The 59,669-nt window shown below is 41.3% G+C and overlaps 3 protein-coding genes across 10 annotated transcripts; all 3 read left to right on the top strand.

Annotated features, from left to right (window-relative positions):
- Positions 1-1,169: 1,169 nt before the first annotated feature.
- On the top strand, positions 1,170-23,481 carry ankrd27 (ankyrin repeat domain 27 (VPS9 domain); the record flags this gene model as incomplete). Its single annotated transcript, XM_034212804.1, is given in 19 exon segments — positions 1,170-1,262; positions 1,584-1,705; positions 3,874-3,956; positions 4,411-4,526; positions 6,630-6,722; positions 7,092-7,289; positions 9,242-9,298; positions 9,854-9,970; positions 10,358-10,402; positions 10,494-10,610; positions 14,864-14,999; positions 15,002-15,057; positions 18,696-18,815; positions 19,682-19,780; positions 19,782-19,856; positions 20,641-20,734; positions 20,953-21,031; positions 21,120-21,171; positions 22,393-23,481. Coding segments are annotated over 19 exon segments (2,571 nt in total), but the record flags the coding sequence as incomplete, so codon positions are not given.
- Positions 23,482-31,901: 8,420 nt separating this feature from the next.
- LOC117544031 (E3 ubiquitin-protein ligase TRIM21-like) lies at positions 31,902-38,459 on the top strand. Its single transcript, XM_034212795.1, has 2 exons — positions 31,902-32,080; positions 35,348-38,459. Exon 2 carries the CDS (start codon positions 35,350-35,352, stop codon positions 36,982-36,984), a length of 1,635 nt encoding a protein of 544 aa, XP_034068686.1. The 5' UTR covers positions 31,902-32,080; positions 35,348-35,349; the 3' UTR covers positions 36,985-38,459.
- Positions 38,460-52,474: 14,015 nt separating this feature from the next.
- On the top strand, positions 52,475-58,690 carry LOC117544032 (putative nuclease HARBI1). 8 transcript variants are annotated; one of them, XM_034212798.1, is made up of 3 exons: positions 52,475-52,533; positions 54,499-54,557; positions 54,815-58,690. In XM_034212798.1, exon 3 carries the CDS (start codon positions 55,072-55,074, stop codon positions 56,335-56,337), a length of 1,266 nt encoding a protein of 421 aa, XP_034068689.1. In that variant the 5' UTR covers positions 52,475-52,533; positions 54,499-54,557; positions 54,815-55,071; the 3' UTR covers positions 56,338-58,690. The 8 variants fall into 8 exon arrangements, with proteins under 8 accessions (XP_034068689.1, XP_034068687.1, XP_034068688.1 ...); XM_034212796.1 differs by having other exon boundaries at positions 52,496-52,533; positions 54,499-54,553; XM_034212800.1 differs by lacking the exon at positions 52,475-52,533 and adding an exon at positions 52,575-53,760 and having other exon boundaries at positions 54,499-54,553.
- Positions 58,691-59,669: the final 979 nt, after the last annotated feature.

Genomic DNA, 59,669 nt, shown 5'->3' with positions numbered 1-59,669 from the left:
CTTCTTACATGTTGAACTCAAATACCTGTACTTTCTACTTCTTACATGTTGAACTCAAATACCTGTACTTTCTACTTCTTACATGTTGAACTCAATACCTGTACTTTCTACTTCTTACATGTTGAACTCAAATACCTGTACTTTCTACTTCTTACATGTTGAACTCAAATACCTGTACTTTCTACTTCTTACATGTTGAACTCAAATACCTGTACTTTCTACTTCTTACATGTTGAACTCAAATACCTGTACTTTCTACTTCTCACATGTTGAACTCAAATACCTGTACTTTCTACTTCTCACATGTTGAACTCAAATACCTGTACTTTCTACTTCTTACATGTTGAACTCAAATACCTGTACTTTCTACTTCTCACATGTTGAACACAAATACCTGAACTTTCTACTTCTACATGTTGAACTCAAATACCTGTACTTTCTACTTCTACATGTTGAACCCAAATACCTGTACTTTCTACTTCTTACATGTTGAACTCAAATACCTTGTACTTTCTACTTCTTACATGTTGAACTCAAATACCTTGTACTTTCTACTTCTTACATGTTGAACCCAAATACCTGTACTTTCTACTTCTCTCATTTTCCAAACAGCTGGTTCCTTTTAGTCTGAATGTGGTGTTTGATGCGTGATCATTATTCTTTAGAGTCATTGCGTGCCCTATTGATTTGAACACGATCCGTGTATCCATCATTTCCTGGTCTTCTCTAAAGAAGAGGGACCAATGGAAACGTTGTCATGTTGCCGTTGTTCAGCATGGAAACATTCATTAGCTAACAATGACATTATTGTTCTATTGATATAAAGGGAGGTCAGGTACTCTTTAAAGCAGCTGCTAGTTATGGGTACTTTCTACTGAAGTACATTTCAAAGCCTCTTTACTTTGACTTGAGTAAAGAAGTTTAGTCAGTACTTCTACTTTCACCAGAGTATTTTTAAACATGAGTATCTGTACTTCTACTTGAGGAAAGGATGTGTACTTTTGCCATCTCTGCTCACACTGAGGAGCTACGGGGGCAAATAAGGGACATTTTTATTTATGTTTGACCCTTCTGTGTTTCCGTACGGAGCAGGACTTTTATTCCATTCGTCCCACAGTGTTTTTTCACAGCATGTAACAAAATCTCGTCCATGTCTTTTGTCCCTTCAGGGCTCCGGTCCGCTGAACGATAAGACGTTGTTCAAAGAGAGGATTAGTCTTCTGTCTCAGAGCGCCGCCACGCCCATCCACTGTCTGTTTGAGGTGAGCCGCTAACTCCCAGCATGCATCAGTGTCCCAATCACATATTCAGAAAATAAAGGGCGGGACTAATCGTCTTTAGGGCTGAATATGAAGGTTTATTCTTCCTTAATGGCTCCCAGGAAGTAGCTGCTTTTCAACATATTTTACACATTTGTTATGAAAACCGCCATTTATATCCATCTTATACTTAAACATATTATAACAGTCATTTGTTAATATTTTTGACATATTTCTATGATGCTCTTCACACATTTATTGGATACCTACGGTGACCGACAGGTGTAAAATGCATTACAACGGTGTGTGTGTGTGTTTTTACAGCACATAGCCAATGGAGATGAGGTGGAGGTGAAGCGTCTGCTGAGTGAAGGAGAGAACAACGAGGACGTCAGGATGTGTCACCCCCTCTGCTCCTGTGACCTCTGTGACCTCCAGGTGTCCGGGTCAGTACACACACACACACACACACACACACACACACACACACACACACACACACACACACACACACACACACACACACACACACACACACACACACACACACACACACACACACACACACACACACCTTATCAGACCTCCAGGTGTGAAGGCCTTTAAACAAACAAAGTGCAGGACCTCAATCAGAAAACCCAAGAGTCAACCACACACACACACACACACACACACACACACACACACACACACACACACACACACACACACACACACACACACACACACACACACACACATCATCATCATCGGCGGTCACTCGTAGTCGAGTATGACTGTCCTCCTTCTTGGTCCTTGTGGGTCTTCAGGTGGGCATAGAGGCCGATTCTGGACCCGATTATTCGTGTGCAATGTGGACATGGGAATGTAGTGGTGGAGGGTTTGGGTTGGACCTGTGTGGTGGTTGCTCTCTCCTTCCTCAGTCTGCGCTTGTCTTGTGCAGCATGGCAGAGGTCATCATTGTATAGTGCAGTACCCTCACGGACAAGGTTTCTCCAGGTCGCCCTGTCTGTCGCCATGTCTTCCCAAGCTTTTAGGTCTATGTGGCACTTCTTTAGGTTTGTTTTTATGTTATCTTTGTACCTCTTCTTCTAGCCTCCAGGGGCCCGTTTCCCTTTAGCAGGCTTGGAATAAAGGACTTGTTTTGGGAGGCGAGAGTCAGGCATGCGGACAACATGGCCAGTCCATCTGAGCTGGTTTTGGGCAATGGTGGCAGTGATGGTGGGAATGTCAGCCTCCTCCAGGACGCTGGTGTTAGTGCGCCGATCCTCCAGCTAATCCTGAGGATTTTTCGGAGGGATCTCTGATGGTATGCCTCAAGTGTCTTTAAGTGCCTGCTGTATGTGGTCCAGGCCTCTGATCCATACAGAAGAGTGGGGAGCACCACAGCTTTATAGACCAAGATGTTGGTCTTTGCTTGGAGGTCACGGTTCTCAAAGACTCTCTTCCTTAGCCTTGAGAAAGCCCCACTGGCACAGCTGAGGCGATGGTGTATTTCATCATCAATAACAGCTTTTGATGATAGGAGGCTGCCAAGGTATGGGAAGTGGTCCACATGTTCCAGTCTGATGTTGTCAATGGAGATGTTTGGGGGTAGGACAGGCGTCCTGCTGTTTGGTGGTGGTTGGTGGAGGATTTGGGTCTTTTTTATGTTGATGGCTAGACCAAGCTGTTTGTATGCTTTCGCAAAGGCTGACACACACACACACACACACACTTATACACAGAAGAAATAACATGTAGTAATGAAGCTGCTTTAAGAGTCACAGGTTCATTATTAGGGTACGAGACAAACTGCTACTCAATTCCCCTTTCTCACACTTTTTGTCGTTGTTGCATCATAACTGCAGAACACGCTCGCTCTTTCACTTCCAATATGAACACACACACACACACACACACACACACACACACACACACACACACACACACACACACACACACACACACACACACACACACAGAGAGATTTTAGTGCTCAGAGTCCTTTTCTCAAAGATCTGCAGATAAATACACCGATCAATTATTAATTTATGACGTTTTCAAATATATATTATTTAAGTCATGTAACTTAGACCACCTGTTAGTTTCAGGGATCTGAATGGATATATTTTACTATTCATTTCTAGATATTGTTGGGAGAAGTTTCACATATTTTTACTGATATTATTTGGATTTCTTTCCTGACATTTTTCAAATTGTTCTAATATTTATTTGGGGCTTTGTCAGATATTTTCCTACCATTTAGTTTTTTACATATTCACTTATTAACTACAATATTTTTCCTTATGATGATATTTTTGATATATTTAAAATACTTTTTTGATATTAATTTGCACAAAGTTTGCTAAAAATCGGATATTTTTCACATATTTATCGGAAAATTATTATATAATTTTCAGAATTTTTTTACACATTTATTTCATATTATATTATAATTGTATATATTTTTCACATCTTCTTTGGAAAATGTTCACTTACATGTTTCACATAATCATAATCATTTTCCCATATATTTTGCACACTTTAACAAAACATTTTTGTACATATCTTAGCAGTTAGCCTATGATGCATTAACCTCTAGTAACCTTTGTTTGATGACTTCCTGTCGCAGGCGGTTGAACGACCCGTCCATCGTCACGCCGTTCTCCAGAGACGACCGAGGTTACACTCCGCTGCACGTCGCCGCCATCTACGGTGAACACACACACACACACACACACACACACACACACACACACACACACACACACACACACACACACACACACACACACACACACACACACGGGTACGTCTATGAAAAGCGCTATATAAATACAATTTATTATTATTATTATTAATATGACATCCTTTAACAAAAAAATTATTATACGTGTGTGTGTGTGTGTGTGTGTGTGTGTGTGTGTGTGTGTGTGTGTGTGTGTGTGTGTGTGTGTGTGTGTGTGTGTGTGTGTGTGTGTGTGTGTGTGTGTGTGTGTGTGTGTGTGTGTGTGTGTGTGTGTGTGTGTGTGTGTGTGTGTGTGTGTGTGTGTGTGTGTGTGTGTGTGTGTGTGTGTGTGTGTGTGTGTGTGTGTGTGTGTGTGTGTGTGTGTGTGTGTGTGTGTGTGTGTGTGTGTGTGTGTGTGTGTGTGTGTGTGTGTGTGTTTAGGTCAGGCCCGCCTGATCGACTTGCTGGTGTGTAAAGGAGCGGCGGTGAACGCCACGGACTACCATGCCCTCACTCCACTGCACCTGGCCTGCCAGAAGGGGTACCAGGGAGTCACGGTGAACACACACACACATACATCCAAGCATGCACACACACACTCACACTCCTACGCCCGTGCATTTGACTGTACATAAGATAATTTAAAGCAACTTATAGTTAAAACTGATGAACTGATAATGTGTAAGGTACATTTATTTATAAAGCACATTGTCAGACACAGAGGCAATTCAAAGTGCTTTACATCAACATTTAAACTTTAAGAAGAAGACAACAGAAAGGAACACAATAAATAAACACAATGGAATAACACATTCATAAAAACCATGCATAAAAGAGATACAGAATAGTTTTAAAAACAACATTATAAATACAGTAGGTGCTTAACCCTTGTGTGGTGTTCGGGTCAAATTGACCCGATTTCCATTTTCAATGAATAAAAAAATATATAAGGATATTTTTGTTCAACCTGAAACTCAATGGCCGGCGCTTATTTATAGTGAAGGACATGTGGAATTGTTTTTATTTTTTTCCACTTATGAAAAAATGCCCACCCGCATTTATGTCCTTCATAAGAGGTTCGGGTCAATCTGACCCGGATACAATACCAGGACAGACAGACAGAGAGAAACACACACACACACACACACACACACACACACACACACACACACACACACACACACACACACACACACACACACCACACACACCCACACATAATCGTATGCATAGAGAAGCTGTTTGATCGTGTTTTCCCTTGATCTTTACCCTTTGTAGTGTGTAGTACACAGAACTATCCTAGAACATTATAAACATTTTAGATCTTCCAGAAATGTATAAACATTTTACATTTTCTCGCACTGTCCCCCCTCGCACCTGCACGCCGGAGGAGGGACTAAACAGAGACATACCCTCAGTGTAGTAACAGTGTAGTGCAGAACTACAATTATCTACCAACAAAATGGCCAAAAGATATTCTGCTCAGAGCCTTGGAGCTAATACTGGATGAGAGTGAGTGGAATGCTTTAGAGGAACACGGTGAAGTGGGACAGGAAGACATTTCTGAAGATGAGGATAATGTGGAGGTAAACTCAGAATTTGACAGCAAATTGGAAGATGAACTTGACTCAGAGCCAGCTGCTGGAAGACCCCCACAGCCAGCCGCAAGAAGACCCCCACAGTCAGCTGCTGGAAGACCCCCACAGCCAGCCGCAAGAAGACCCCCACAGTCAGCTTCTGGAAGACCCCCACAGTCAGCTTCTGGAAGACCCCCACAGTCAGCTTCTGGAAGACCCCCACAGCCAGCTGTGAGGTCTGTGGACCCTCAAAGGACTCCAAGACACAGACTACATGCAACAACTGCAACAAGTACATCTGTGCTATACACAGGAAGAAGTTCTGCACATCATGTGTTTCCTAAACGGACCTGCATTGATCACATCATGTGTTTCCTAAACGGACCTGCATTGATCACATGATGTTCTGTCACTTCATCAATATATTTTTCTGATATACTGTATTTTATGAATAGTGACTGTTAATTGTTTTTATTTGCTTTGTGTTTTTATCTGTTCTATGTCATTTATATGGATGTTTCATTCTCTCTATATTTCACAGCCAAATACTTTAGGATGTGGTTCTTGTTTTCCAATTGCTGCTAAATGGCTTTACTTCCTTCAGGGCTTTGATTATTATATGACAGATTAAAAATAATAAACATTAATGAAAAAATGTTTCATTTACATTTGTCCTAGAAAAGCATGAGCAAAATGTAAACCTAGTTTTTATTAGTGTATTTTTTTTAACTTAAATTTTTATCACAAAAAACGATGGACACTTCCATTGTTACATTTGATCTAGCAAAGAGTATTTTCAAAAACTAATCATATATTTCATTTATATTGTTGGGGAATGAGTTAAAGACTATATATATATATAGTCAACATTACCAAAGGGTGCGAAATGTGAACATAACACAAGGGTTAAGTAAGTTAAAAGACTTCTGGGTAATGTTGTTAGCCTCGATTTAAAACAACTCAGCGTTGGTGAAGACCTCAGGTTTTCTGGAAGTTTGTAAACAATGTGTCTCTGGCTGATCAGATAGTCGACATTCCCTGAGGATAAAACGTTGATATTAATGTTGTGTTTTGTGTCTGTAGCTGCTGCTGCTGCACTATCAAGCCAACACTGACGCTCAGGACAACAACGGAAACACACCGCTGCACCTCGCCTGCATGTACGGCCACGAAGACGTGAGTAAACACTCCATTTGTTGTTGTTGTTGTTGTTGTTAAGAGGATTTCAGCCACGACCCTCCTATGTTTTTTTTCATCTATGAATGAATTATTTTAATATTTTTGTATGTATTATTATGTTATTAAAACTATTATTTATTTTATTGATTCATTATTTTTCAACCCTCAATTATGAAGTATATTGTTATTTATTTATTAAATGCAAATAGTATCTCGCACAGATTTAAACATCATCTTTTAAAATATAAAAAAAATTCTGATTCTCAATTTATTTACGCTTTCCAACGTTCTTTTTTTTACTTGTCTGTTAGCTTGTGCTGTTTTTCTCTACTCTAATAGACCATGTTGTGTGCGTGTGTGTGTCAGTGTGTGAAGGCGATGGTTTACTACGATGTGCAGAAGTGCCGCCTGGAGCTTCAGAACGATAAAGGCGACACGGCGCTGCACATCGCGGCGCGTTGGGGCTACGAGGGGATCATCGTGGTGCTGCTGGAGAACAGAGCCAACACCGACGTCTTCAACAAGAGCCGAGACACCCCGCTGCACTGCGCTCTCAACTCCAAGGTCAGGAGAAACGTCTTTATTGGATGCTGAGATGTTGTATTTCTGTGTTGGACCCTGAAGGCAGCATCCCTGGTCCAATGGGACACTGTGATTTTTAATGATTGCAGAAAATAACCTCTGTGTCAAACAAACGTTTATGATACTTTTCAGCAGGATAATCTCCAGATATTAACACCACTTTATGATTTCTGAAGTAAAAAGCTAACGTTGGGCTATAAATGAACTACAGCACGGTCACATGACTTCACGTCACCACCGCTAAGCTAAAGGAGGCTAATGTTGGGCTATAAAGGAACTACAGCACGGTCACATGACTTCACGTCACCACCGCTAAGCTAAAGGTGGCTAATGTTGGGCTATAAAGGAACTACAGCACGGTCACATGACTTCACGTCACCACCGCTAAGCTAAAGGCGGCTAATGTTGGGCTATAAAGGAACTACAGCACGGTCACATGACTTCACGTCACCACCGCTAAGCTAAAGGTGGCTAACGTTGGGCTATAAAGGAACTACAGCACGATCACATGACTTCACGTCACCACCGCTAAGCTAAAGGAGGCTAATGTTGCGCTATAAAGGAACTACAGCACGGTCACATGACTTCACATCACCACCGCTAAGCTAAATGTGGCTAATGTTGGGCTATAAAGGAACTACAGCACGGTCACATGACTTCACGTCACCACCGCTAAGCTAAAGGTGGCTAATGTTGGGCTATAAAGGAACTACAGCACGGTCACATGACTTCACGTCACCACCGCTAAGCTAAAGGAGGCTAATGTTGCGCTATAAAGGAACTACAGCACGGTCACATGACTTCACGTCACCACCGCTAAGCTAAAGGTGGCTAATGTTGGGCTATAAAGGAACTACAGCACGGTCACATGACTTCACGTCACCACCGCTAAGCTAAAGGTGGCTAATGTTCAGCAGTACTGACATATTTTATGTTGTAGGACAAAAATCTCTTTAGCTTGTGTTAATTAACCACAGACCTTATTTCAGGATAACAACCAAAACCACTTTCTAAAACCATTGACTTCCAGACTATGGAACAGAAAGTGCTAACATGCTGACTCATTCCCAGGTTTAAAGACTTATGAGGGTATTCAAAATAAAATAAAGGAACAGTCTAACGCTCTGTAATACACACATGTAATAAACAAACAAAATACATGTTTTATTTATATGCGCTCATCACGTTAAACAGGGAACTAATATATATATTATACATCCTGAGAAATGTAAAGATATTAGTAATCCAGGATGAAACCCTCTTTATTCGTCACATATGAACACACAGCACAGCACACACAGTGAAAGTGAAAGTACCAGTTCACTCTCCATATTAAGGTCTGTTTGGGGACTTGAACCGGTGACCCGTCCCAAGTCCCTACAGACTGAGCCACTGCCGGACATATATGCGGACACAATAGACGGTTTCATTCATGTGCTCTTAACTCAAAGGTCAGCAATTTTTTTTTTTTTTAATGTCATCTAAAAATCAATAAAAAAAAATTTTTTGTCGGATGTGAAGCTGAAAACATACTCTTTAAAACTTCTAGGTGAGTTTAGCTTTGATGGAAATGGGATCTGACCCACAGAGAGATTTAATACGAGCTGCTGCAGACATCAAAGGAAAAAAGAAATCAGAGAGAGTTCACTTTATCCAATCCGACATGTTTTCATGTTTCAGAGCCTTGATGTTTCGTGTGTGTGTGTGTGTGTGTGTGTGTGTGTGTGTGTGTGTGTGTGTGTGTGTGTGTGTGTGTGTGTGTGTGTGTGTGTGTGTGTGTGTGTGTGTGTGTGTGTGTGTGTGTGTGTGTGTGTGTGTGTGTGTGTGTGTGGTGTGTGTGTGTGTGTGTGTGTGTGTGTGTGTGTGTGTGTGTGTGTGTGTGTGTGTGTGTGTGTGTGTGTGTGTGTGTGTGTGTGTGTGTTCTCTTCTTGTAGATCCTGGTGTTGCTGCAGTCGACTCGGAGCGCTCTACGCAGCAGCAGCGGAGTCGATGTGAGTTTATTAATCTCTAGAACCAAATCCTCCACGGGGATAATGTAGTTTTTATTAAGGCTACTTTATTTAATTAGCATATTTCAGACACAAAGGCAATTCAAAGTGCTTTACGAAGGCAGAAACACATCATCAAAAAATAACTGAAGTGAACAAAAACACAATTCATAAAACAGTTAAAAAACGTGTTGTGAAATGGTGAATACAGATAATGCTGCAAGAACGGCTAACATGACCTCTGGAGGAGCATCAAAGAGTGTTCAGCCTCGTTTCAAAAGAACCCAGCATGGTTAGGTCGGCGTTAGATTCTCAGGAGGTTGTTCCAGATCTGCGGAGCAAAGAAACTAAAAGCTGCCTCATAGAATTGGTGTTTGTATTGTGGTTTCAGTCCATTTCCAGTTGAAAGAAGAATGTTAAAGTCTATCCTTTGAGTTATTGGAGCCAGTGCAGAGCTCTTAGAAGCTAGAACACTCTTTAAATGTTGCTTCAAAAAGGGGAAAAACGTGTGTTGATCTGTGTGTCCTCGTATATATTGATATATCCTCGTCTCCTCAGTCTCCCAGTCGCTCTCCTCTGGCTTCAGACTGCAGCAGCCGCCGATCCTCCGCCTCCAGCGAGTCCTCTCTGAACTCTGAAGTCAAACCGGACGGAGTCAGGGTCCGACACCGAGAGGTAACACAACGTAACACAATGTCACACAATGTAACACAACGTAACATAATGTAACACAACGTCACACAATGTCACACAATGTAACACAACGTAACATAATGTAACACAACGTAACACACCCACAAACTACAGGAAGATCCTTTAAACTGCCAAGAGAGACTTTCTTATCTCAGAAACAACAGGAGGTCCTGGTTGAAGAGGGGTTACGCATTACATACATCCCAAGTTAATGCACATACAATACATAAAGACAACCCAAAGCAAAGAGTAAAAGAGGAGATACACTAAACCAGCTAAAAACTCCCTCTGAAGGGAACTTTGGGATGTTAGCCTTTGCAGACCATTTACATGCACACAAATCTGACTGTGTGTGTGTGTTATTGACAGGTGGAGAAGCTGCTGCGTGCCATAGCAGACGGCGATGTGGAGATGGTGAGAAGTTAAAGCATTTTCTGCTTCTGAACATCCACATCTGGAAGAGTGGTCTCATTAATAACTGCTGTTTTCGTGTGTTTGTGTTAAGGTGCGTTACTTGTTGGAGTGGATGGAAGAGGAAGAGGATGATGAAGAGGATCTTCGGTCAGAGGTTCTGCTTTGCCATCCGCTGTGTCAGTGTCCAAACTGCGCTCCCACTCAGAAGGTAAGAGACCAACTCTGATGTGTTATACCTACGAACTACATCACGGTCACATGACTTCACGTCACCACCGCTAAGCTAAAGGTGGCTAATGTTGGGCTATAAAGGAACTACAGCACGGTCACATGACTTCACGTCACCACCGCTAAGCTAAAGGTGGCTAATGTTGGGCTATAAAGGAACTACAGCACGGTCACATGACTTCACATCACCACCGCTAAGCTAAAGGCTGCTAATGTTGGGCTATAAAGGAACTACAGCACGGTCACATGACTTCACGTCACCACCGCTAAGCTAAAGGCTGCTAATGTTGGGCTATAAAGGAACTACAGCACGGTCACATGACTTCACGTCACCACCGCTAAGCTAAAGGTGGCTAATGTTGGGCTATAAAGGAACTACAGCACGGTCACATGACTTCACGTCACCAACCGCTAAGCTAAAGGCTGCTAATGTTGGGCTATAAAGGAACTACAGCACGGTCACATGACTTCACGTCACCACCGCTAAGCTAAAGGTGGCTAATGTTGGGCTATAAAGGAACTACAGCACGGTCACATGACTTCACGTCACCACCGCTAAGCTAAAGGTGGCTAATGTTGGGCTATAAAGGAACTACAGCACGGTCACATGACTTCACGTCACCACTGCTAAGCTAAAGGTGGCTAATGTTGGGCTATAAAGGAACTACAGCACGGTCACATGACTTCACGTCTCCACTGCTAAGCTAAAGGTGGCTAATGTTGGGCTATAAAGGAACTACAGCACGGTCACATGACTTCACGTCACCACCGCTAAGCTAAAGGTGGCTAATGTTGGGCTATAAAGGAACTACAGCACGGTCACATGACTTCACGTCTCCACTGCTAAGCTAAAGGTGGCTAATGTTGGGCTATAAAGGAACTACAGCACGGTCACATGACTTCACGTCTCCACCGCTAAGCTAAAGGTGGCTAATGTTGGGCTATATACAGGGCTGCCAACATTTGAGTTCAGCTTGGAGTGAGAATTTTGTTTTGGTGAACCGAAAAAAGAAACGTTCATGTGTACAAACTAGGGTTTCCCATTAATGTACCAGGTGCTACATACACAGTGTACCCGCGACTCTTACAATCAAGTGCTATTTTATAAGTGGGGGGGGGGGGGGGGGGTCCTCACCTCCTCTAGGGGGATCCGGGGGCATGCTCCCCCTGGAAGATTTTTTTTTAAATATTGAAATTAAATTCATCAACATGGTGCTCTTTGAGAGCAAAATGAATTTATGGATACATCTCTCAACACCCATGTGAAACAGAACTGTACACATATTTTCTTTTTCTTTATGGATATTTTACAAATCACTAATCATTTAAACTGTATTCTTGTTTTACTGTCATATAGTATTATCTGTTTTTCATTTATTCTCATAAATGGTGACCAAAACATTTGAGACCCACTGAGATAACTAGACTAAAGTATCTAAACAGAGAGTCCCTTACCTCACTGAGCTGTAGTTATCTCTCTCAGTCTGACAGGAGAGAGCTCTCCCTTTCCTTGTTTAAGAAACAGCTACTAATATCCGTTAGCGCAGCTAGCTAGCCAGATGCTAACAACAACAATGCAAATAGTGAGTTTGGTAGAAATATACTGTATAATAGTAAAGTTATTTAAGATGATGCCATATTTATTGAAGATTTGACATTATAAATATTCCCCAAAATTATTCAAAAGCATATTCTTCCAAACTCCTTACTGTAGTATGACACACATGAGACTATTGATGTGTGTGGTGAGTTTGGTAGTAATAAGCTGTATAATAGTGATTGAATATTGTATTCTCTTTTTTTGGAGTTGCACTTTGCAGACGGTCCCTGAGCACTCGTTTCTTCTCCGGCTGCAGATAGAGACCGATGTAATGTGTCCAGCTCGGAGGACGGCGCGTATTGGCTTTTTTAATCAAAATGTGATTGTAGTTCGTTGTCAACCTTACCACGGTACTTAGTGTTGTGGAAATATTTTCCAAGGCCCATAACTTTGACCCAGTGTATCAGTTCAAACTGTCCTGACTGAGCACAGGCACCTGTAACCTTGGCTGCTGGGCTCTCAGTGTTTTGTCTCCCTGTTCCTGCCTGTTGGCGTCAGCTGATAGAGGTGTTATCATTCTATCTTGTTATGCAGCATGTTGATGATGCTCTCTGAACTAGCTAAATACATGGGTCTGGGGTAGAGTTCTTCAGAATTGACGTGGCAACTCTACCGTGGAGTCAGAACCTCTGACTCTTGGATTTGTGATGTGAATCCTCCGGCCGTTAACTCCAAATAAACCATCATGTGTTTGACATCAAAGCTACTGCTCTTACCGTGTCTCCTTCCTGAGTCGGTGACTCCCACTGCATAGCTACACAGAAGTTTCCTCTACACTTAGGAGACGTACTTTGTGTCTGAACAACGTTTTGATCATGAGTTATTGATCCGTGAAATCAGAATCCCCCAATATCGTTCCAACTTTACCGAACGAAGCCAGAAGACCGTCTCATGTCGTAGAACACTCAGTTTGCTGTTCCTTCACTTTATTTTTATATTTATATACATTTATTTTGGACGAAAAAAAGGCATGTGTGGCGTGAGTGCGTGAGATATGGGTTAATTGTGTGACTCTCACGCTCAATGCGTGAGTGTTGGCAGCCCTGCTATAAAGGAACTACAGCACGGTCACATGACTTCACGTCACCACAGCTAAGCTAAAGGTGGCTAATGTTGGGCTATAAACAGGGTTGCCAACCGTATTTGAGCGAAAAGGGGCGTGTCCCGTACGGGACTTTGTTTGTCCCGGACTCCCGTGTAAAGGGAAAAATAAAAAATATGTTTCTGTTTGCGCGCAATGCAGTGTGTCTGGCTGCGTGCCTGTGTGTTTGTGCGCTGTATGCGAAGGGCGCTAGGACCGCTCAGTTGACAGGGCAGGGACAATGCTCGCACGTGTGTGTGAGAGAGTCAGTCAGCTGATTGATGGGAAAATGCTGGGAAAATGGTTGGTTGAAGGATAACATTAAGTCTAATAATGATGTACCGTGCATGTTCACATCATGTATACTTTGCATTACTTAATACCATTTTTCAAATATTTTATTTTTTTAACATTTTGGACAAAATAGCCAATTGTACATCGAGGTGCCCAGATGTCCCGAGTGCCCACCTATCCGATTTGAACATGCTGATGGACAATGTGATGTAGTAGCCTAATGCAGGTGTAAGACCATTGTGTTTGTATTGTGTTATAGGTATGCATCGTTTTCTATGCATTTTGACGGTTTTGGGGGGTTTGACCCCTCGAACCCTAGGGGGCTGGCTCCCCCAAAATAATTAAATAACATAATCCTAACCTAACCCTAACCATAACACCGAAATAAAGAAACAAAAAAAAGTAACTAAATGCGCCAGAAACCCGAAAATCTTGCCCGCGGGGGACACGTGTCCCGTTTCTCCATTTCTGGAAGTTGGCAACCTTAGCTATAAAGGAACTACAGCACGGTCACATGACTTCACGTCACTGTGTTCGTTGTGATGGAAACTTTCTGAAGCAATGGAGACGAGACTCGACACGAGGAGAGCAGGAACTTTGATGGCAAACACTGATGGTTTATTTGGAGCTTTGGCCGGATAATTCACAAGATATGAGCTGAGCCACGAGGTGACTCAGCTGCTGCCAAACCAATTCTGAAGATCTCTACCCCAGACCCATGTCTTTAGCCAGTTCTGAGAGAAGAATCAACATGCTGCATAACGAGATAAACCATAACACCTTTATCAGCTGACGCCAACAGGCAGGAACAGGGAGACGAAACACAGAGAGCAGCCAGAGGTCACAGGCCTGTGCTCAGTGAGTACAGACTGATAAACTGGGTCAAAGGTGGGGGGCCTAGGAAAATATTTCTCCAACATTCGTCTCTGTGTGTTCTTATAATAGAAACATGCATTTCCAAGCATTTGGACTACCTATGTTGCAAATGCATTATCTTTTCAATTTACACACTATTGCACGTCTGTCCGTCCTGGGAGAGGGATCCCTCCTCTGTTGCTCTCCCTGAGGTTTCTCCCATGTTCCCTTTAAACTGTGGGGTTTCTTTGGGGGTGTTTCCCTGTCTGATGTGAGGGTCTAAGGACAGAGGGTGTCATATTGTCATACTGATATTCTTTACAAATTGGAAAGTCCACTGAGACAAATGTAACATGTGTGATATTGGGCTATATAAATAAACATCGATTGATTGTGTCCTCAGCTCTCGGTGCTGCAGGCCGGCTCTCTGGGGGTGAACAGCTGTAACGTGGACGGCTTCTCTCCTCTTCACGTCGCTGCGCTGCACGGACACGCACCGCTGCTCGCTCTGCTGATCCGACACGGAGCCAACGTCAACGCCAGAACAACCACAGCGCCACGCCGCTGCACCTGGCCGTCCAGAACAGCCACGTCCAGGTAGGAGGACGCAGAAAACCAGGGCTCCAAATGTCGTTTTTTAATGCTGGGTTAGACAGTTCGTCAAAGGGGGCCTCGGGATTATATTTTGAGAAAACCCACACCTGTGTAATAATCAGTGCAGTAGTTGATAAGTACCTTTGCTCTAGTACTGTACTGAAGTTACCCTCCTGTGTCATGCTCCCTGATAATAATACAGAAGTGAGTCAACAGCAACCCTGATGTGTATCAAGTTTCTGTCTCAGCAGGAGAAGTGTGCTGCGTTTATTCAGCCTCTCACTGGCACCATCTTACGGCAGAAAGACATCAGTGCAATACAAATAAAATGCATTTAATACCTTTTATTTTCTCTGATGACAAAATAATGAATAATAATAATTAAAATTAAATAATAATAATTAAGAATAATGATTATAATAATTGAAACAATTATAATAATGATTAGGATCATTTAAAATATATTTATAATAAACATAACAATTATAATAGTACCGTTATTTTCATGGCATGTAAAGACCCTTTAAACCAGGGGTGCCCAACCTTTTTTGAACCGAGAGCTACTTTTAAAGTTGCCAGTCTGCCGAGATCTACCAGTCCAAATAGAGAGACGTAGCCATTACTGACAGCCTACTACCAGGTAAATACACACTTCTACTTGTATACAACTGACCTTTGTACGATGAATACTTCATAAAATACTGCAGATCCTTTATCTCACCTCTTTCTAATCTACACACATACAAGTATTTAACTGAAGTTACACAACAGTGTTGTTGATACAGAGTTGGAGTTTATTCACACGTCACTACAGTGGGTAATGTTTTCAAGAAGCATTGAACAGTGCTGCCACATATGACACAGGAAAACAAGAAAAGACTCTGAACCCTTTCTTTGCCATTATATAAAAATAGTGTTGCTACTGTAAGAGAATATTTTAATCTGAGCTTGATTATAGAGTTTCTTATCTTTCCTTAGAATCTGTGATATTGCAAACATGCTTTGTATTAAAGTCAAAGCTCCTCTCTGTAAGTTGAGGTCACAGGTCAAAAGCTTCTCCCTCTTTCCTGTGGGGGAAGGGTTCCTGCCTCCATGCATTTTGCGAGACAGATTATTGTCTCACATCTGCTATTGATTAGGTAAAACGCGGGCTTCTGTAGCTCCGCCTCTTCTCATGTTGATGCGTGCTGTGTCTTCTTTGTGTCAGAGATGGCTTGGTAGACCACAGGGATGTGTGAAACGAAGTAATCTCCCCGGCTGTATTAATGTACTCTTAAATAAACTCTCAGTGCTGTGGCTAAAAGACGATCCAGACTCCTTCATTCCACCTCAACATTGCAACACAGAAGTTTTCTTCACAGCTACAAAAGTATAAATGAGGCTTACTAATAAGACAACTGAGATCTGAAGCTGCTCAGGAATCTGCTGCCAAAGTGCAATAAAAAAGACAACATTAATAGAATCAAACCCTTTTTTGTTGCATTTTAGTCGAGTATAAAAAGAAATGCCTTTAAAAATAGGATGCAAGCAACTCTAGTTTCTTAACCTGAATTGATAATAGACTATAATCAATTTAAGTTTGCATTCTTATACCATTTTGTACAATAATTATAATGACTAAGTTCAATCAAACTAAAACTCACAGCTAATTAATAACGGTATCTAACTTGAGTTTTTATTATATCAAAAACCTGTTGAAATGCTACTGTTATTGTTGTTGTTTACTGTCCCCAAAAGCGCGTCGGCAGCCTCCAGGGGCCTATACTACGAACTGAAGCTGGTTCAACATAACCTGGATATGTTTGAGTTAGCCGGTTGGCCTAATATCCAAAACATACACGCTCTCGCTAAGCGGTCCTACGACACGGGTTATCAAGTGGATCGCTCAAGCCAGCCGTGTCCTATCTAGTTAGGTGCACGTTCACATGAAAGGGGTGGTCTTTGGAGCATTCGACCAATCACAAACATGGAGAAGCGTACTGACAGCGCAGCGTCATACTTCCTGAATGAAAAGTCAACTATAATATTAGACATATGAAGAAGTTAAACTTTAAACATCCGTGACTTAAACACTTTATCCAGGATCAAAGCCACAGAGCTGCACCTGCAAGGTGAACACAGCTGGGAACAGAACAAGTGTTTGAATGCGTACATTAACAGGTTTATGATATCACTGCCCCGTCTAAGACACCATCTGACTTTAATTACATTTGACTCGAGTGTTTCCTCAACTTAATGTGTTGCTTAAAATAATACTTCTGCATACAGTATGTGACACTGTGAGTGTTGCACGACTCAGATCAGGAAATATATGATACATTATGATGTGATATGAATGATAATGGGACACATCGACGTCTGCACTCACAGTGCCGCGGACTGTAGGCAACGTAATGTTACTTTGATCCGGTTACTTATGTTGTGGCAGATATTTAATTAAGCTTTCTTAACATAATAGTATAATTATAATAGTCAGATTGCTCTGAAGATGGGAGGTGATGTTATTCATTTTCACGTTCACACAGTCGGTGATTTTGGCTGGCTGTCTTTCCTGCAACGGCAGTTTAAACTGTATTTCTTCCTCCGCACACTGAGCTCTGATTGGTCAGCAGGCGTGGTGCTTTCGCTGAGTTGATCTCTTATCTTGGAACCTATCCTGCATCGGAGCACAGACTTAGGTTCCAGGATAAGTCACCATGGAGATCTAGCCCGCTAAAAAGAGAACCAGCTTCGTAGGACCGGAAAGCCGGAGTTTTCCCTGAATTTAGCCGGCTAAGCGAAAATCCTGCTTCGTAGTATACCCCCCTGGAATGCTTCTTTCACAACTTCGCCGTCTTTGAAAGACTTCATGTGTTTCTCAAGAACGTGACTGACACGATAAGATGCTCTGGTAGCAGCCTTGCTCTTGTTGTTGGGCCTGGTGGAAATGGACTGCTGTGCATTTAGCTGTCCTTTCAGGCCCCTCCCCTTTTCGAGCGTAGGGCAGAATTAGGAGGGAATTCCGTCTCGTAGCGTTTGTGCACTGTTTTGAAATGCCGCTCCTAAATTACCCTTCTTCGATAAAGCCACGCTCGCATTGCAGATGAGACAGATGGACTTTGAATTGGAATAGATACAAAAATAATCATCCTCCCACTCGGAGTGAAAATGATATATTTTGGGCTCTTTTGCTTCTGCCATAATTGCGGTCTTGTGTGTGCGGACTGTCACTCCTGTTGACACGGACAACGTCAGCGAAATAGTGCCCACTGCCCACCAGCCACGCCCCGACACATGGGGTCACGCCGGCCAATCACAAAGCTTTGATGCGTTCAAGTGCATTATTCTGCCACAGGAAGATTATGTTATAGGACATTAACGATAAAACAGAATATTGTTGTTCTATTTTTAGACACATCTCGCGATCGACTGGGAATCTCCCCGCGATCAACCGGTCGATCGCGATCGACTGGTTGGGCACCCCTGGTTTACATGAACAAGTAAAAAATACCATAGAGAGAGAAATAAGCTTTTTGTCTGCATTAAAAAATATATATATATTTTATCGCGTACATATTTCGGTTCATTTTATGTCCAGTTGTTTACAGTTTCATTGTGTTTTGTTTTTTAGTCTTTCTGAAATGTGCGACTTCCTGTTTCAGGTGATGAGGTTCCTGTTGGAGTGCAACGCCAAACTGAACAAGAAGGATCACTATGGAAACACGCCGCTCATCCAGGCCTGTCTGTGTGGGAACCTGGAGACCGCCAGCACCTTGTTACAGGTACACACAGATTTTTATTTATGTACATCTTTCACATCTTTTTTCATTAAGTCTTCAGACATTTTTTCCACATTTTAGACGTAATTTTCTAAAGTTTTTTTCGGGTATCGTCAGACTTTATTTGCTGTTGGCTAGCTTAATCTGCAGAGGAACACACTCTGAACGCACCTGAACACGCACCTGAACTTACTCTGAACGCACCTGAACACACTCTGAAGAGAAACCAGATGGAAGACACACACACACTCTGAACGCACCTAAACACACTGAACACACTCCACAGGAGAGACACCAGACGGAAGACACAAACACACACACACTCTGAACACACTCTGAACACACTCTGAACACACTCCACAGGAGAGACACCAGACGGAAGACACAAACACACACACTCTAAACACACCTGAACTAAATAAATAAACTTTGATTTGATTTGAACACACCTGAACACTCCTGAACGCTCCTGAACACACACTGAACGCACCTGAATACACTCTTAACACACCTGAACACACTCCACAGAAGACACATCAGACAGAATACACACACACACACACACACACACACACACCTGACACACACACCTGACACACACAACGCACCTGAACGCAATCCACAGGAGAGAAACCAGACGGAAGACACACACTGAGAACTCTTGCATCACATTCCAGAAATCACTGTGTGTGTGTGTGTGTGTGTGTGTGTGTGTGTGTGTGTGTGTGTGTGTGTGTGTGTGTGTGTGTGTGTGTGTGTGTGTGTGTGTGTGTGTGTGTGTGTGTGTGTGTGTGTGTGTGTGTGTGTGTGTGTGTGTGTGTGTGTGTGTGTGTGTGTGTGTGTGTGTGTGTGTGTGTGTGTGTGTGCAGAGCGATGCGTTGGTGAACGTGGTGAACCAGCAGGGGAACACGGCGCTGCACGAGGCGGTGCGAGGGGGGCAGCAGGCGCTGGTGGAGCTGCTGCTGAGGGGGGGGGGCGGCGCCGGGCCTCAGGAACAAGAGGCAGAGGACAGCGCTGGAATGCGCCTACGAGCTGGGAGGCAAGGTGATGATACACACACGCACGCACGCACACACACACACACACACACACACACACACACACACACACACACAACACACTGTAGGGACATTAAAAACATTTTCCTGGTCTTTTTGAAGATTCTTCTGGTATTCTGGTATTTTTCCAACTTTAATTACTAATAGTTTGGAATTCTTTGCGAGTGTTTTCAGCACTCTTCTGCTGTTATTAAGGTCGTGCTCGTTGTAATTCCTTTTCTTTAAGATCATCACATGTTTGTTTTTTTCCTGTGTGCATTATTAAAATGTTGCCCTTTTGCACAAAGTTATGACATTTTTTCACATACATTTCACAGGTTTCTTTCACATATTTAGACTTTTATCGTACATTTTCCAAAATGTTTCAAATATTTATGCTACTTTTAGCTCAAATTTGTTTTTTACCTTTAATAAAATACACTCTAGGCTATGCTTATTTTATATATCTGAAATTCCCACTTCTTTTCAATCAAGCTGAAGACTTTTCTGTTTGCCTTTTTATTAAATCAAATATAACTATTGTATGATTCATATCTTATACCTGTCTTATTACTTCTTAACTTGGTTCTATTGACATTTTCTTGTTTTTTTGATAATATGAGGTTATTATCAGACAATAGAATGTTTGTCAGTCCGAAACACAAGGTTAATAACTTTAATATGATATAAATAGAGAAAACATCATAACAAAACATATTTGGTAATTAATTTTCAGCCCTGTAAAGATGTTTGTAACTTTCATCTAACTTTTTAACATCTTCCTCCTTCAGAACACGGAGATCCTGAGAGCTCTGCAGCAAGCGTCCGGACTTTCTCCCGACGCTGAGCCAATCAAACTCCTCTCTGTGCCCAAAGGCGCTCTGGGTAATTCATATCAGCATTGCTTTAGTAACGCCCAAAAGAAAATAACTTTCATTTTAAGCTTTGCACCAAAATGCTTACAACATACTGAATGTCTGATTTATTTCCAGCTTGTTAATAGAAGTATTTGAAATGTCTCTCCGTACATTTGTAGCCAAACTGTTTCATTTCAAGTCTGTTATTATTATTATTTAGGATTTAATTTCTCATTGTCTCTGCAGCTCATTCCTTCGTGCAGCGTCTGCGTCTTCATGATCACGCAAACGGCCGGAGACAGAAACTAGCTCAGTCCATCAGCAGGTAGCTCTAAAAGATCAGCTCTCAGATAATCCAAATATAAGAAATAAGATTGAGTTTGAGTCATTTTAATATTTCTGCTTTGATTCAGGATGAATCAGATGAAGAAAGGAACATCCAGGTGTTCACCGAACTTCAACCCGGTACATTTGAGTTTATTTTAACTGTTATAATCCCACACTACATGCCACACCAAAATGACTGGTTTCACGGGTAACAATGGAATGCATGGTATAGAGCGGTGCAGTGACGCATCCTAAAACCCTGCAGGAAGCTGCTGGTCCCCTCGACAAAAAAGCAACGGGATTTCTCCATAGGATTTGGAATATTGTAAATAAATAAGTTCTGTGGAAAACCAACCCGTTTGATAAATGCACGTTTTGTTCAGCCGGATAATCTCCACATGTCTACCCTACTTTTTTTTAATCATAAATCTAGTCCCCAGAAGCAAAATGCTAACGTGATGCTACAAAGGAACTACAGCCGAGTCCAGCAGCACGACTTCAACGTCACGCCGACTTCAGATCCATATTCAAACACACAGACTCTAAATGGAACGAGTTGAAGCGTTTGTTTGAACACTCTGCAGGAGGCAGGGACTTGCTTTCAAGCAGAACAGAAACTAACTTAGAGGAGTGTTCACGTGTTCGGCGTAATGACGTACAACGGCCTCCACGACTTCTGTAGTCCTATTCAGCCACTTGGTAACAACCATCGTTTTTCAGACACGTCAACTCTTCAGAAATCACCAGTGGGGTCACTGCTGATGATTTAATGTCGTAGAACAAAACGTGATCCGTCTCTTCAATGTGTCTCAACCACAGACCTTATTTCCAGATATTTTCCAAAATCCTATGGAGAGATCCCATTGGCTCTGAGACGAGGGAACAGGAAGTGGAGAAATGCTGACTCCCTTCCTGGTTTTAGGACTCATTCCTACACCACTCTATTGGCTATATAAAAAAGAAAATATAAGGAACATTAAAGATTTTCCTGGCTAAAAATGTTATTTCTAACCGTTTAAATCATTTATACAAAAGAGAAAATGGATAAACATGATTAATTTATTCTTGTCTCAACACAATCCAAATCTATACAATTTAAATAAATTTGAAAAGGCACACAGTTTGAGTTAAGATAATGAAAGTGCCTCTTATAGTCACTGTATTTCTGGTAGAAAATCACAGTTAAAACACACGTGGCCGACTAATAAAGCTAATAGCTGTTATTTAAACAATTGATTCCTTATGTTTCCAGATAACAAAATGTGTGCTTTTTCCACTGTGTTTTCCTCAATCTTTTTTGAACGTTTGATGCCCTCTTACTCCCGGTTTTCTGGTTTGATTTGGATTTTCCTTCCTCAGGAGAGTCCGGTGAGGAGGAGGCTGAGGAGGGGGGAGACCCTGGAGGTCAGCAGCCCCTCAGCGAGCCTCGATGGTGGGGCTCGGATCAGGGAGAGGCCCCTGGGTCGCTGGCACACCCTGGACTCAGGAGAACACACAGAGGAACACACACACACTCTGAACGCTCCAGAAGACACTCTGAACTCACCTGAACTCACTCTGAGCGCTCCTGAATACACTCAGAACGCTCCTGAACTCACTCTGAACGCTCCAGAACACACTCAGAACGCTCCTGAACACACTCTGAACGCTCCAGAACACACTCAGAACGCTCCTGAACACACTCTGAATGCTTCAGAACACACTCAGAACGCTCCTGAACACACTCTGAACGCACCTGAACACACTCATAACGCTCCTGAACACACTCAGAATGCTCCTGAACACACTCTGAACGCTCCAGAACACACTCTGAACGCTCCAGAACACACTCAGAACGCTCCTGAACACACTCTGAATGCTTCAGAACACACTCAGAACGCTCCTGAACACACTCTGAACGCTCCAGAACACACTCAGAACGCTCCTGAACACACTCTGAACGCTCCAGAACACACTCTGAATGCTTCAGAACACACTCAGAACGCACCTGAACACACTCTGAACGCTCCTGAACACACTCTGAACGCTCCAGAACACACTCAGAATGCTCCTGAACACACTCTGAATGCTTCAGAACACACTCAGAACGCTCCTGAACACACTCAGAACGCACCTGAACACACTCAGAACGCTCCTGAACACACTCTGACACACCTGAACACACTCAGACACACCTGAACACACTCAGAACGCTCCTGAACACCACTCTGAACGCTCCAGAACACACTCAGAACGCTCCTGAACACACTCAGAACGCTTCAGAACACACTCAGACCGCTCCTGAACACACTCAGAACGCTCCTGAGACACACTCAGAACGCTCCTGAACACACTCTGAACGCTTCAGAACACACTCTGAACGCTTCAGAACACACTCAGAATGCACCTGAACACACTCAGAACGTTCCAGAACACACTCAGAACGCTCCAGAACACACTCTGAACGCTTCAGAACACACTCAGACACACCTGAACACACTCAGACATTCCAGAACACACTCAGACACACCTGAACACACTCAGACACACCTGAACACACTCTGAACGCTTCAGAACACACTCAGAACGCTCCTGGACACACTCTGAACGCTCCTGAACACACTCCACAGGAGAGACACCAGACGGAAGACACACACACCGAGGACACTGACGTCTGCAGAGTCAGCAGTGAGAACTCTTCTGAAAACCCCCCTACAAACACTTCATCTGAACCCCTTCCCACACACACTTCATCTACACACACCTCATCTACTGAAGCCCCTCCTGCACACACTTCTTCTGAATCTCCTCTTACACACAACTCGTCTACAGACCCTCCTACACACACCTCATCTGAAAACCCTCCTACACACACCTCATCTGAAAACCCTCTTACACACACCTCATCTGAAAACCCTCCTACACACACCTCATCTGAAAACCCTCTTACACACACCTCATCTGAAAACCCCTCCTACACACACCTCATCTGAAAACCCTCCTACACACACCTCATCTGAAAACCCTCCTACACACACCTCATCTGAAAACCCTCCTACACACACCTCATCTGAAAACCCTCCTACACACACCTCATCTGAAAACCCTCCTACACACACCTCATCTGAAAACCCTCCTACACACACCTCATCTGAAAACCCTCTTACACACACCCCATCTAAAAACCCTCCTACATACACCTCATCTGAAAACCCTCCTACACACACCTCATCCGAACCTCTTCCTACACACACCTCATCTGAACCTCTTCCTACACACACCTCATCTCCAACACACACTGTATCTACACACACCTTATCTGAATCTCCTCCCTCACACACCTCAAACACTTCTCCTGACCCCACAGAGGATTCTCACCCCACCAGTCTCCACCCTCTAAATGGAGAGTTGGAGTCATGTGGCGACCAACGTCCGTCAGAAAAAGAGGGCGGGGCTTCCTGTCCCACCTCCATCCCGACCAATGGACGAGGAGAGTCAGGTCGTGAAGGTGGTGAATGAAAAGGAGGAGTAACCAGTCGTCTGGTTTCTCCTTCCCTCGATGTAAGACTGCAAAAGCCCTGAGAGGCAAACGAGGACATTTTTTTTTTCAATCCTGGTCTAAAGTTTTCTCTCCTGTGTTTATGACTTAAAAACAGGTGGAAATAAAAGTTTTTGCCAGGATTATCTCCTTAAAAATCTTCTTTAAATACTCAAAATAGTGCTTTATTAATTAAATGTAGTCTTATTAAAAATCGAAAATATATTATTATTTTTATTAATAATTGCTATTGTTTTGAAGAATTGCATAGCGATAATATTGCTTTATTTAATAATAATAATAATAATAAAGCATTATTTTACATTTTTAAAGCGCTTGTTGTAATACTAACGTTGGCCACCAGAGGCTCCAATTCTGCACACCAGCTGATTAACGCGGATTAAAATACATTTCTAGCCCAAATAAAGACAGGACAGTATTATAACTTGACTTGCAATAGCCTACCAGTATTTGGAGAAACTAAAACATCATAAATACTTTAATATTCAGAACGTAGCGTAGTGAGCGCACCTATCAACCTCTTGAGGCCAAAAACAGTATTACAACAACAAAGACCTAAACAAAAAAAATTATGAATCACCTTCCAAATCTTATTTTTCCTCTGGTTTTCAACATTTCTTTTAGATAAATGATCTTGGCAAAAGCTTTTCCTGGCAACAACTTTATTTGTAACCCTTTAAATCAGACATACATGAGAAAACGTATGGATCAGTCTTTAGAAAATGGATCGACACCCTTTTTTTTTCTGCTCATGCAGAGGCCAAAAACTAAAGCACACCAGTTTGAGATCAGAGGATGAAGCTGCTTCTTATAGTCGCTGTATCTCCGGTAGAAAACCACTGACTGCTTATGACTGTATTTTAACCCATTTGATTCCAACATGTTTGTGTAACTGATCCTGCATTCAAGTTTTTCAAGTTTCTGCAGAAATGCAATTGGATCTCGTTGGTCTTATCCACCAGTCGGGATAATAAGTCCTCCTCTCCCTCTTCCTCTCTTCTCTTGAGTTTGAAGCACTTTCTTGTCTCCACAAAATAAGAAAAAGGGATGGCAAACAGACATGAAAACGGTTTGCTTTAGAGTTCAGCCGTTAGCCTGTAGCTCTGTCAGGACTTTAGTGGGAAACACATGTAGTTTTACTTGAAATGTTTCAGTGTTCAAATGTTGATTTGAAGTTTGGTTTGTTTGTTATTTTTCCCCGTTTAACATCCAACTACTCCACTTGTATTTTTATTAGGATTATTTTAATTTATTTATGTCTTGTCTTGTGTTCAGAGAGGTAGATTTTTTTTCCTGAATGGCAAAAATGTGTGTTTTCTGCTCAGATATAGTTTAGGTTAAAGGATCACACTGCTGGTTTTTAATGTTTTATATCCCATTAAATACAATTATATATTTTTTTGCATCAATGCTAACTATTTATAAAATCATACTGAAATATTTTTGGGTTAATTCCCTTGTTTTACAATAAAATCTTACTTTGATGTTGAAACATGCTGCTGATTTCTTCATATAAATATCTTCATTTGTTTCACCAGGAACTCTGTCTGCAGCGTCAGCAGTGAGAACTCTTCTGAAACCCCACCCCCCCCCCACACACACACACTCACTTCATCTACTAAAGCCCCTCCTACACACACTCATCTACTAAAGCCCCTCCTACACACCACTTCATCTACTAAAGCCCCTCCTACACACACTTCATCTACTAAAGCCCCCTCCTACACACACTTCATCTACTAAAGCCCCTCCTACACACACTTCATCTACCTAAAGCCCCCTCCCACACCCACTTCATCTACTAAAGCCCCTCCACACCACACTTCATCTACTAAAGCCCCTCCCACACACACTTCATCTACTAAAGCCCCCTCCTACCACACACTTCATCTACTAAAGCCCCTCCACACCACACCCTTCAATCTACTAAAAGCCCCCTCCTACACACACTTCATCTACTAAAGCCCCTCCACACACACACTTCATCTACTAAAGCCCCTCCTACACACACTTCATCACTAAAGCCCCTCCTACAACACACTTCATCTACTAAAGCCCCCTCCCCACACACCCTTCATCATAAAGCCCCTCCCACACACCCTTCATCTACTAAAGCCCCTCCCTACACACACTTCATCTACTAAAGCCCCTCCTACACACACTTCATCTACTAAAGCCCCTCCTCCACACACACTTCTCCTACACATACCTTACCTGTATCTCCTACACACACTTCATCTACACACCATTTTTTAAGGATATCTTTGGCAGTAGTTTCCAGCATATCAAGGGAATAAAAGTCACCAACTACACAATGGATGAAGATGTATGGGCTCAAATGGGTATTTAACAAAAACATAGGATTTATTTTAGAGCAGGCAAAGAATTTAATAAGAGGAAATAATTATTCTTTTGAATTCCTCCTTAAAAAAACAATAGGTTAATGTTTTTGTTTTAATTTGTGTGTGAAATGATGTGCTCTAATTCCATTGGTCATCAGTGATGGAAAACCGAGTATTCGCTGAGCCTTCAGTTTGGTCCTTTAACATTAGATATTCAGTGCATTACAACAAAATGAAGCGTCTGCAGTTCTTCAGAAACGTCTCCGTCAGTGTTACTGTTCATAATAATGTCACATGTTCATGTTATTTGTTTCGGTGAGGATGAAGCTTCAGACTCTATGTGTTTCGTCCATTTGTGTCCACTCTCCATTGTTTTTCACCTTAACATGAAAGGATGTCAAAGCCGCTAAACTGCAGTAGTCGAGCCTTAATTATTTTTGTACCACTGGTTTTATTTTTAAGGTTTTGGATGTTTTTTTAAATGATGTGAATGTGCCTTATTTAATTCACACCTTGATAATACATATAAATCATTGAGACTAATTTAATTATGAGATGGACGTTTTTGTTCCGGTTTAACAGTATGCAATGAAAACATTGGGATGGCTTTTAATTGATAAAGCAAATGAATAACAAACAATACAACTTTATATCTGAGACATATGATATGTTGTTGAGTATAATAGGACCAATATGTTTCACACAGTGTATATGAGAGTATTTAATCACATGAGAGATTATCATATTGAATTTGAAACGAGTGAACATTGAATGATTATTCAGCTAAATGTTCTTAATCCCAGTGCTTGATAGGTTGTGGCTGCAGTGAAGTAAACGCACCAGTTTGCCTCGTTGTGCTGGTTCAGAGCTGACCAGTGATCGGGTTACAGCCCACAGTTACAGAGCTTGTTTCTCAGCTTCAGAGGATTGTCCACATCTCCGGCTGGTTCGAGCCTCTGTGGGGAGGAACCGTGAATCTGTCAAACCACCGCTGTGAGACAGTGGTGAACCGTGTCACAACTGGACCTTCTGTAGACACACACACCCCCCCAGTTAATGGGAGAAATACGATAAGATAATACTTTAATGATCAAGTCTGAAATGCTCCTTGCATCACAGCAGCTCCATGTGTAACATCAACAGACAAACATCAAGACACAATACATGAACAACAAACAACAAACATTGAACATAACAGCAGGATCAGTGAGAGGAAAGCTGCTCAAAGAGCCTTCAGCGTGCATCTGATCTGGATTCAGCTCTGTGTTCACTGAGAGGACTGACTGGAGCACAAAGGATGCTTCAGTCTGACTCTATTGAATCAAGGGACCCTGTATCTCACAGGTAGCAGGATAGGATCCAGAACTCAGGATCCAGGTGTAGACATTCACAAAAAACACATTTCGAGACATGAGAGTAAACGGGTACAGAGAGAGAGAGAGGAAAGAAGTAAGGTGTTCCCTGACAGTCTAAGGCTATAGCAGGAAGAATAAGGGGCTGATGATGATGTCCTATAAGCTTTATTGGGACAGTAGGGTATATGAGATATTTAAGATAAGATGTTTCATGCCCATAAATGATAGGCAAGAAGAAGCATTTGTAATGATATGCTGTGTGTTATCGGGAACCAGTGCAAAGCAGACAAAACAGGAGGAATGTGGCAATTTAAGGTTTTTTAAAACTTTACTTCCTCTTAACAGTGGGTATAAATAAAGTCAATCAAAAGTCAGTTTTGCAGATGAGTCAGAGAAACTAGCTGCAACACGAGGCTCCTGAAAGGGGGGGCTGTTCATACTCTGCATTATGACAATAAGCCAATAAACGGCACATCAGACAGGATATGTACTTAGTCCTTAAGAGGACATCGACTTCATGAACACACAACATTAAACTGTGCAACAACAAGCTGTCCATTCACCATCCTCTCCTCTCCTGCTGCTGCAGGGACTGAGTAAGCAGACGTTGTTCTGCAGCTCTCACTTTACTCCACTAGATGTCAATGCTGGCCTTTCCAACACAAAGAGCTTTAACCCACGTGTTGTGCAATAAAAGAGGACCTGAGATTTGACTCCATTAAGACTAGAGATGATGCTTTGAAGATAAACTACTAAGGTGTTAAGTCCTACCTGATAAAGTCCTAGCATAATGCAACGTTTTAAGACAATGACAGGCATGACTTGAATATTTAATCTTCCATAATTTGCATTTAAAGGACTTGATCTCAGAGATATGCACAGCAGTAAATATAATAAACAAGAACAGATTTACCATGAACTCATGGCAGGCCTGTGGGTTTTATAACTAACTGCAGCCTGATGCATGCTTCTTAGAAATGACTGTATGACCAGTCTGATACTGAAACTAATGACATGAATGCATGAGTTAAAGAAACTCTTAATCTCCTACTTCACATATCTACACATTGAGACATTACAAATCCCTCGTAGACATTAATTCATTATTCTGATTAAACAAACATTGGATTTTCCAGTAGTGAAAAGTGATTAAGGGCTACTCTATCTGAATAATGAAAACAAGTTATTTGAAAGAAGAATTTTACTGTAATAATTGTGAAAACTCAAAATCACAGAGAAGCCTGAATGTGGCCCGGAGAAAAAAGGTTTCCATCTTTGCTTTTATACATTTGTATCAGTAAATAGGATTAAAGTAGGGAAAGCAGTAGAAATGTGACATTACATGTAGGAGAAACAGTGAGTTGGTTATTAGAGGGTCTGTGGGGATGTAGAGGGACTATAAAGGGAGCGCTGTAGCCCATTTATCAAACCACACAGGATGCTCTTATTATCTTCCTCTGACCTCTTTTCTCATGTCTGTTTGTAATTGTTTTTGTCTGGTTGCTGTTTACTTAAAGCAACGAAGAAGAATAGACTACAAGTAAACCTCCTCTTGTTACAAAGCTGAGTTCATGTCCTCCCCAGAGAGTGACACACCCTCACTCCAGTGGCGAGCCGTCAGGGCCCTCTAGGCCCTCTGTGAGGGCCTAAGATATTCTACAAAATAATATTTAAAAACATTAAAAAAATGTTTTTGGTTTTTTTGGTTATATTTTTCATTAGTTTTACCAAAATAACTTGATTTTACGGAGCCCTGGAGGGTTCATAGAGAGAAAAATAAATAAAACGTGGCCACGTTTTACTTTCTCGTGCGCACGCTTTAGTAACTCGTGCGCACGAGTTACTAAAGCGTGCGCACGAGTTACTAAGCGTGCGCACAAGTTACTAAAGCGTGCGCACGAGTTACTAAAGCGTGCGCACGAGTTAATAAAGCGTGCGCACGAGTTAATTAAAGCGTGCGCACGAGTTAATAAAGCATGGCCTCATTTTGTGTGGGTGTGTGTGTGTGTGTGTGTGTGTGTGTGTGTGTGTGTGTGTGTGTGTGTGTGTGTGTTGTGTGTGTGTGGGGGGGGGGGGCGGCGGCATTTGTTTATGATAGTATCGTTCGTTCCGGTGCACTCCGGCAGGACTATAGCACATCGAGATAGGATTAAACACATTTCTTTCACTTGGGAATACACTTAACTATGGGGGAACCAGATTTGTTTAAAGTACTGTTCGTGGTAATTTGAAAACAAATGCCGGTGTGTCGGATACACACGAACACGCACACAGAGCGGAGCTGAGCACACACACACACATCATGCGCCCCGGTGACAGGACATCTCCTTCATAAAGCGAGGGGGAATACTCTGGTAGTTCGATGTGTGTATAGGTGTGTGTGGTTAAACGTAGCAGCCTCGATCTCTAGTCAGCGGTTCTAATGAAGGGAAACGCAGTGAAGTAAACAGTAAAAGGCACAGCTCTTTGCAGCTGGTGCTGCTCTTCTCAGATTCTGCTGAGTTACACGTTACTGCCTCCAGTGCCCTGTACGACGAAGCCAGTTCAACAGACCCTGGACCTGAATATGTTCGATTTACCCGGCTTAACTGACCCTAACAAACGCGATGTCGATAAGCGGTCCTACGAAGCTGGTTATCAACTCAGTAAATCAACCAGGGTTTCTCTGTCCGGCTGAGAGCGCGCTCAGGTGAAAGGGACGGGGTTAGCAACATTTGACCAATCACAAACATGGAGACGCGTGCTGACAGCGCAGCATCATACTTCATGAATGAATAGTGTAAATAGCCAATCCTGCTTCGTAGTACAGGCCACTGGTGCCGCTGAGATTTCATAAAGTGAAGGAGGTTTTCCTTCGATAAAACAGCTGTGGGCAGATACTGTGAGTCACGGACAGGAATCCCTCAATTTAAATAAAACGAGGCCACGCTTTACGAGTTACTAAAGCGTGCGCACGAGAAAGTAAAACGTGGCCACGTTTTATTTATTTTTCTCTCTATGAACCCTCCAGGGCTCCGTATGATTTAATTGTATTTAAAATAACATTTCCAAAGAAATAAATCCTTCGAATCTGCCTATTCAGTTTCTGTTGGAATGTGAAGGGTTAAATGAAAGAAGCTCGTCTCTGCGAGTCTGTGAAGAGAGGAGCTGTTGGACGTCCAGCTATGAATTCACAGAGGGCCCCGCTATAGTAACTGAACGAGAGAGTAATGTCAGATGACAGTACAATTGACCAATCATATCTTCCCTCTAAATGGGTGGGTGTTATTATCGCGGACTTTATGACAAGTTCCGCCCGCTGAGAAACTTTTCTTGTTTCCATAGCAACAACAACTTCCTGTCAACAGCGTTAACTCGCCTTCAAAATAAGAGCATGCCAAATTACACTTAAGACATACAACTGCAACGAAAGTAACAAACACAATGCAATATCCTTTTCAATTTCAAAGAACACAAATAGGGTTATTTACAGGTGTTGTTTTGTGTGTTAGAGGGTCGCTTTCATTGATGCGTTTTGCACCCCGGGCCGTTGTTTTGATATTCCGCTGAAGTATACGCTGTGACGTAATAACTCGAGGGAAGGGGGGTTCAGAGGGCCTAGGTATAAAATCACGGCTCGCCACTGCCTCACTCACAGAGCTACACTGAGAGGAGGAGCAACACTGAAACAGGAGAGCTTCAACTTCACAGAAACGAAAGTGAAAGTTAGTGTGAGCAGAGCTGCGGTCCAGACAGCGTCTCTGTTTCTCTGAAGAAACAACTGAATCCAGCAGCTTCTTCTCAACAACACAGCAGAACCTCTGCAAACACTGGTGAGTGCACTACAGAGACACAACGCCTCACTAAACACGAGACAAAGAACCGGAACAGCCGTTAGCCCAGGCGTGCTAACAGCTAACTAGACTAGCTCAGATTGTTTGGGAGATCTCTTTTTGTATAGTCTGTAAGGGCCAGTGGCGTTTTCTCCCGGAGGCCAAGGGAAGCCAGGCTTCCCCTGTTTTTTCGGATTGTAGTTATAATTTAAATAAATAAATAAAAACACTTTGTTTTGTTTCGATAATTCTTCTTTGCTGTGTGTTGCTGCCGGCCCGTCTCTCCCCCATTCTCATTGAGTATTTTACACAGAGTGAAACAGCGCCCCTCTAGATGTTATGGTGAAACAGTAGATTGCACTCTCTGTTGCGAGAGGAGGCCAGCCGAATCTGGCTTCCCTTGGTGAAAAAAATGGAGGGATTGACCAATCAGATGAGGCTCACGTGATGCCCCTGCCAACCTGTGATTGGTCAGGGCCATGCCAAGGGAAGCCAGAAGCGGCTGGCTTCCCTTGCCTCACAATCCAATCAAATCGCATCAATTTAGTGTTGCAGTGACGCATCCTAAAATCCGGAAGTAAGCTGCGCTTGGTTTCCCTCGACAAAAAAGCAATGGAATTTCTCCATAGGATTTAGGAAAATAGCTCGAAATAAGGTCAGTGGAAAACGAACCTGTTAGATAAATGCACGTTTTGTTCAGACGGATAATATACACATGTCTACCCTACTTTTATAATTTTCGAATCATAAATCTAATCGATAGATAGCTCACTGCACCACTCTCACCGCCGTTAGAAAGTAGCAAGCAACTGAAGCAAGTGCAATTATGGAGGGTGGAGATTTGGAGTATTTCATCAAAAATAATTGTACTAAACTTCCGCTACAGCAGCAACAACAAATACAATCTGATGACAGGCTAATGCCCAAACTGGAGCTGTGTACAGCGAGGAAAAAAGGAGCGAATCGGACGTAAAACGTTAAAGGTCTCCTGATTTAGTTTGTGAATGAATGCTTATTAGAGATTCGGCTGGAGAGTGCGTGCGGACCTGTCGGTTAGATAACAGGCGTGTGTAAGTCCTGCATCTGATACAAATGTGTGTAAAATGATACCGGGTGCTGTAATCACTCATCTGGTTACGTTATTACATTGACCACCACACCCCCGACCCAAAAGAAAGGACGTATTATTGGCTTCCCCTCATTTTTTCCCCACGCCACGCTACTGGTAAGGGCCCGACATTTACAGTGTACAACTTATTTAACTGTTATACACTTTGGTCAGCAGCCGTTAACTTATAACCCTTTCTTTCTCAACTTCACTGTAGTTACTGCTGTCTGTCTTTTTAAAGCAGTGTTGTCAAAGTATTATTCATAATCATATATATATCTTATAATCTGATTGCCTTTTACTCTGTTAAATTGTATTCTTAGTCTCATACTTGTTTAAAAGATCTATATATGTATGTTTAGGTTTTACAATTCAGAGGGCAAAAGGTGGATTTGCAAATGGTTAAGACCTGGGAGGTTTTATGGTGTGGCGGTGGGAATGTCGAACAGAATGTTTGGGTAGGATTAGTAGACTGTTTTCTTTCTTCTACATAGTGGGAATATGAGCTGTGTTCGGGGTGCAGAAGACCCTCTTTATCCTCCGAGGGTGAAGCTGCTCTGTTCCTCCATTTTAGATCGTATTTTACTTTCTTTATTAACTTTGTTAAATATAACAAAAGACAAACTTTCTACATGACTCATTTATCAGTTTCTCTGAAGGGAATTATAATTTCTAGCACAAGCAGCAAAGCTGATAATTGACAATGTTTTCAGGTATAAACTCCAAACCTCAGGAATTCCTCTCAGGGTCATTTTTTAAGAAGCCCTATTATGCTTTTAGGGTTTTTCCCTTTCCTGTAGTGTTCTATAGGTTTCTGTGCATGTCAATGGTCTGCAGAGGCTAACATCCATGTGTTCCTTCTCTTTGAATAACTAACAAGCAGCTAATAGCCACATGCTTCAGTCATTTAAAGGTCACCTATTGTGCAAAATGCACTTCTTGATGTCTTTTATACATACTTATGTGTCCCCGGTGTGTAAGGAGACTCACAAAGTGTCAGAAAAAAACCCCTCTCTCTTTTCCTCTTTATCCAAATCTCTAAAAACGGAGGAATAACGAGCTGATCCAGATTTGCTGCGGTCATGACGACATTACAAAAATGTCCCAACCTATAGTCCCCTATAAGAAACGTTGCTATCAGAAACAATGCGCGACGTGTTTTGGAAGTAATATGGTCTGTATTTACATTAGCATCGCTAACACTCAGAGCTAACCTGTACTGGAGAGAGTATGTGAAAAGTAGGAAATAAAAAGGAACTCACCTTGTGGTAAACCTGAGAGAGAAAAAGCATTTGAGCTCCATACTGTTTCAGAGATAATCCTTGACTTGGTTTTGGATCATAATATGGCGTTTAATCACGGCAGCATTTAGCTGAGTTTCTGCCGTCTCCTCACTCCTCACTACCGGGTCGCTGGTTCAAGTCCCCGAACAGACTTAAAGTATGGAGTGGAATGCTACTTGGAGAGGTCCCAGTTCACCTCCTGGGCCCTGCCGTGGTGCCCTTGAGCAAGGCACCGGACAACCCCCCCCCCACTGCCATTGCTCCCTGGAAGCTGTACAATAGCTGCCCACTGCTCCTAGTACTAGGATGGGGTTAAAGCAGAGAACAAATGTCATTGTGTGCCGTGTGCTCTGCATGCGTGACCATTACGGCCCGTCCACACGGCGGCGTGTGTTGAAGCTTTGAATGGAGTGACAGCACGCTTTGCCGAACTGCATTGTAGTTCCGTCGCTTCGCTTTGCTCGCTTCAAAAGTTCAGATAGATATGGCCCTATAACATATTGTTCAAACATAGCAAAATAGGTGACTGGTAGCAGGCAGGGATCACAGGCTATGATCAAATATATTGTGATGCATTAGGCTTTTCAAACAATGTAACTGAAAGCATTGCGACATGCAGAGTCCGTTTAATGAGTCCATAGACTTTTACTGTGACAGAACAAACAACAGTTATGTGTTTATGGGCCACAGAGTTATAGCAGGACATTCAATTCAACTGTAAAATTATCTACATGTTTAACACATTAAGGATAGTATTTAACTTTTAAAGCAAGCAGTGAACTTTAGTGTCAACTTTTTACATCCAGTGTGCATACCGTATTCTCTACTAAATGTTGTTAAAATTCCTTTTTTTTGGTACCCATTTTGTTCTTACAGACATGTCTGCTGCCAGCTGTCTGCTGACTGAAGATCAGTTTCTGTGCTCCATCTGTCTGGATGTGTTCACTGATCCAGTCAGCACACCATGTGGACACAACTTCTGTAAAGCCTGCATCTCTCAACACTGGGATAGAAATGTCCCGAGTCAGTGTCCCAACTGCAAAGAGGTGTTCAACATAAAGCCTGAGCTGCGGGTCAACACGTTCATCTCTGAGATGGCTGCTCAGTTCAGACAGTCAGCTCAACAGAAAGCCAGCAGCAGCAGCTCAGAGCAACACGTTGTCAAACCAGTAGAAGTACCCTGTGACGCGTGCACTGGAACCAGACTGAAGGCCCTGAAGTCCTGCCTGGTGTGTCTGGAGTCCTACTGTGAGACTCACCTGGAGCCTCACCTGACAAGAGCAGGCCTGAAGAAACATCAGCTGATCGACCCTGAGGAGAACCTGGGAGGCAGGATGTGTGTGAAGCACGATAAACTGCTGGAGCTGTTCTGTAAGACCGACCAGGTGTGTGTCTGCATGCTCTGCACTGTTTTAGACCACAAGACACATGATGTTGTTCCTCTGAAAGAAGGATATGAAGGAAAGAAGGCTGAGCTGGGGAAGACAGAGGCTGAAACTCAGCAGATGATCCAGAAGAGACGACTGAAGATTCAGGAGATGAATCGCTCAGTGGAGCTCAGTAAGGAAGGAGCAGACAGAGAGGTAGCAGATGGTGTTCAGGTCTTCACCGCTCTGAAGGAGTCTGTTGAGAGAAGCCAGGCCAAGCTCATCGACACCATCAAAGAGAAGCAGAGAGAGACAGAGGAACAGGCTGAAGGCTTCATCAAAGAGCTGGAACAGGAAGTCTCTGAGCTGAAGAAGAGAAGCTCTGAGGTGGAGCAGCTCTCACGCTCTGAAGACCAGCTCCACCTCCTCCAAAGCTTCACGTCCCTGAACGCTGCTCCACCCACCAAGAACTGGACAGAAGTCAGGGTCCGTCCACCTTCATATGAGGGGACTGTGGGGAGAGCATTGATTAAAGTGCAGGAGACACTCAGTCAGCTGCTCTCTGAGGTGGAGCTGAAGAGGGTCCAGCAGTATGAGGTGGAGGTGACTCTTGATCCTGATACAGCACAACCCAAACTCATCCTCTCTGATGATGGAAAACAAGTGAAAGGTGGTGATGTGAAGAAGAATCTCCCAGACAATCCAAAGAGATTTGATACGTCTTCCAATGTTTTAGCAAAGCAGAGTTTCTCTTCAGGAAGATGTTACTACGAGGTTCAGGTTGAAGGGAAGACTGACTGGGATCTAGGAGTGGCCAGAGAGTCGATCAACAGGAAGGGAAAGATCACACTGACTCCTAAGAAAGGTTACTGGACGATATGGTTGAGGAATGGAAATGAGTACAAAGCTCTTGCTGGTCCTTCAGTCCGTCTCTCTCTGAAGTCTCAGCCTGAGAAGGTGGGGGTGTTTGTGGATTATGAGGAGGGTCTGGTCTCCTTTTATGATGTTGATGCTGCAGCTCTGATCTACTCCTTCACTGGCTGCTGCTTCAGAGAGAAACTCTACCCATGCTTTAGTCCTTGTCCTAACGATGGTGGTAAAAACTCTGCCCCTCTGATCATCTCTCCTGTCAATCACACTGAGTAGAACAACCCTTTGATTTTCTACAGAAAAATTCACTATCACTAAATGTATTCAACGGGGGAAGTAAAGTGTAAACATTGTTATTTTTTCAGAATCTGATCAGAGATGTTTTACCTTGATGATACAAATAAACACACCTAAAATACTGATGAGTATGTTCTAATGTAATCTACTTCATTCTACGGATTGCACTACCTGCTGTCATGACTCACAATGATCAGAAAACTATTTACTAAAAAATAAATATTTGCCACTTCTTACAATTTCTGGGTGAAAGAAAATGTTTATATTTTATAAAGTTGTGTGTTCAAAACGTGTTTCATACTAGCTTACATAACTAATGGAAGTAATGCACTCCTTTTTCATTAGTAAAATACTGTGTATATAGCCTACATGTTACTTTTTAAATGATTTTTTTATTATTATTACATGTTACTTGTTAGATGCTTTTATCCAAAGCGACTTACATACTCAATACTGTGGACAATGTCATTTTTCTGACATGTTTTAAAAGGGTAGATTCAGGATTCATGCTTTAATTACAGTATATTGGTACAAAATGTATTGACAGTTACTTGTGTTGAGTCTATTTTTATATAACATTACAAGGTTGATTCTTATTATTACATGATAGGCTTATTGTGGTCATGAGATGTTGCTATGACTATGGAATAAATAGACACGATCACCAATCCCAGGTTCTGGTGGGTTGGATACGAAACGAAGGGAAAAGTCTTAGAAGAAAGTTTAGCTGCATTTAGAAATGTTGCAAAAGACCAGGTGCAGACCCTGTAGAGACAAAGAGTTATTGAGAACAGGAGATCGCCCTGACCTTGAACAGTGTGTGAGCTCCACGCCTACGCATAACTGGGAACTAGTATAATAGAAGATTCCCAATATCTATTGAAGAAGCTTTAGCAAAACAAATTACGTAGGATAGCGTGACTACTAGAGTAGGGAGGGAACCTTTACCGGCCGGCCGAATGCTGATTGGAGTTTGTGTTGCCAAGAGACTTTGTCTAAGTCTGTGCACCAACAAGGGAGGGCAAAGTCTAAACCACGGTCCTCCCCTTTTAGTCTCAACCAATCATAAATGTACGGGCAGCGCCCTGAATAATCAAATGTATGTGCGCACGAGGTTCAAGGCTTTTTGACGGAAATAGTGGTTACAGATTACAGCTCTGCTGCCTGTGATTTCTATGACCTGACGGAGTTATTGGCCAAGTGAAATATATATATTTTGCTCTCTTTTAATAAATAGTTGAACTTAGAAGTTCTTTGTCTTTCATGGAATAAAAGAACACGACACTTGGAGAATCAACAATATCTGATCATTAAACATTAGGCTGCAGTGGTTTAAGAAACGAGGGAAATGAAAATGTTACATCTCAGCTGTCTGTTGTGTGATGTTAATTGTATTTGTGTCCACCTCTCTGCACACTGCTTGTATAGTTTGAATAAAGTCGACAAAGAGCTAATGGATTTTTTTTTTAAAGAAAAAAAAGTGATTTGTCTTTTTTACAAATGTTTTAGCTGAAGAACAGTTTTCACTAGTTCTCAACTTAAGTAAAGTAGCTTAAAAAAATGTACTTGACTATTTCCATTTGTATATTTCTACCTCACTACATTTGTCTGACAGCTTTGGTTCTTCTCAGGCTTTATACACAATTTTAAAACCTCTTGGATCAGCTGATCATAGATATTAAGATTGCTGTATATGTTTCTTAGAAAGGCCATCAACTAGTTAGCTTAGCTTAGCATAAAGACTGGAAGAAGGGAAGACAAAGGCAGCCTGTCCAAATGTAACAAAATCCACCTATCAGCAGCTCTGAATCCAGTTTGTTTAATCCATCCCAAAACATAAGAGTAAAAACATCAATCAGACGTTTAACAGGAGATTATGGGTCGGGCTATTTCTTGGCTGGGACCTAAACAATTTGCCAAATTGTTTTTACGTTTCGGTTTCCATACAGAGATATATTAAAGGTGGGGTAGGTAAGTTTGAGAAACCGGCTCGAGATACACTTTTTGTTATATTCCCGATAGCAATGAATATATGAAATGCTTTGACAAAAAATCCATAAAAAAATGTCCACCTCTGGAAGCCATAGTACTGTAAAAAGCACGACCAGTCATCTGAGCCGGCCCAGCTAAAGTAACTGGATGGCCTACCTGCCTGTCAGCCTTCCATCTGTGTACTAACTTATCTCGTGCCCTCATTGGTCATGTGCGCGTTCGTGTGTGTTGGAGGAGGGGCTCTGTGAGGAAGTGGTAGATTTGTTCCGGCTGTGTATTTTCAAATTCTAGCGCACTCAAGCTGGTTTCTCCAAAATTACCTACCCCACCTTTAAGTACACTTAATGCTGCAGCACAGGCAGTATGAGAACAATAAAGAGCTTTTTGAACATTAAAGCATTTCACTTTTTCCAAGGATTTTTCATCTTTCAAATTTTTTCTCAGAATGTATATTTTTATTTTTTAAAAACACTTTTTTCCAAGAATTTCACCTAAAGTTTCACTTTTTTTCATGTATTTTTTCAGAATTAGACTTTTTTCAGAATGTGAAAATGAACCTTTTTTTCAATAATAAAATTTCTCTTAGAATGTATCTTTTTTCTCAAAACTTCACTTTTTTCTCAAAATTTCAATTTTTTCTCAAAATTTCTCTTTTTCTGAGAATTTGATATTTTTCTAAGATTGTAAACTTTTTAAAGAATATGTATTTTTTCAGAATCACACTTTTTTCAAGGATGTGTATCTTTTCTAAAAAGTTCACATTTTTTCCTCCAATTTTCACTTTTTCTAGGGATTCGATTTATTTCTCAGAATTTCACTTTTTTTTCAAAATGTCACCTTTTTCATTATCAAGCAGTGCTAATACTCAGAGCTAACCTGTACTGGAGACAGTATGTGTAAAGAAGCAGGAAATATAAAAAGGAACTCACCTTGTGGTAAACCTGAGAGAGAAATAGAGTTTGAGCTCCATACTGTTTCAGAAATAATCCTTGATGTGGTTTGGAACATGATATGGCGTTTAATGACGGCAGAATTTAGCTGAGTATCCAACCCAGTCTCACAAAAAAACGTGTAATAACTACGTTGATCCACAACTTGGGACGTAGTATTTCTACAAAAACGCCTCTGAAATTGTAGGATCCCTACGTTTTTTTTCACCATTCATTCCAATGGCTGGCGTCTATGTCACGTGATCTTCACATTTCTCCCTGCAGAAAAAAAAAAACATGGCCGACATTCGTTTTATTCTCGGTGTAAAATGCCTATTTTAAGGTTAGTTTGGCCATTAAAATGCGTTTTGATGTCATTTGATGCGAGAAATATGAGTTGTTATTTCAGATTATGTGTGCAGTGGATGTACATGATCTTTAGTTTGCTAGTTATTACGAAGATTACTTCAGGAAATTGTGTCCATACAACGTTTTCATTGTTACCAAGGTGGTTGCTAGAGACGCTGGTATAGATATTATTTCTGTTATGTTGTGTAACTGTTTAATGGTGTTATCTTTATTGCTACCCCCTTCCCCGTCAACGTATAGTGTTGGTCCACAGCACAAACGTATTAGTTTAACAAAATCCGCATCTAAAATTGTGGCATAGATACGTTATTTTCCCCTGTGCAATTCCAGTCTCACATCTCACATCACATCGTCATAAACAAATACCGGAAACAGACCGAAAACATTTTTTAAAAAAAAGTTAATACTTTATTCCGAGTGTGCTTGCTTTTCTCTTTGAAAGTCATCACATAACGGCATTGTAATACACGGTTCGGCTGCATTCAATATTACATATCTGCCGTAGTTCTCTATTTATAGAGCCCTGATGAGAAGACTTCTAGACAAACATGAGGAACTGCCGCCAACACTGAAAACGTGACATGGATCATTAATATATCAATTAAACAACATCTTACATTTCTTTTCACACAATACGTCTCCTTGCAGTATCAACACTAATTCGGCTGACTTTTATATTTGATCCAATTGGTATATCTACCAATTGGATCAAATATAAAAGTCAGCCGAATTAGTGTATGGCTGTATTTACACCATAACGGTGCACAGCTGATATAAAGGGACACCTAGTGGTTAAAGCATGTTAATGAATTTCATTATTTTTATTATTAGATATTAATAGGATCCCTATTGTAAGGGAAACTTCTATGTAGCAATGCAGTGGGAGTCACCGACTCAGGAAGGAGACATGGTAGAGCAGGAGCTTCGATGTCAAACACTGGAGGTTTATTTGGAGTTTCGGCCGGAGCGATTCACATCACAAGTCACAGCAGTCACGGTCTGACTGCACGGGTGGATTGGCACATCAATTCTGGAGCGCCTCTCTCTCGTTAGCCCATTTAACTGGTTTCACAGAGAGTAATCAACATATTTTGATAAGATAGTTTAAACAGTTGGGCACACTGAGTTACTTGCGTCCGTCACTTATGGCCTCGAAGATGTCATACCTTGGAGTCCACAAACAACAAAGAAGGAAGTGTCCCAGTGCACCCACAACAACAGACCATCTGTGACCTAGTGTTGCCCGGTCACAGAATGGGAACAATAACATTATGGCTGAAGCAGCCTATGTCCTTAAAGGAGATAAACAGACGTCAGGGTTGGTCATGTACGTCATATCTAGGAGTCTAGGACAATTATTTCCCTAACACCTATAAAGTATATTCATTACTCGTTATTCTCTACTAATAGTTAATTAAAGACTGTATATAATGACTATTTTGCACATCCCTTTCAAGATTTCAAGATTTCAAGATTTTCTAAGGTTTATTGACATATCATATACACAACTACGGTGTAGTTATGCAATGAATGAAAAACTTGGGTCGCAGGTTCCTCAACAGTGCATTACAAGACATCTATCAATATGTGTGCATACCTCCAGCAATGTTAACTATGTTGAAGCACTTATTTGAACTGATATTATACATATGTATTATACTCTTATAAGATGTATGTAGATAGTATAAGAAATGTGCAGAATACGACAGTTTAATGGTGGAGGTATACACACATATTGATAGATGTCTTGTAATGCACTGTTGAGGAACCTGCGACCCAAGTTTTTCATCTCCGGCCTTGTCAGGTATTGAACAATCAATAAATAAAGAACACAGAATTATTAAATATAAAACACAGAATTTGTGTGATTATACTAAATGATTTACAAATAAACACCACTGCATATTTACAACTGTTACACATGCTGATGTCACGCAAATGTTTCCAACTTGGGATCAATAAAGTATATCTTATCTTAAGATGATCGATGGCTACTGCCATATTTGCAAAATTTGCCTCTGAACCTTGACAAGTGCATGTTTCAGGCTTATCAATTAATGTAATGTAATGTTATCAATGAACAACAGGGGTCACAAACATAAGACCAGCTGTTAAATAAAGCTCTTCTGACCTTAGCTGGCATGTGGGTATATACACTGAACAAAAATATAAACGCAACACTTTTGTTTTTGGGTTAGGGGTAGGGTTAGGGTCATGTTGTGAATCGAGTGGCCTGTGTTCGTCGTCCATTACATACGCCTGCCCATACCATAACCCCACCACCACCATGGGCCACTCGATTCACAACATTACCCTAACCCTACCCCTACCCCTACCCCTCACACCAGATACTGCCTGGTTTTCGGACAATAAAGCAAAACTGCACGTTTCAGAGTGGCCTTTTGTTGTGGCCAGCCTAAGGCACACCTGTGCAATAATCATGCTGTCTAATCAGCATCTTGATATGCCACACCTGTGAGGTGGGATGGATTATCTCGGCAAAGGAGAAGTGCTCACTATCACAGATCTTTTCAGATTTGTGAACAATATTTGAGAGAAATGGTTATTTTGTGTATATAATTTTTTTTTTAGATCTTTGAGTTCATCTCATAAAAAATGGGAGCAAAAACAAAAGTGTTGTGTTTATATTTTTGTTCTATGTATATTAATGCTGCCCATTATGGGCACAAGCAATTTTCACCCATTTATTAATATGTTTTAAATTTGAGTGTTTCGTATCCCCTAAACCTCCAGGGATGTACACAGTTTAATACTGGCAACTTCTTATTATGGGAAATACGAAAACGTCTTTTAAAACTACAATTCCCAGTAGAGGCGTGCCATAGAGCATTTTGCAAAACACAACAGAGAACCGCAGTGACACGTCCTAAAACCCGGAATTAATTGAAGTTTTTCTTCTACCGTGGTTGCTTGCTCCTCGGCATTCTCAGATAGTGGTTGAGGATCTTCATTAGCAGCCGCCTGTGTTGATGGACCTGCTTCCTCCTCAGTCATTAGACACGCAGCTTATTCCTCCATTCCATCAATTATCCCTATCAGACAGTAGGAATGCTCTTCTACATTCTGTGCTTTAAAGGAAACAGGCCTTTTTCTCTTTTGTAAAGGAAAATGACAGCTGCAGATGTGGGAACAGGCATTGGGCTTCCTGTCAGCTCGTCTGTTGGGAAGATATAAAATATTAGTTTCATGGAAGTCACACCGTCACATATAAGAGCATTAAGACACACAGTACATAGGCTAAAACAAAACATCTAAATATATAACCTTGCACTTTGATAAGTCTTGTGAACATTTTCACTATTTTGACATTTTTATAGATCAAAATTGAACTAAAGAAATAAATGGTAGATTAATCCATATTGAAAATAGGTGTCAGCTGCTACACTAATTATAATAGTTATATTTCTTAATTAATATAAGATATTACTGTATTGATCCCAATTTGGGAAAGTTTGTGTTGCAGCAGCATAAAAAGAAAAACAAAATATAAGTTATTATATATACAAAAGTATGTGAGGGATGGAATATTAAATTGAATATAAATGTAAAATGTACATGTGATTTGACGTCCAAGAGAAGCTATGGAGCAGAGAGTTCTCTGCCAGCCAGAGGTGATTTGTTATTAGTTCAATATGTCAAACTGATTTCCCTGACTGCAATCTTTAGTCACATGGTGAAACGTTATGCTGCTTGTACTAATTAGACTTATCATATAAGCCACACAGGTTTTAATAGGATGTATTCATTATCTTTACTTATGTTGCGGTCTTTTCAGCAGCGCCATACAGTCACTACCCATCATTTACATTTCACCGTGACATGGACACAAATGTAACGTCAGCTTACCTCATGGCACGAATCCAGACTCTCCTTTGGAAAACATTGGCCGGGAAACGATAGAATGAGCACGTTTCATGCGAAGACCTGTGGCTGCAACCCGGAGCAAAGCAACAAACCATCGCGTAGCTAACTAGTAGCGCTAGCTTTAGCTAACGTTAGCTAACGAAACGAACTGCAGAGTAAAATTGGAAAACACTGGTAATTAATTGTTCTATAATTTGTAAAACTACGGTGTTAAAAATGACAATTTCAAAAATACAGATTCTAATGGTCAGATATAGATATACAGATACTAGAGATAGGCAGGGACTTGCTTTCAAGCAGAACACAGGGGGAAACAAACTTAGCGGGAGTGTTTACGTGTTCGGCGTAATGACGTACAACGGCCTCGACAATTCCTGTAGTCCTATTCAGCCACTTGTTAACAACCATCGTTTTTCAGACACGTAAACTCTTCAAAAATCCCCAGTGTGGTCACTGCTGATGTATTTAATGTCGTAGAACAAAACGTGATTTATCTCAAATAGAGCAAAATGAGGCATGCCTAAAATGCATGATCTGTTTGGTGTTTTGAAAAACAAACTTCACAGACATGTTTTATATAGGTATGGCCCAACAATATATGTTTCAAATATAGCATGATAGGTCCACTTTAAGTTTTGGTACATTTTCAGGCCGTTTTCGATTTTATAATGGGTGTCTATGGGAGGGACTCTTCAGGGCTAGTGTGCGTGACATTGTCACTTATGGCGCATTTCCACTGCAGGGCCTCGCACGGCTTAGTACGGCATAGTTAGGCCTTGGTAGGCCAGGCTCACTTTATGCTGCGTTTCCATTACAGTTTAGTAGCTGGGGCAGTAACTATAGTAACACAGTGTAGGCGGAGCCGTGACGTCATCTTCAATGCGAACCACAAAACCAACATCAGCCGTTAGCTGTTAGCACTGAGAGCTCACAGCTCCTCATATCTGTTCAGAAACTAGACAAAAGTTAAACAAGTACAAACCACAGACTGTCTGTGTCATGGAGAATACGGTCGCTGGTTTATTTATGTCTGTATAGGCCGTTGTTGTGAGTGTGGACCAGGGGCGTCGCCTGGACCTGGAAACATTCGGGGCTTAGCCCACAGTGGCGGCGCTACAGTAAAATTTTCGACACGCACATACACAATTGCGCCATCTGGTGTCACAAACGTGTGCCTGCATTAGCTTTGTTACGGCAATGGATTGTGGGAGATTCTCATAACACGTGAGGATCTCTTGAGGGTAAGGTGCCTGTATTATCTCGGTGGACAAAATGTATGTTTTTATTTTATAAGGACAATAACGTTCTGTTGTGTTTGTTTAGTTTAATGTTAATTGTTTAATGCTCACAGTCACAGCAACATGTTTTTAGTGTGATTGGCTATTTGTTTTATATGATTTATCAACGTGATCATCAATAGCTAATCTGAGCACCAGAACCCAGCTCACGAGTCCTTTTATGCTGTCCATTTAAATGCAGGTATGTGAGTTTTGTACACCAGTTTATTTATGTTTAATGTTTCACATTGCTCCACATGATGCCTCGACTACAAAGTCTTCCATGTTTCTACGCTTCTTCCTCTGTGTCACAGTTTCGGGAATATCACGATCATTGCACAGGGCCTTGGTCTTGTCATAGACCTCATGTGCTTTCTCGTTACTTCGGTAACTTTTCAGTGTGTTCTCAACTGCTGTTTTGTAATTTACTGCCTGCACCAAGTCAATTGTTTCTTTCTGCAGGTATTTGTGCAGGCCCTGAGTGGTTGAGAGCAGTGTCTGGAACATGACAGCATGCAGATGGTACTGAATTTTCAAAGCTTGCTTTCCAGTCCCTTTGCTAGAGGGGCTGAAAGGCTCCCTAAAGTCTTGATCAAAGCAGGGAGGTTTTTGACATGCCCAGCAAACAAGTTGTTTGTCCCCTACCTCTAGCTGTTTCTGAAATGTTTGCAATCTCTGATGGTGGACAAGAGATGTGGAGAAGAAGAGTAGAGACACTCCAGTAGATCAATGCAGGTATGTGAGTTTTGTACACCAGTTTGTATAAGTTTAATGTTTCACATTGCTTGTGAAAAATATACTACCACTATACGATCACTGATGTTTTGTTGTTGACTGGACACTTATTTTGTAAAAGAGATAGCATGAGAGGATCTCTTAAGCAATGCAGCTCACGTGTCCTTTTTATATGCTGTCCATTGAAATGCAGGAAAGTAATCACCAGCTCTGAGTGATCTGTTGCCGAGGGGACACTACACCGGAGTTACATAAGCAGAGATAAAGTGCTATTTTGGGGGGAACTCACCTCCTCTGGGGTCCCCCAGGAAGACTTTTTTTAAATACTGAAGTTGAAAGCATCAATCTTGTGCACTTTGAGAGCAACATTAAGAGATATGGATACATCTCTCAACACCCATCAAAAAGAAATCAAAGAATCAGAAACGGGTTTATTATTTAAAAACACTTCATTTTCCAATTAAATCATAAACTATGTCAAATGATTAGAAGTAGTTAGTAATCAGATTAAACAGAAAAAAGGGATGGAAGGAGGAAATAATAATCCCTCATCATTTGCTGTTTGCGGTTGAAATGATCTCTTTTGCTGGCCAAACATGCTGGATGGAAAGCAGTGGTGTCTCACTTGCCTTGGCCCTGTATCTGCAGTCCCTAAATCAGTCATGTTACTCATTGCCTCTTGTCTGTTCTGGTGTTCCTGTTCATTGTTGTCTCCATTGTCGTTCTTGTCTGTTGTATCTCCTTCTTGTGTGTCCCTTTCTCCTGTTCCCCTTTCTTCATCCTCTACTCTGTTTGGCTCATCTGTGATGACTGTGTAGGTAAACACAAACAAGTATGTATCAGTTTCCAGCTCTGTCAAATAAATGAATTTCAAGATACACACATTTGTCTTCATTAAAATGAGTGTCACCACACTGTCACAAAATGTAATACTAACCAATTGAAAATAGTTACATTTACATCTCTTGTAGATATCACTGTTAGAGTAGTTATCTGCCAATAGGACAGAATCATTCCTATACAAATGCAGTTTGAGTAATTCACTTAATATATTCACTTCATACTTTAATATAGTCATTTTCACTTGATACTCTAATATAGTCCTCTTTCTGCATTCAACACTAAGGAAAGCTGTACAATTTGACATGATAATGAGGAAAAAAGGCCTCCGACAATGCAGATCATTTTTTGATCATATCAATTTTAAGATGCGGGTCAAGGCTTAATATTTGGGAGCATAGTGTCCCTTGCCCCCTTTCAGGAGCCCCACTGGATTGGCTTTGATCTGAAATATTTGTATAAAAAGCTTGTTAGCTGGCTGTCCATCTCATAATGTTCACATAGAAACTAGCTGTCAATAGGAAATATAAATCAGAAGAATTATATTTTCATGCAAAATCTGTCACAAAAAGAGGTTGCACATTTAAATTCAGGTGTTGTTATGGCAACGTCAGTGGCCAGACAGCCACATTTACTGCTGCAAATACGTTCAAACATGCTGTTGACACGTAAAGCAGTGGCAACTATGCCACCATTTCAGATTACTTTTTCTCAGAAATACTGTCACATAACATCCATATATATATTTCAGTGCTAGGTTGATGCTTAGCTAAGCTAACTATGAAACACTTTAACTGACAGGACTCAGGAATCAGGATCAATTGTGTACTTACTGTAAGGTAGCTTCTAGCTTCATGTCGAACACAGACAGTAAGTCAACATTTCCCAGAGAGCTTTCTTTGAAATCACCAGGTAACGCTAAAAAACACAACATTTAGATTGTATGACAAAGTGTTTATTTAATATATCTGGCTAGCTATAGCTACTTGCTAACGGTTTAGCTTACCCGCGCGATTCAAAGTAACGTCAACGTAGCTATAATGTATGCTTTGCTTACATGTTCGCATAACTTGTAAGTTTACTGACAGGTACATACCTTGTTCACCTGGCTCAGGTGGTGGCTCTGGGGTTGTTGTGTGAGCCACCACTTGAGAATTGCCGTCTTTTTATTAAAGAAATGTCTAATCTTCAGAATCTCCCGCGTCCGGGGCTGACAGTTTAAAGTTGAAACATTGTCACAGAGGAGAGGTACGTACCTGTCAGCCAATAAAACACGTTTATTTCCATGCAACTCTCTGATTGGTCTGGTGGCGTCGTCTTGCCTCTGTGTTGCATTCACTGAACATGGGAAATTACATTTCTACCGTCCGTCCTATAGGTAAAGTAGGTTAATGTATTATATTATTGAGGGAGAATTTGTCCGGGGCTAAAGAAAAAACATCCGGGGCTAAAGCCCCGGATGCCTACCCCAGGCGACGCCCCTGGTGTGGACGGTCGGAGCATATACTGCGTTAGCTTAGCCGATCTCCATTCAGAACACACGCATTTTAAAAGGGTTTTCCGCCTGCCGTCTATCTGCAGACTTGTCAAAGCATTAATTCATGGTTTTTACTAACCGGTATCAGTATGTTGTTACTTCGGCATCATTTTGAAACGTGTATTACAATTAAATCACGGTAAAATATGTTCATTGTGTTGTAGTTGCCAGCGATTCTCTCTCTAGTTTAGCATATTCAGCCCGGTTGTTCGCCCGGAAAGAACCTCGATTTTGGAGAGCCAGAAAACTGTGAAAAAGTGGAAACGCAACCAAAAACGGTCCGGGCACGGCACGGCACACTTAAACATGACAGTGACATCATCTAATCAGAGCACACACACACACACACATACACATACACACACACACACACACACACACACACAACACACACACACACACACACACCACACACACACACACACACACACACACACACACACACACACACACACACACACACACACACAACACACACACACACACACACACACACACACATACCATGTATACATCACTTCAGGTGACATTACATTGACTTACATGCATTTCCTGGAGACTTATCCTAACCTTAACCATAACCAACACATGCCTAACCCTAACCCTAACCCTTACCCTTAACCTTACCCTAACCCTAACCCTTACCCTTAACCTAACCAAGTCTTCACCCTAAAATTAATGATTCCCCTCATGGGGACCTCCATTTTGTCCCCATAAGGGCGGCTAGTCCCCACGTGACTATGTAAACAGATTTAGGTCCCCACAAGTATAGTAATGCTAGGCCACACACACACACACACACACACACACACACACGTTTTTATGGGTGAACCTCCCATTGATTGATGTCAGACATCTCACTTAGTTTTTCTACACCTCACACTCTCCAAAACCACACACCCCTTCAAAAGAAAAGCCCTATAAATGTAATGCTACTTGAACTTATACTATACGTACATCTGATATTTAACTCCCCCTTTCAGCTAACCATTCAACTATTAAATTATTCAGCTATTTCAAGACATTGAGGCTATACATTTAGTTGTTTATACCTTTTTTAAACATTTTCTTTTGAATATTAAGCTTCTTCACTATTTTTCCTACTCTTCCAGTTTAACATTTCACTTTCAAGTTTCCAACAAAGTCATTGTATTTGAGCTGGAACCATTTTGATTCAAATCATTTCACTTTTCTGCAACACACTGACTGTAGCTAAAAGCAGCTACCATTCAGCTAATAACATATTCAGCTTTTTCTGCATTTTCAGCAGGAAATGCATTTTCTAGTTTCATTTGCTCTGCTGAGGCAGCTGGAGGTGGAGATGTGTTCCAGAGAGGACAGGGGGCAGCCGATGACTTTATAATGGCCAGTGCTGAGGGTGCGGATGGAGGAGCAGTAGGGGCCTTTATTCACTTTACATTGGGGTTGTTTCCGTGTTGCCGACACGTAAATGTAACAAAGTTAGTGACTCCACCACGCAATGTGGTGTTAAGGAGTCGTGGTGGAGTCACGCAATCTGGTGAGATCAGGTTGTACTGAAACTAATGACACGAATGCATGAGTTAAATAAACTCTTAATCTCCTATACTTCACATATCTACACATTTGTAGTGAAAAGTGAGTAAGGGCTACTCTGACTAATGTGCTTATGTGAAGCCGACAATTGAGTGGCCCGACCAAGCAAGGAGGCAGAGGCAGAACGTCCACAAATATACCGCCACCAACTGGACTGGAGTGTGGACAAGAGACTATGCAGAAAACAATAAAGAAAAGAAACAAAACAAAGAACCAAAACTCTAGATTATTTTAAATGTATCAATTTCTCTTAGAAACGTAATAATCTCACAATATATATTGCCTGATGTTTTCCCTAACAGCCCTGATACAATCTTGCTGTTCCCGTGAGCACAGTCACCACAAGGATCTCACACACACTAATCAACCAACAAGACACAGGTGAGGGGGGAGGAGACAACACAGGGCACCAGGTGAACACAATCAGCAACAACAGACAAGACGGGAGGGGGAACACAAACATTATAACTGAAGAGAATAACACGGTGGTAACTTGTACAATTAATGCAACTTTACATCATGACCTTTACACGCTAAAACATATCATCTGCACACAATGACTAATCTCAACCGCTGTCAATCTTACACAAACAAACACTTCCGGCGCTCTCGCTATCACTCCCCTCTCTTTCCAGCTGGTGGAGCCGAGGACCCGACCAGACGACATTCCAATTTAATACGGCTTAGTCATTTAATAAATACTACATCAATAAATAGTATAACAATGTACAAATATGCAATGTTTAACTGTACTGTGAAAATCCCGCTAATAAAGTGCAAACTGTTCACTAAAGTGCTGCGTGACATTTGTCCTGTGCAAACTCACGTGCAAGATTACCCGCCCGAAGCCGTCAGTCCACAGTGAGTTACCTTCGTCACAGCTTAGTAAAAGTTATTTGAAAGAAAAATGTATGTAATAGTATCCTGCTTATACTGTGTTAACAGAAATTGCTCCTTCAACAGTGTTTTTATTTGTCAGATAGTTTATAGATTTGTTTAACTTCACGGTCATCTCTATATTTTTCTTACTCTCTAATGCTGCTTTATTTTCTATTTCTATTTTGAGATTATATTTTAGAATTGTTTATTTCTACTCTTTTAATTTGTTATCATGTGCAATGATACAAAAAAGAAATCCCAAATTGGGATTAAGAAAGTCAACTTTATTGTCAATCTTTCAGTTTGTGTAAAGACAGAGAGATCGAAATACCGTTTCCCACAATCCCAAATACAAAATTACAAATATATATACAAATATATATAAAATATGTATATCCTATATCAACAGAAACATTTATACACATGCACTCATTAAGATAAAAGCACAACAATCAATTTATACAAAATAAGAGTCACTTCAATATCTTTGGGAATGTATATTAGTGCAAAATCTTATTTTATAGTTTAGTTGCCTGGTTTCTCCCTTAATTTGTTATCATGTGCAATAACTTGTTTTGTTTTATGATCGCGCAACAAAGAAAATGACCAAATTGGGATAAAGAAATTACATTTTATTTTGTAGTTTAGCTACCTGGTTTTCTCCCTCCCTTTCAGGTTGTCGCCCACCCGGAGAGGAACTTCTCTGCCTGGATTGGCGGCTCCATCTTGGCGTCTCTCTCCACTTTCCATGAGAGATGGATCACCAAGCAGGAATACGATGAGTCCGGCGCCCCCATTGTTCACCGCAAGTGCCCATAGAAAGTCGGGGAGGAACAATGCTTTTTTTCAGTCGTCAAAATCAACCTCAATATTGAAGTGCAATTGTCGGCTTTTCTTCTCTTCCCACTGTCAGTGAACTATAAGGCAAGGCAAGTTATTTATATAGCACCTTTTAACACAAGGCAATGCAAAGTGCTTTACAAAAATGAAAGACATTAAGAAATACAAATATGTGCAGTATTGGTATGATCAAGAAAGAAAGAACATTTAAACAAAGACATACGGACTGTCTTACTGCATCTTTTTTAATTTTCTTAGTAGAAATGGGGTTCCCATCATTTTAACTTGGGGTTAATTACACTTTAAATATGAAGAATGACTTCTTATTAATAGCTTTTAGTTCATATAACATTTTTAAAATAACAAAGATTAAAAAATATAATAATAAAACAATATATAATAATAGCAATAATAACAAACACAAAAATAACAATAATAAAATACAATTTAAAAAATAATAATAATACAAAATAAATAATTAATAATAATAAAATAATCGTAAATACAAATAATATAATAATAATAATGAAATAATATCAAAATATTTATCTAAAAAAATGTTTTGATTACAATAATTGTATAATTCAGTGGGTGTAATTCCTCACACGGCCTATAGGGGCAACAAAGAGCAAATCCCAACCCACACATGCAAACAAACTTCGACTCAGAGGTGAGATTTATGCTTTATCTGCAGCATTTGTACGCTATATTTCTACTTTTCTAACAGAAAACACGTCAAAGATGAAGAACTACTTCTCATGTATAGCTTTATTTGAGTAAATATCACACCTTTTATCGGTTAAAGAGCAGCTCAACGCTACTTCCGTGTTGATTTGTATGGGATCGGGGCCAAAATATCAAATTCATTTATAAAACCAACATTTTTTTAACCAGAACTTGATTTATAAATACTTTCTGAAATGTGATATATCTCAGTCAATGTAATGCAGGTTCTAATAATAGTACAAAGACAAGTTCTACAGCTGAATATCAATATTTTAACCCTCTGTTCATTTGGATGTTGCTGTTTAGTAGATGTATTATTTAGCTTTAATATCATTTAGGTGGGAATAATAACCATCCACAAAATGTATCGTCTTGCAGCTTTAATAACCGGTATTTTGTCGGTAAACACACCAGCTGCTGAATATCTAAAAAGAAGAATTTGTAGCTAAACATATGAAAGTATGGATGTATAAAGAGAAGCTCAATTGTACATTCAGAGAGTACCCGTATGTGGGCCCATAGAGCATGCGCAGTTCAGTTTGCCCTTAAGCCCCGCCTCCGATCTCCTTCACTCTTGTCAGTCAAATGAATGGAGAGAGAAAATACCTCTGGATTCAGCTTTCAGCGCATTTTAGAACTTTTAAAAATACAATGATTTAAATAAGGGCCATAAAAGAGTTCGTCCTGGGTAGTTTATTTATCGACAAAAAAAGTATGCGCTGATTTACAGACGTTTCTTTCCCCCCATGTAAGTCAATGGGGAAAAAGCCAGTTTGGGCCAAAATGACTTCACGGAAGTTGTAGTACCACAGTTTGGCCACTACGCCCATTCATAAAATTGGCTTCAACAACCGGCGCACTTCCCGTAGCTTGCTGATAGCTAGCTTAGGTTAGCTATATCACGCTGAATGCTACCGTATTTACAGTCACGAGACACGACACTATACTTTATATCCTTATTAACTCCGTGTTTGTATCAGTATCTACGTTATTAAATGTACGCTATTCACAGGGGATTTTATCGTGCTAACATCTACAGCTAGGAGGCTAGAAACATGTTAGCTGGCTGCTAGCTTTGTTATGCTAACGTGTTATGCTAGGTTAGCTTATCTTGTTTTGCTATGAAGTATTTCAGACACAGATTTCAATTGAATGTACATGAACATTTCAGGTACTTGTACTTTACTTGAGCGTTTTCATTTCAGGCTATTTTATACTTGTTTTGTACTACTACATAGTTGGTAAATATTCTACTTATTTCTCCACTTTTAGGTTTACTAAATATGATCCACACATACCTATTTGTCCTTTAATATTACCCACAACAGCTGCTTTACACAACTGTGATTTATATATAATCCAATGCTAATATGTGTCTGTAGTATCTTTCTTTTTATTTCTGTAGCTAAGTGAGACTGTATTGTGTGTGTAGTAATATTGTTAACTCGTGTAATGCGTGACAACAATGCTGCAAATAATGTCCTAATTTGGGGTAAATAAAGTATCTATCCATCTAAAACTTACTTGAGCCCAATTGGGAAATTCACCCAGCAACATATGTAGTAATAGATATAGAAAAAGACTCAATACATACAAAAGAAGATGCCACAGCTTTTCCAGCTTTACCAACATACCATCAATAGTTATTATCCAGTATTTTAATACATATTATTCTGAAATGGTTAACACTGAATAATGTCTACTTTTGATACTATATACCTTTTCTATTTCTACACTATGGTACTTTTAATCATGTCAATCACTTTTTTTAACGACCTATTTTGACCAATTACTGCACTTAAGTACAACTTTCAGGCACTTTTACTTTACTACAAGTGAGTTTAAGTACTTTTATTGAAGATCTGAATACTTTTTCCAACGCTGCTTAAACTTTGATTCTTGTTCACAGGGATGTGACTCGATGGAAGAGACGAGATAATGCTATAGAGTCGAGACGCTTTCAAGTAAGTAAGTATGCATCAGAATCAAGTTTAATGCCAGCTACGTTTACACATACAGAGATTTTGCTTTGGTATCTGGTGGTGCGAACATAACCAACCTAAAAAATAAGTTTCAAAGTAGGTAAAAAAGCAAATGTATAAGTATTATTAAAAGCAAGTATTTTTAAGAAACAATTTAGCATTCAAAAAGGATGCTAAAGACAAGTATATACACCAGATTTAAATATAACTATACAAATAACCATAACAGCATGACTTCCTCAGGCCCCGGCCACACGGAGACGAAACGGGTTGTATCCGCTACAGTTCTCTTTCGTATAGACGGTTCGTCCACACGAGGCCGACACGGAAACGCGGATAACGATAACGGCTCCCAAGGTGGGTAGATCTGCGGACGCAACGCTCTGGGGGGCCAAACGGCTATGTGTGTACGTCCTATACGCCATAGCCCCGCCTCTCCCCACCTCTCCTGCTCAGCCCCGCGTCACCCGCGTCATTGCTGATGTGTTTCGGCAAAAACAATGGCGGATCACAGGGTTGCTTTCGTGCTCCAGACGCTACTGACCATGATACAGATGTTAGTGCAACATCTACAGCTCCTCTACCACCACCATCAGCAACAAGTGGACATGGAGAACAACATGAACTACATGAACTACATGCTGCTAAATCCACCTCGGGGAATAAACAGAAGGGCAACCAGGAGAAGGTTTTGGATAAGACCGGGCAGAACCAGCAGTTGGTGGGACAATTTTGTCGATGGCGTTGTCGTGGATGATGAATGGAGGGAGAACTTTCGCATGTCCAGAGCCTCTGTCGTCGCCCTGACTGAAGAACTGCGCCCATATATCGAAAGGCAAACAACAAACATGAGGGCACCAATTGATCCACTGAAAAGGGTTGCGTTAATACTTTATTACCTGAGCGATGGGGGAAGGCTACGGAAGACTGCTAACGCCTTCGGCGTTTCGCGCCAGGCTGTGTCCATCATTATTAGGCAGACATGCAGAGCGATCTCCATCCACCTGGGTCCAAAATACATCAAGCTGCCTTTTACTGAGCCCGAGACCGCGGATCTGGTTGAGGGCTTCGATCGTGCTCATCGCATGCCACAATGTTTAGGAGCAGTGGACGGAACCCACATCGAAATCAAGCAGCCATCTACCAACCCCACTGACTACATCAACAGGAAAGGCACACATTCCCTTAATGTACAGGCCGCCTGTGATTACAAGTACCGATTCATGGATGTCGTGGTAAAGTGGCCTGGGAGTGTGCATGATGCACAGGTCTTTGCTAATTCAAAGCTAAACATGTACTTAAAGACTGGAAAGATCCCTGCTCTGAGAAAACAGATTGTGGACGACGAGGAGGCCATACCAATTTATCTTCTTGGTGATCCTGCCTACCCGCTGCTGCCGTACCTGATGAAGGAATATGCAACCGGTGGCGCCACAGCTAAGGAACAGTACTTTGGGCTATCTTTGTGTAGGGCACGTATGGTCATTGAGTGTGCTTTTGGTCGCCTCAAGGCCAGATTTGCGGCACTTAGAAGGCCTATGGACACAAACTTGGATGACCTGCCCCATGTCATTTACTCCTGCTTTGTCCTCCACAATTTTTGTGAGGTCCATAAGGAGGCTGTGGATGATCAGTCTGTGTTGGGAACAATTCAAGGTGAAAAGGACTTACAGCCTCCCACACAGTGCAACCACCATCTCACTGACTGTGATGAGGGGGAGGGAAAGAGAGTGAGGAGAGTGCTTACGGCGTACATTGACCCTTAGGACTACATGAAAAACACTGTTATTTCTTTTGGAAGGTTTTTATTAAGATCTGATAAACATTCTTTGTTACATTCCCTGTCCTCACTGTGCAGCTCCTTCAGCGACAGGCTGCTGCACCCCCGCTGTTAAATAGCAACCAACTGTGTGCTATATGTGCAAAATATATATATGTTGTTAATAACTGTGTAATATATACCTGGCTGCTAAATCCTCAGAACTGTTACAGGATGTGTATTTTCTAAATTGTGTAACTTTTTATTTTGTATTAGATCATCATTTTTTTTTACTTAGTACTTTTTAATGCATGTAACATAAAGCAAAACAAATATGTGATTCTCCAATGTTCAAAGTGTGAAATTAAAAAAATAAAATTGGCTGCAACCACTTCCAGACTTTCTTTGAACATAAAGTGCAACAAATAACAAATGTGCAAACGCAGTATCATATATATATATATTTATACTTTCCCAGAAGGACCCACCGTGACACGGGTGTCACATGAACTTTAAATGTTCTGGAAAGTTCCTTATACAGCTTTAGCCTTTATTTGATCTCATGAAGTCCCTCAGTGACACACTCTGAACAGTCTGGTGGGTCATGGTCCAGGTCATGTGACTTTGTGTTCCCATGACAACATGTCCAAGATGTCCATGCGCGATGCTAACACGTGTGACCGAACTAGCAACATTTCAAAAGCTTTTTTGTTTGTTGCTAAAGGTAAAATTCAAGCCATTTAAGAATGTCCTTTATTACATTTAACCTGTTGATAAAGTTGATATGGAACAAATGAGACAAACATCGCTGTGACACTGACCGGGACTTTAATCCTAAACTTTCACAGTAAACCCAAAGTGGCATATATGCACAATTATAAATATGACTATGATCTGCTCAGTTAACTTAGCTGATTCAATTATATTTAGTTAATATATTCTTCAATTCAAAGAATGTTCAAACCAAAAAATCATCCTCATTCATGAAGTTATATAAAAGAGTTATTTTACCATTAACGCCCAATGGGACATATGTGTCACTTTTCAGATATTTGACACTAGGGGGGGTTACTTGTCAGAAATGTGGTCTATTTAGTCTAAAGTCCAATACCATTACATTCAACTTGCAGCATTTTAAACAAATGAGACCTTTCTTAAATGTCAATGCTGCAAAGTCACAGCTCCACTGTGTGATTCCATCCCACATTGAATACTGTTTGACAAACTGGTCGTTTGCTTGAGCCACAAACCTGAAACCCAGAGAGCAGCTGTTCAAGAGAGCTATCCAGGTGTTTGACAGAAAGCCACATTCACACCACCTCTGTACCATCCTGGAGAAACACCATTTATTGAGTTTTGACCATTTTAAGTCTTTTAAAATATGTGCTTTTTTTATAAATCCCTTAGGGGACTTCATCCACAGAAAACACACTGGACGCTGCACTAGGTCAGAAACCAGTGGAGACTGTGAGGTCCATCGCAGACGGACCTCTTTTGGACAAAATGTCCTCTCCGTTAAAGGCAGCTCTTTGTGGAACAGCCTCCCAACTGAGACACGGGATTGTCCCACTCTCAATAGCTTCAAAGGTCAACTCAGAGAATGGTTGAGAAACAAACGGACGTGTAATCACCGCTAAATGCACTTTAACACAGGGGTATCTCCTCTTACACTTTAGGTAGCTCTTGTATCTTCTCTTGCACTTTACATGTCGTTGCTATATTGTATAACCATGTCATAAATACTTGTGTATGCTGGCCCTTGCTCTTTTGCAGGTTTGTAAAATGTAATATTCTTAAATGTTTTATGTGAGGGACTGCGGATGGAAATGAGCTCAAAGCTAAATCTGGCACTGTTACGCTTGACACATTTTAATGTATTAAGTGTTCATTACCGAGCATTGTCCCTTCCAAACAAAACAATATTGTGTTACAACGCAAACACCTGAAGCTCACTGCTTTATCAGTCAACTTGGCCCGTAAGGAGGCTGTGGATGATCACTGTGTGTTGGGAACGATGCAAGGTGAAAAGGACACAGTGCCAGAGATATCTCACTGACTGTGATGAGGGAGAGGGAGGAGAGTGCTTGCGGAGTACTTTGACCCTTACATGAAAGACAAGACTGTTATTTATTTTGCAAGGTTTTTTATTAAGAACATTCTGTCAGGATTATTATGTCGTGTCACGTGTCTATGTCTAGGTGTGGGTGTTTTTCCGTTCTCCTTGTCATGTTTTCCTCCCTGTATATTGTCTGGTCTCTTTTCCCTGTGTTTTCATGTCTGTCGTTAGTTTCCCTGGGGTGTCTAGTTTCCTGATTGTTTTCACCTGTCACTCCTTGTGTGTCTCCTGTGCTCATCAGTGTCAGCCCCGCCCCTGATTGTTCCCACCTGTGTCTAGTTACCCTGTGTTTAAATTCCCCTGTCTCCCAGTATCAGTTCGTATTGTCTCTTGTCATGGTCAGGTCTATGCTCTTTTGTGCTCAAGAATAGTTTTGTTCCTCACTACGTGAGCGATTTTCCTTTTGGTCTCATTTTTTGTCATCTCATCCTGAGATTAGTTAGTGACCTTTTTTTGTTCATCGTGTTTTTTTTTGGAAAAATAAAGTATCTTACCAATACTTTACCTCTGTCTCCCTGTCTGCAATTGGGTCCAACATCCTAAGTGCCTGAGATTGTAACAGAACGAACTGACCATTATGGACCCAGCAGACTCAGCCCTTTTGAGGCTACAGGCGGAACGTCTTGGATACTCTCTGGAGTCCTTTTTTTATACGTGGAAAGGCGCCTCATCTAGACGGGGTAGAGAGGCTGCGTTGAAGGAGGCACGTCAGGAGGTTGCTCGCAAGCCCTGGCTCTGGAGCTTGTTGCCCGAGTGGCTTAGGGTTTTCTCACGTAGCCCTGAGTGCCAGTCTTCATGTTCTGACCCTTTCTTGGGGTCTGGTCTGGCGTTTGGAGGTCCACGAAGCTTCCAAAAGACTCCTAAGAGACGCAAGGCCAGGGTTCCAGCCCCAGTTCCGGCTCCAGAACCGGCCTACAAGGCCATGGATCCGTGCACCAGTACCGGCCCACGCAGCCATGCTTCCATACTCCATTACCTGGCTTACACAGCCAGGGTCCAGGCTTCTGCTCCGCCCACAACAGCCATGGTTCCGGTTCCAGTGCCGGACCCAGCAGCCATGGTTCCGTGCTCCAGTACCATCCCACATAGCCATGGTACCGTGCTCCAGTACCATCCCACACAGCCATGGTACCGTGCTCCAGTACCATCCCACATAGCCATGGTACCGTGCTCCAGTACCATCCCACATAGCCATGGTACCCGTGCTCCAGTACCATCCCACA

Source organism: Gymnodraco acuticeps, unplaced genomic scaffold, assembly GCF_902827175.1.
Source record: "Gymnodraco acuticeps unplaced genomic scaffold, fGymAcu1.1, whole genome shotgun sequence".
Taxonomy (NCBI): domain Eukaryota; kingdom Metazoa; phylum Chordata; class Actinopteri; order Perciformes; family Bathydraconidae; genus Gymnodraco; species Gymnodraco acuticeps.
Note: the sequence above shows the minus strand (reverse complement) of the source record. Positions and strands in the feature narration are given on the sequence as shown.

Excerpts from the sequence above, each read along its gene's own strand:
- LOC117544031 (XM_034212795.1), top strand. The coding sequence starts at position 35,350 with ATGTCTGCTGCCAGCTGTCTGCTGACTGAAGATCAGTTTCTGTGCTCC.
- LOC117544032 (XM_034212798.1), top strand. The coding sequence starts at position 55,072 with ATGGCGGATCACAGGGTTGCTTTCGTGCTCCAGACGCTACTGACCATG.